This window comes from Glycine soja, chromosome 7, assembly GCF_004193775.1.
Source record: "Glycine soja cultivar W05 chromosome 7, ASM419377v2, whole genome shotgun sequence".
Lineage (NCBI taxonomy): Eukaryota > Viridiplantae > Streptophyta > Magnoliopsida > Fabales > Fabaceae > Glycine > Glycine soja.
Genome location: NC_041008.1, coordinates 38,338,617 through 38,402,094, shown reverse-complemented (window position 1 = coordinate 38,402,094; position 63,478 = coordinate 38,338,617). Strand labels below are relative to the sequence as shown.

The 63,478-nt window shown below is 29.5% G+C and overlaps 2 protein-coding genes and 3 pseudogenes across 2 annotated transcripts; 4 read left to right on the top strand and 1 right to left on the bottom strand.

The window, feature by feature from the left end:
- The first annotated feature begins 16,886 nt into the window (after positions 1-16,886).
- LOC114419515 (polyphenol oxidase A1, chloroplastic-like) lies at positions 16,887-18,945 on the top strand. Its single transcript, XM_028385197.1, has one exon. The coding sequence runs from the start codon at positions 16,922-16,924 to the stop codon at positions 18,779-18,781; it is 1,860 nt and encodes a 619-aa protein (XP_028240998.1). The 5' UTR covers positions 16,887-16,921; the 3' UTR covers positions 18,782-18,945.
- Positions 18,946-20,005: 1,060 nt separating this feature from the next.
- LOC114420661 lies at positions 20,006-22,647 on the top strand (annotated as a pseudogene).
- Positions 22,648-29,571: 6,924 nt separating this feature from the next.
- Positions 29,572-31,564, bottom strand: LOC114419514 (polyphenol oxidase I, chloroplastic-like). Its single transcript, XM_028385196.1, has one exon. The coding sequence runs from the start codon at positions 31,556-31,558 to the stop codon at positions 29,744-29,746; it is 1,815 nt and encodes a 604-aa protein (XP_028240997.1). The 5' UTR covers positions 31,559-31,564; the 3' UTR covers positions 29,572-29,743.
- A 10,560-nt stretch (positions 31,565-42,124) lies between these two features.
- On the top strand, positions 42,125-47,581 carry LOC114419513 (annotated as a pseudogene).
- Positions 47,582-48,639: 1,058 nt separating this feature from the next.
- LOC114420660 lies at positions 48,640-51,683 on the top strand (annotated as a pseudogene).
- Positions 51,684-63,478: the final 11,795 nt, after the last annotated feature.

The window sequence follows — 63,478 nt, the reverse complement described above, 5'->3', positions numbered from 1 at the left end:
GGCCCGCATATTTTTTGTGCATTTAGAGATGTTGCTATACATGTAGCCTATAGGAATAGCAAAGGTAGACTTGTAATTATTATGATTGAGTTGATATTGAGGTATTTCTATACTTTTTGAATTTAATTTATTAAATATTTAGTTAAACTTATTTTTTAATTAAATAAATTAATTTAAGTTTAAAATTTAAATTTATTTAACGGTTAGTTTAAATTTTGGTAGGTTTGACATTAAAATATATTTACAGAGATTATAATTTTGTTCAACTCATTTACATGGAGAATTATAATTTTATTTAAGACTAGTTTATATCTAGCACTTAATCAATTCAAATCTTTAATAATTATATTTTCAATAAGTGATCACTGTCTCAATTTTTTAATCATTTCATTCATCAAAATTCTATCTTTTACTCTCAATTCATCTTTATTTTTAGAATAAACACATATTTACTAAATAAAATAAACTTAAAAATATTCAATAAGAATTTTGTTAAAAGAAAAGACACAATTTGAATAACAAATAAGTTCCATCTAAAGCTTCATGTCTTTATTCTCCCATTTATGCCATCAACTCACTTTATTTTTATGAGAGGAGTGATTTAGTAATTAATGGTTAATATTTAACTACATATTCCATTCAATTATAAAATTTCTAATTAATATTTAACCACGTCTTCTATTTAATTTGAAATATGGAAAAATTGTTATTTTTTTATAATAAAAGTTTATGTGAATTACATTCCGGGACTCACAATTGTTGTATTTATATTTCAAGTAAGAATAATATGTAAATGTATTAATCACTAAATTTTAAAGCATACTGCCGTCTTCAAGAAAATGAAGATATTGTTAAAAACTTCCATAAACAGATCTTCATTAATCTTTTAATCTTTTAACATACTGATTGTTTTTTTCTTTTGGGATAATCACTGATTTTTTTTTGTTTAATAAGGAATTACTGATTGCTAAAGCGTACGTAAAAATGTTATTATTGAATGTGTATCGATTGGTACAAGCAACCCAGAATTTAACAACTGAGGAATAAATATGAAAATTAAAATTCATTCAATAAATATATTAATTAACATCAAAATTTATACTATGTATTCTTAATTACATATTTTCAAAATAATCTAAAAACATATAAAATAAAGAATATATTTACAAAGAAGATAAAATAAATATTTTTTTAAAGACCCAAAATTATAAATAACAATTAATCACTAACTTCACGTGTCACCAAGAATCCTAATGAATTTATAATAAAAATTGATATCTATGTTAAACATATATTTTTATAAAATTAAAATCTTATTATGTTCAAAAAATGTATTGCTCAATAAATTATAAAAAATTATGCTATTCACTAAATTATCTTTTACAACAATAGTAGTCAATAATGTTGAAAAATAATTTGCTTTCAAATAGCTAGAAGATAGAAGAAGAAAAATGTTGTGTCTTGATAATGATTACACCATTAAAAATCAATATTGGTTGATACAAGTAGCAATTTTGTCCCTTAGGTAAGGCAAGTGGTTAAGGTGAGTCATAAACTTGAATATGAATTGAACCATATTGTAAATAAGAATATTTATTTTGTGTGTGCTTACAATCCTCCATAAATATAATTTATTATTTTAGACGATGAATATTTTAAATTAATATTATGATAAACAAAAAAGTGATTACAACATTAAAAGTAAATTATAGCAATCTTTGATGCAACTTGATATATAATATGTTTTTCTAAGGTTTAAATAGCACATATTTGGGCTCTTGCATTCAAGACGAGAAAACACGTTGAAACCTTCCAAAAAATAGTAAGAACAAAGATGACCAGACGATGAAAATAAAGAGAATATTGAAAGAATGATAATTCATAAAGATAAAAAATTTATTGATATGTTTGAACATTTAACTTACCAATCTCTTAGAAAATGTTTGTAAGTTTTTTTTTTTCTATTATTCATTATCCATGAAAATAAAAAATATCAACCAACTAAGCTAGAATGCTAGACTCCCTTGGTAGTGTTGGTAAGTTTAACTCATATTAACAAATGTTAATAAATATACTTTGATTCTCAAATAAATATAAAGAGAATGATAATAAAGTCGTTGATTAAAATTAATTATTTATAACTTTTAAAATAAAACAACATTAATTATTAGAAATAAATTTTTTATGATACTCCAATATTTTATCTAAAAAAGAAAAAAATACAATTTCTATAATAAATATTAAAAAATAATAGAATATTTTGTTAAAGAAAAACTTAAATGGCCTTTTTTATGTTACACTTAAATGACATTATTTACACGATTAAACCTCTAAATAAAAATAATTACTTATATATATATATATATATATATATATATATATATATATATATATTAAGAAATAAACTGAAAAGAATTAGGAAGTGCCCCCCAAAGTTAATCGTTAATCATCTGTTCTTGGGTACAAGATTCTCTTAGTTTTTTTTTATTTACTCAATTATTGTTATAAAGTATTTAGCGATTTTTTCAATGATCCAAAACTTTAAGTAAGGCTAAGAATGTCATATTAAATCCTTTTAGTTTAATTGATAATTTCAAATTTGAGTCTTTAGTTTAACTGTGTTAAATATTAATATTTAAAAGATGAATTTTACTCCCGTAAAGAAGTCTGAACTCAAATATAAGAAATAAAATACACGACTTCACATTGGTTAAGAAATTAATTAAGTTTATTTATTTATTTTTTATTTCACACAAAAAAACTACATTTCTAAATCTACCCTTAATCGTATTTATTGAAGGATGCTCAAATTTAAAGTTAAAGGTATTTGGAGTACTAACCTTAAATAGGATTGGAATAGTTAAGAGTATGTTTGAATAAATAAAATTAACTGAAAAAAGTAATTTATTAGAGGATTTGAATTTCTGTAACATAGAATTTATTGTTTGGATCTTTTTTTGTGAAAACAGAATTTTAAACAACTAAAAATTTAGAATTTCAATTTCCTTCTAAAAGGTGAAAAATTGAAATTCTATTTTTATAGTCTTCTTCAAGAAACACTATGGAACATCGGTTGGATCTGAGCATAGAAGAACACGTATAACTAGCACACCAATCATATCTTTTTTTTTTTTCATTCATTTTCTTTCACCCTTATAATTTTAACTTTTTTTATCCAAACACAAAATTTTGAAAATAAAAGAATTTCAATTGAAATATTTGAAATTCTTAGAATTTAAAATTCCTTCATCCAAACACACTCTACAATTTATTCATATTTTAGTCTTTTAATTTGGACCTTTGTTTTTTTACTTATATTTAAATTTAGAAGAAATAAAACTTATCTTATAATAATTTTACCTTACTCAAATAAAATTGCTTTGAATAAAAAAAATACCCATAGCCATATCTACCATAAAAAGCGTACTAACATCTTCATGAAAATGAAGATATTGGATTTTTTTTTTGAAATGGAAGATATTTGGAAAACTTCTAAAATCAAATATCCACTTATTCTTAGCCTCTCACATTTAATCAGGACACATTCCCTTTATCAAATATATTTTTTTTTCTATATTTAACTTGACCTATAAATTTTTATAATGTTATCAATTTTTTAATTATGGTGTTTTGAATATTTTTTTTACAGCTTTTATATTTTTTAAAAATATAATTAAATATTTAAAACTAACACTTATTTTTAAAGATTGTTGACAGAGTAACTTTTATTTTCTTTCATTTTTTTCTTCTTTTTCACAAAATTCATATTCTTGAAAATATTTATTCTGAAATATATATCATTTAACAATGAAAATTGTATTATTTAAATAAACACGAAAATTGTAGCTTTGTTGTTCTTTTTGGTAGAGAAGAGAGAAATACAATAGATAAAAACAAAAAAAATACAAATAAATGAGAAATAAATGTTTGGTTGAAGAAAGAAAAAATAAAGAGAGATAGAAAGATGAATAAAAATAAATAGAAAAATACAATAATTCCTTTATAATCATATATAAATAAAATTAACTATTTTTATACTAATTAAAAAAAGTTAATTAAAATCATTTAATATTATTAATGTCAAATAAAAAATAAAATTATTTTTAAAATATAATTTATTAAAATTTAATATCATAAATAAAATAAAATTATACTTAAATAAGAAATATTTTAAAAATAATATCATTAACTAAAATTAAAATTAGTTAAATTTATTTATATGATACAAAATAATTCTTTTACTTCAGTCCAGAGGAAGCAATACAAATGAGGCCATTGATTTTAAATTTATTTCTGTACCCAGTGTCATTATTTTTTAAATTTATTTCTGTAGCCAATGTCATTATTTTTATCTACTCCATTGTCTCCCTCTGCTGTAACAAACAGGCCGGTGGGTTTAGACTAACATTAATTGATAATGCTGTAACCTGAAACAAAGCACAGCATTGACCAGTAGCTACAAGCACGTGTTCTCTCCCATCATCTGTCTCTTCCAAACTAAAGACTGAAAATAGTGAATTCCATAGTACTTAGTTAACAGAGGTGCAATAACTTTATATGTTTTTTCAAGGATTTATAGTTACAAAATTTTAAGTTCATAAAAGTTGAATTAAAAAATTTAAATTAAAAAAATGAATTAAAATTTTTAAATTATAAATACTTAGTTCAAAATTTGATAAAATCTGTTCTTGTACTTGAGAGTTGAGGGAAAAACGTCGGTTTCTACTCTTTGGAGGAAAGGGAGTGAAAAGAGAATCTCACAAAAAATATGCGAATGTATTAATTACTAATTGTAGAGTACGTAAAAATGTTATTATTGAATGTGTATCTATTGGCACATGTAGGGAGGACCCAGAATTTAACAATTAGGTGTCATCCAATAAATATTATAACTAGCATCAAAATTTATACTGTATTTATAATTATGTGTTTTTCAAAATAATCCAAGGATTCAATTCACACAATTTCGATGGACAAGGCAGGACAAAAATAATTGTGTTTGATTCCCAAAATGAATGTGGTGTACAAAAATAAAAAATAAAAAAATCATAGGATAAAACAAAAGCCTCAAATTTTGTTACTCATTATATCATGTGATAATTTTTTGAATTGAAACCCTAACAATTGCTTACATAATTGCGCAAGATGAGAGAATTAAATTAGGGAATCCAAATGCTAATGACACATATTATTTTATAATACATAATATCAATAATGTTAAATAAAATAAAATTTAATTAAATAGCTAATACTAAAATGGATATTTCAATAATTTTTACATTATTTTGCTTGTAATGTCCCTTCTTTATCAAACAATGCATAACATAAAAAAATATTCTGTAGCTCAAGCGCTTTTCCCGTATTATTCTCCTTATATTATATGGTAGCGTGTATCAACCGCACTCTAAGGACATATAATAAAGAATATATTTATATAGAAGATAAATGAGATATTTATTTAAAAGTCCCAAAATTATTGAAATAAATTAAAAAGGTTGAATTAGTTCAAATTTACTAATATTTCAGTGCATTAAATTTGAAATTTATAAACTTATATTTGAGTTTAGAAGGAATAAAACTTAATCTCATAATAATTTTATCCTACTCAAATAATATTGCCTTAAATAGGAAATGCCCATAGCTACAACTACAATAAAAAGAGTACTAACATCTTCATAAAAATGAAGATATTGGAAAAACTTCTATAATCAAGTATCTAGTTACTCTTAGACTCTCACATTAAATCAGGACACATTCGCTTTATTAGATATTTTTTATTTTTTATAATTACATTGATCTATAAATATTTATAGTTTTACCAAGTTTTTAATTACCGTGTTTTGAATATTTTTCACAGTTTTTATAATTATAAAAAAATATAATTAATATTTAAAACTAACACATTTTAAAGAGTAATGCTGACGTGTGTTTCTTAGATGGTAAGTTTTATTTTCTTCTTCTTCTTCTCTTCTTCTTGGCCAAAGGAGAGAAGTGAGAACATGTTAGAGGCAAAACCAAGAAACAACCCACGTGCTCTCTTCCATCATCAGTCATTTCCAAAGTACGGAGTGAAATACAAATAATGAATTCTCTTCATTGAAATTTAACATACAAGAATAAATTAAATTTATCTCATTTATTCATGATTTTAAACATAAACTTAAGAAAAATGTTGATTTATAATTAAATAATAGTATAAAATTAAGATCATTAAACTTTATATTTAAAACATTTGTTTTATAAATTAAATTAAATTAAATAATTTCTATGACTAAAATCTTTCCCAATGCCGTTAATTAAGGGTCTAGTGGCCTGGGGTCGTGGGGGAATTATTCATGATCCTGCCAGAATTCTTTTACTTATATAATATATATTTTATTTGTCTATTAAAAAAATCTTGTACAATGAAAATATCATTGTAGAAGATCTAAACCTTCAAAATAGCTACCTTCTCTTGATTGAGACCCAACAGATAACTTGGTTGAGACCTAACGCAAAAACATTTGAATCCAAATTGCAGCAACAAGATCCATGCATATATATTGGAAGTCGCTTCAAGCTTTGAGGATCAGACTAGACATTTGTTTTAACAATACATCTTTGCTCAATACCCTAGTTCGCAGGAAAAAAGGGGAGACATGTAAATCCCATATAATAGTTAACAAAGGGGCAATATATAACCTTAGTTTTTAAGGATTTCTAGTTACAATTGCAAAATGTTAAATTCATAAAAGTTGAATTAAATTTTTAAATGCTTAGATCAGAATTTGATAAAAAATAATAATTATGTTCCTATACTTGAGAGAGAAACGTCAAATTGTTGGGGGAAAAGAAAATCAGCGGAACGCTAATAATATCTTTTAAAATTATGTTTTGCTGTCATATATTCTTTACTTTTTCTGTCAGTTGCACTTGCAATATAACATGCGCACGATAAATATATATATATATATATATATATATATATATATATATATATATATATATATATATATATATATTTTAAATCAACAGACTCAATTTAATTCCTTCAAGAGTTGTTCTGCAATACATGTTGGTAAATGTTGAAAGAAATGATCGAGGACCAGCATAAGAATTTGAGGCCCTATGAACCACCAAATTCCCTTGTTTTCGAAAATAACTAATATGATAGTTTGTATGTATGGAGGTTCAAGAGTTCCTTCACAGACTGCATGATGCACCCAAACTCAGAAAGATGTTGCTTGCTACTTCGCAGGCTAGTAACTACCTCCTGGCAATCTATTTTATTATAACATCAGACACATATATATATGAGCACCATAACCTTAGTTCGTATGAATTATTGTTTGTAACTTGTGGAGAAAAAATATTTTTTATTTTTATTTGATATTTATTTAATTTATATGAAATTTATCGTAAGATAAATATTAAATTAAATCTACTAGTATAAAATAAATATTTTTGAATTTATTAATAATTTATATTGAGTTGTATAAGTAAGCAGGACGTACGATTCCAAAAAGCTTATTTAGTGGGGACAAGAAAAAAGTTATATAATATTTTTACAAAGAAAAATATTATAAACTTTTATGAAATACGTAACCCTAGTTTCTAAGTCAAGGTATGAGTTTGTATCACTAATTTATTCTCTGTGTTCGGTATTATTATAGGAGTGAAACAAGAAAAATTAAAAGAATAAAATGATGAAATTTATACCAATTTGTTTTACTTTATAATTTTCTGTGGTCGTTAATCAGTTAGTGATCAAATAAGATACCAATTTTAGCAAGTAGTTAAATTTTTGGTCGCTGATTGTAGATTCCAATTTAGACACTGATTTAAAAACCAATTAAATGACTGGTTTTATTACAATTAATGTAGTTACTCAAATTATAAAGACTAATTTAGTGACCAATACTATAGAGACTAATTTGATGACCCATGTTATAAAAGTTGATTTAGTGACTGATGGGTAGTGACCAAACTAAAAACCACTTCATAATGTCTGACTAGTGACCAATTTTATGTTGACTGTTTTTGTGATGATACTCTTAATCGATGTAGTAACTAATTTAACTAAAAAAATCTAGTCTAAATCAATCTCTAAGTAGTAAATCTCGTGTTTAAAGATTCCATGATTTCTCTATGTATCCTGAGTTTTTTAGATTTTTTTTGTTACCATATGTTATTAGTATGAAGTATTAATTAATTTTGTAAAAAAATTTGACTAACCATTTGTAATGGAATCTTCCCTCAGCAAAGTATATATATATATATATAAAGTGTACAATATAAATGGACACATGTGTACATAACCTAAAGCCTTCAAAGTTTTCTTTGGAGTTTGAAAATTCCAATCTAGATCTCCATTAAAACGTGAAATAAAGCCCACAAATCTAGATCAATATTTAAATAGCATGCCAAACCCGTATGTGTAGTGTTAGGCAAGAAAAATCACATTGTGCCAAAACTAATAATGAGACAATTCAGACCCTTGTTTAGTCCTTAAAAATTCACATTACTTTAGAACCTTTAGGTGGAGATATATAACTTAAATTCTTCATGTCTCATTCACAATTAAAATACCTACTAATACAAATGTCATGAGTAGGGATGATAAGAATATGCATAAATTTAAGTATTCATTCTTATTTTGAGGAAAACACATGTTTTGATAGGATGTCAATACGAATATTACTCATTGTCGGTGGAGGTAACTGGAGGTAACTGTAGAGATGACAATCATGATAGCGCCGGTGATAATAGTCATGATAGTTACTGACGGATCTTCATTGGGACATAGGGGGGCATGGTCCTCTAACCAATTTTTGTTTTTTTGCAATTTCTTTATATATATATATATATATATATATATATATATTAAGATTTTAATAAGATGATTTATAATATTTTTAGTTATTATTTAAAGTTATTTGTTTCTTAATGATTAAGAATTTTAAGTGAACGGGCACAAAACAACATATAAATTGAAAATAACATTTATTATTATTATTATTATTATTACTATTATTTTAAACAATTTGCTTAAGAATAATAATAATTGTCATACATTAACCTTTTCTTACAACCGTGAAGAGGCCGAAGCCGCGCTCCAGCAATGAGAACGAAGAAGAAGAAGAAGGCGTAGAAGAGGTGTTAGTAATCATAGATGTTGAGTACGATAGCACTGATAGTGTGAGGTTTGATGTGTTCATCAACGACCAAGGCGACAATGAGATTGGACCCCAGGATTTAGAGTTTGCGGGAAGCTTTGTGACTTTGCCTCACTCGCCGCTTGTCAACCACAACAACATCACCAAAGCTTCTTTCAGACTTGGGAGTAACAAAAGACGATGATAGTATTTCTGTCACACTGGCTCCCATATATGGGAACAAGCCTGTTACAATTAAGGACGTAAGGATAGATTAAGCGTGTTTATCCTGAGGTGAACGATGAATAAATCTAAATTATGTGTGTGCTACTGCTAGGGTTTGTTCCTCCAGGGATACTCTATCTGTCATTTGTTGTTTCTTAATTAGTGTGCTGTAGTTATTTGCCTTGGAACTTAATAGATCCCTTTCATCTTTGAGGGATACTATGTTATTGTTATAATAAATGTTTGTTTTATTGTTACATTTGTTTATAATACAATATAACTCCTAATCTCCTTTTAATTAATATATATTAATCGAAAAGAATGAATGAAAAAAATAGTTTAACTATTAGTTAGCCAACCTACGAAGAAAGATAATTTGGTTCGAAGAAATGCTTTGCCACCCATGTTAGTGAATATGTTCACTTCTATCGATGATTCTACAACTATACATACACTTGTATGTTCACTGCAGTTTTGCCTCTAGCTAGGTCGTGGTATCATATTTCATGAAGTTTAGGGAGAGATGTAAGATTGAACTAGTGACTGAAAAGTGAACTTATGATAAAGGAAAAGAGGGAAAAAAGAAGTTATTTGTTCGAATTTCTTTCCCTGATATTTCTAATAAACTAATAAATTAATTTTTGTATTTCTAATCAAAATAATAAATTAATTTTTGTTGATAAAAAAACACATACAAATACAGGACTATATTTATCTGATCACAACTTTAAATTAAAGTTGCCATTATTGATATGTATTGGATAACACTTTCGACGTTGACATTATTGATAATTATTGGATCACACTTGCAACGTTGCCTTTATTGATTTGTACATCAAAATTTAATTTTGCTCGCGAAATTATATGGTACTGCTAAATTAGGTAACAAAAATCCAAATCAGTGGGGACCATTGATACTGATTCCACCACACTTTTAAATGTGGAAAATGTGAGTAACTAGCAATGGGGCCACATATTATTTTTTGTGCATTTAGAGATGTTGCTAAATATGTAGCCTGTAGGAATAAAAAAAGTATACTTGTAATTATTATTATTGAGTTGATATTAAGGTATTTGTGTACTTTTTGTATTTAATTTATTAAATTTTTAGTTAAACTTATTTTTTAATTAAATAAATTAATTTAAGTTTAAAATTTAAATTTATTTAACGTTTAGTTTAAATTTTGGTAAGTTTGACATTAAAATATATTTATAGAGATTATAATTTTGTTCAACTCATTTACATGGAGAATTATAATTTTATTCAAGACTAATTTATGTATAGCACTTAATCAATTTAAATTTTTAATAATTATATTTTCAATAACTGACCACTGTCTCAATTTTTTAATCATTTCATTCATCAAAATTCTATGTTTTACTCTCAATTCATCTTTATTTTTAGAATAAACACATATTTACTAAATAAAAAATTAATATAAACTTAAAAATATTCAATAAGAATTTTGTTAAAAGAAAAGACACAAATTGAGTAACAAATATGTTCCATCTAAAGCTTCATGCCTTTATTCTCCCATTTATGCTATCAACTCACTTTCTTTTATGAAAGGAGTGATCTAGTAATTAATGGTTAATATTTAACTACATATTCCATTTAATTATAAAATTTCTATTTAATATCTTCTATTTGATTTGAAAAATGGAAAAATTGTTATATTTTTTTATAATAATAAGTTTATGTGAATTGCATTCCGGGACTCACAATTGTTGTATTTATATTTCAAGTAAGAATAATATGTAAATGTATTAATCACTAATTATTAAAGCATACTGCCGTCTTCAAGAAAATGAAGATATTGTTAAAAACTTCTGTAAACAGATATTCATTAATCTTTTAACATACTGATTTTTTTTTCTTTTGGGATAATCAATGATTGTTTTTGTTTAATAAAGAATTACTGATTGTTAAAGCGTACGTAAAAATGTTATCATTGAATGTGTATCAATTGGTACAAGCAGGGTGGACCCAGAATTTAACTGAGGCATAAATATGAAAATTAAAATTCATTTAATATATATACTAATTAACATCAAAATTCATACTATGTATTTATAATTACATATTTTCAAAATAATCTAAACATATAAAATAAAGAATATATTTACAAAGAAGATAAATTAAATATTTTTTTAAAGACCCAAAATTATAATCACTAACTTCACGCGCCACCATGAATCCTAATGAATTTATAATAAAAATTGATATATCTGTTAAGCATATATTTTTATAAAATTAAAATCATATTATGTTCAAAAAATGTATTGCTTAATAAATTATAAAAATTATGCTATTCACTAAATTATCTTTTACAACAATAATAGCCAATAATGCTGAAAAATAATTTCCTTTCAAATAGTTAGAAAATAGAAGAAGAAAAATGTTGTGTTGACAATGATTACACCTTTAAAAACTAACATTGGTTTATACTAGTAATTTAAGCTATCAATACTTGACACCAATATTATGGTAAACAAAAAAGTGATTGCAACATTAAAAGTACATTATAACAACCTTTGACATTATTTACACAATTAAACCTCTAAATAAAAATAATTACTTATATATATATATATATATATATATATATATATAAACTGAAAAAAAGAATAGGAAGTGCCCCAAAAGTTAATCGTTGATCATCTGCTCTTGGGTACAAGATTCTCTTAATTTTTTTATTTTTTACTCTATTGTACGTTGTTAGAAAGTATTTAATGATTTTATGGATGATCCTGAACTTTAAGTAAGACTAAGAATAAGAATTTAAATTCATTATCATTTTGACTAACCACATGTTAAATCCTTTTAACTTAATTGATAGTTTTGAGTTTGAGTCTTAAGTTCAACTATGTTAAATATTAATATTTGAAAGATAAATTTTATTCTGAAAAAGAAGTTTGAAGTCAAATATAAGAAAGAAAATACATGACTTCACATTGATTAAGAAATTAATTATGTTTATTTAATTTTTTTAATTTCACAGAAAAACTACATTTCTAAATCCACCCTAATTAATCGTATTTATTGAAGATTATGCTCAAATTTAAACTTAAAGGTACTTTTGGACTAGTAACCTTAAATAGGATTGAAATAGTTAAAATTTACTCATATTTCAGTCTTTCAAATTTGGACCTTTTTTTTTACTTATATTTAAATTTAGAAAGAATAAAACTTATCTTATAATAATTTTACTTTACTCAAATAAAATTACTTTGAATAAAAAAAATACCCATAGCTATATCTACAATAAAAAAGCGTATTAACATCTTCATGAGAATGAAGATATTGGAAACTTTTTTTTTTTTTGAAATGGAAGATATTGGAAAACTTCTAAAATCAAAATATCCACTTATTCTTAGTCTCTCACATTTAATCATGACACATTCCCTTTATCAAATATTTTTTTATAATTAAATTGACCTATAAATTTTTATAATGTTATCAAGTTTTCAATTATGGTGTTTTGAATTTTTTTTTACAGCTTTTGTATTTTTTAAAAATATAATTAAATATTTAAAGCTAACACTTATTTTTAAAGATTATTGGCTGAGTAAATTTTATTTTCTTTCATTTTTTGTCTTCTTTTTCACAAAATTCATATTCTTAAAAATATTTATTCTGAAATATATATCATTTAACTATGAAAATTGTAGCTTTGTTGTTATGTTTGGTAGAGAATAGAGAAATAGAATAGATAAAAATAAAAAAAATAAAAAATACAAATAAATGAGAAATAAATGTTTGATTGAAGAAAAATAAAGAGAGAGAGAGAAAGATGAATCAAAATAAATAAAAAATATAATAATTCCTTTATAATCATATATAAGTAAAATTAAAATATTTTTATACTAATTAAAAAGTTAATTAAAATCATTTAATAATACTAATGTCAAGTAAAAAAATAAAAATTATTCTTAAAATATCATTTATTCAAATTTAATATCATGAATAAAATAAAATTATAATTAAATAAAAAATATTTTAAAAATAATTAATGTCATTAAGTAAAAGTGAAATTAACTAAATTTATATATGTGCGTGTGTTTAAGTTTAAAATACAAAATAATTCTTTTACTTCAGTCGAGAGTAAGCAATACAAACAAGCCCATTAATTTTAAATTTATTTCTGTAATGAATCTGCTGTAACAGACAATTTCATTATTTTTATCTACTCCATTGTCTCCCTCTGCTGTAACAAACAGGCCGGTGGGTTTAAATTTATTAGTATAAAATAAATATTTCCAATTTATTAACTTTTTTTTATTTATATTGAGTTTTAAGTGAGTATATAAGGTATTTATTTTTGGGGAATGCTAATTAATATAAACCCACTAAAAAATAGAAAATTAAAAGGTGTATATTAACACTTTAACATCTTTTGACTTGCACAAAAAAATGTTCATTTTTTATTTTACATAAGCATAAATCGAAGGGTTGTTAAATAATTTCAATTTTACTTTATTTTGTTTTAATTTGAAAAATACAAGTTACTCCCTTTCTTTTTCCCACATTTCTCTTATTAGAATTTTCTATTTCAATAATTAATATGAGCTAATATTATAAGACAATTATATTAGTTATTTATGATTAGTGAATTTTATTTCATGTGATCAAATCAAGTGAATATAACTAAATAAATAAGATGATATGAATTTAAATGAACATATGCAAATATTGACCCATTATAAGATAATGAGAATTCTATTAGGTTAACACACTATAAACAAGTTGTATTATTCATGATATATAAAGAAGTTTTTTTGCGTATGCAATTTTTGTGTTATTTATTTTTTATTATTATTTTTGTAAAGAAGATGGAAAGTTATATAAGAGAGTACAAAATGTCTAACGAGTCCATTAATGAACTTATATCTCATTGTGTGCAATTTCACTTTCTGCACACTTTGGACAATTCAAAGTGAGCTACAATACTTAGACAGTCTATTAATGAGTTTATATTTCATTGTGTGCAAGAGGAAGAGAGGCTGTAGTGAGACATATCTAAAAATGTTCATTTAAGTTTGACCTCTCATAATAAAAAAAAGAAAACTAAGGATGCTCTCAGCAAAAAAAAAAAAGATGCAATATTTAGTGAGATATTTTAAGTATAAATCAATGATAACATTAAATATAGTTTAAGAATATGATATTTACTTACCATAATTAATGTTTTATATTTTTTTTGCTACATGATTGTAGTTAATTTAGCATTAACACATCCTTCCCATTTATTTGCATATCTAGTGATTTTTTAAATTAAATTGATTGACACGATATATTTTTAAAGTAATCTCTATTGTGAAAATTGATTTGATTAAAATTAGATAGATTTTTGTATAAAATTATTTATGCGAATTGGGTTCGACTTAAAGAAAGATACAATTTGACCAAATAATATTTTATACCTACGATGATAAATGTGTGACAATTATAAGATGTTTACGTGTGAATAATAATTGGTCCAAAGAAACACTATTATTTGACAGTTATTGTCAATATTGGATCACTGCGTTGAGAATATTAATTACAAATTATTTTTTCTAGGATATAATGTTGTACTAGGTTGTGTTATATATACTTGCATGTTTTGTTATATATATTTTAATATAATTAAATTATATGTGAAAATTATATAATTTTAAGACTTTCTATTTATTATATTAAATTCTTTTGTATTTTTAAATTAAATTGATTGAAACCACATGTTAATAAAATAATCTCTGTTACATAAATTGATTTGATTTAATTTACATGAATGTTGCATGAAATTATTCATGTGAATTGTGTTTAGTCTAAAGGAAGATACAATTTGATAGAATAATTATATACTTGTAATAATAAATATGTGACGATTATAAATAATGTGATTTTGTATATGAATAATGAAATATTTAAAGATAATTATTATTTAACCGCAATAATTATCATATAAGTTTTTGATATGATAAAATATTTAAAGATAATTTTTATTTAACCAGACTTATCATCAATGTTTTATCAATCGGTTGAGAGTTAGCTAATGGCTTTGATCAGCGAGGATGAGATGGGAACTTGCTTCCCTCGCGGAGACTAGCTGTTTTTGTTTTTAGTTTCTTTCCTTTGTCCTTTCTGTTTTTATTCACTCTTGTAACAAAAAGAGAAGTCTTACATTTATATATAATCGTGTAACCTGTAACAAAGCACAGCATTGATCAGAAGTAAGGCCAGAGGAGAGAAGTGGGAACACGTTACACGCAAAACCAAGAAACAGTCTGCAACCCACGTGTTGTCTTCCATCATCACTCATTTCCAGAGTAGGGAGTGAGATACGAATAATGAATTCTCTTCATTCAAATTTAACATCCAAGAATAAATTAAACTTATCTCATTTATTCATGATTTTAAACATAAACTTAAAAAAATGTTGATTTATAAATAACAGTATAAAATTAATATCATTAAACTTTATATTTAAAACATTTGTTTTATAAAATAAATTAAATTAAATAATTTCTATGACTAAAATCTTTCCCAATGCCGTTAATTAAGGGTCTAGTGGCCTGGGGTCGTGGGGGAATTATTCATGATCCTGCCAGAATTCTTCTATTTATATAATATATATTTTATTTTCCTATTAAAAAAAATCTTGTAAAATGAAAATATCACTGTAGAAGATCTAAACCTTCAAAATAGCTCTACCTTCTCTTGATTGAGATCTAACAAATAACTTGGTTAAGACCTAACGCAAAAACATTTGAATCCAAATTGCAGCAACAAGATCCATGCATATATATTGGAAGTCGCTTCAAGCTTTGAGGATCAGACTAGACATTTGTTTTAACAATACATCATTGCTCAATATATAGCCTAGCTCACAGGAAAAAAGGGGAGACATGTAAAATCCATAGTAGTTAACAAAGGTGCAATATATAACATTAATGGGGACAAACTCCCAAAAGCTTATTTAGTGGGGACAAGAAAAAAGTTATATAATATTTTTACAAAAGAAAAATATTATAAACTTTTATGAAATTCGTAACCCTAGTTTCTAAGTCAAGGTATGAGTTTGTATCACTAATTTATTCTCTGTGTTCGGTATTATTATAGGAGTAAAACAATAAAAATTAAAAAGAATAAAATGATGAAATTCATACCAATTTGTTTTACTTTATAATTTTCTGTATTAAAGTCACCCTAAAAGTAAACGACACATTGTTACCATTTAAAGCTCCATAATTCTTTAGAAGATTATTGAAAAGATTTGCATGAAATTAATTGGTTCGTACGTAGTAGGGATCAAATGAAATAATCAGTGTTCCATTATATTTACCACATTATCTTCAGACCCACGGCATTTTCTTCAGCCACAATTTTGGTGAATCAATCAAGGACATTTTCATATTTTTTGCAAAAGAATCTAAATTAAATTTTAAAGAAATTTTTCAATCCCAATTTGCCGAATGTTAATGTCATTATTTATTTATAAAGGACAGTCTTCATATAACTTCACTATAAAAGAGCAAAGATTGTAGATCGATCATTATGAGCCAAAAGAAGATCGATCATGGCTTCTATATCCTGTCTATCCTCTTTCTCCCTCTCCAATTTCTCTGCACCTCTTCCCATTTCCATTTGTTCTTCATCTTCCACCTTCCTAACTTCCCAAATACCATGCAAACCCACCAAACGTAGCAAACCAAAACGCCACCACGTTTCGAAAGTGACATGCAACAGTAACCAAAACACCCCAACACCAAACCCAGAAGAAGAAAGACCATCATACAACATTCTAGGAAAATATAGAAGGGATGTTCTCCTTGGCATTGGGGGCCTTTACGGTGCATCTGCTCTTAGCAACACCAACCCTTTAGCCATGGCTGCAGCTCCTATTCTTCAACCTGACCTAGAACATTGTTGTATAACTGATGATGTACCACCTAAAGGGGTCATCGAGGCACAAGTCTATTGTTGCCCACCAAGATCTTCTTCCCCTCCTATAGATTTCAAGTTGCCTAAAGGAACACCCCTTAGGGTTAGACCACCTGCTCAATTCGTCACTGATGAGTACCTAGAAAAGTATAAGTTAGCCCTTAAGCGCATGAGAGAGCTTCCATCTGATGATCCTCGAAGTTTCAAGCAACAAGCTGATATCCATTGTGCTTACTGTGATGGTGGCTATAAACAATTAGGGTTCCCAACTGAGCTAGACTTCAAAGTTCACTTTTCTTGGCTGTTCTTCCCTTTCCACCGTTGGTACCTCTATTTCTATGAGAGAATCTTGGGGAGCTTGATTGATGACCCAACCTTCGCTCTTCCATATTGGAACTGGGACAACCCTGATGGCGGCATGGTAATCCCTCTCATTTACAGAGATGAAGACTCCCCTCTTTATGACCCTCGCAGGAATCCAGACATCACACCTGATACTCTCGTAGACCTAAACTATGGCAGTGGCAAGGACCCAAGTGTAGAACAAAACCTTGGTGTAATGTATACGAGTGTTGTCTCTGGTGCGAAACGCGCATCGCTCTTCCATGGAAAAGCTTTCTTTGCTGGAAAGCAGCCTGAACTCGGTGGAGGGACTGTAGAGCTTGGTCCTCATACTGCTCTCCACCGTTGGACCGGTGATCCAAGACAGCCTAACAAAGAGGACATGGGGAGATTCTATTCTGCTGGAAGAGACCCCATTTTCTATTCTCACCATGCCAACGTCGATAGGATGTGGAACATATGGAAAACAATACCAACTGGAAAAAGAAGGGATTTCAAAAACCGTGATTGGTTGGAAACCACCTTTTTCTTCTACGATGAGAACAAGAACCTTGTGAGTGTGAAAGTGAAAGATTCCCTTGACTCGAAAAAGATGGGGTATGTTTACCAAGATGTTGACATTCCATGGCTCCAGAAAAGGACTAAACCCAAAAGAACTAGAAAAGCTAAGCAGGTGGCGTTCACACAACAGTTTGGCGGCATTGGTGCAGCAATCGCTGCTGAGACTGGGCCAAGTTCCAAGTTTCCTCTCACTTTATTGGACTCAAAGGTAACTCTACTTGTTAAAAGGCCAAAGCAGTTGAGGAGCAAGAAGGACAAGGAGGAAGACGAAGAAGTGTTGGTGATTGATGGGATCGAGTTTGATGGGGATGATGATGTCAAGTTTGATGTGTATATTACTGATGAAGATGTCGAGGAGATTGGACCAGAGAACACGGAGTTTGCTGGAAGCTTTGCGACTCTGGGTCATTCCCATTCAAACATGAACATGGACAAGAAGATCAAAACTAGTTTGACACTGGGAATAACGGATTTGTTAGAGGACTTGGATGCCGAAAATGATGATAGTATTTTGGTGACATTGGTACCACGATCTGAGAATGTAACCATCACAATTCAGAGCATCAAGATAGAGTTTGAGAAGGAGGAGTGAAAATATGTCACTGGCAAATTACTACTTAATTATTGCATGCTTGGCTAGGTGTTTCCAACATGCAAATGAGTTTAAATTCATATCACCATGTTTAGCAATTTAAGAGAAAAATAAATAAATCACGTTTCCATTACTCAATGGCAAAAGTAATATTTGTTGTTTTATTGCCAAAGAACATTTTTATTGTATGTTTCGTTTGTTGTTGGCATAGTAATTAACAAATGGTTTGATCCAAAGTAGAATATTTTTTTTTTTCATTTTTTTTCTCGTAACGTGTATAACGAATTTCTTATATTTTTTTTTACTGTCCAACAAATTTCATATAAATAACCAAAATGCTCACTTGATATATATATATATATATATGTTTTCATAATTTAATATTATATATCATTTCAATAATATTTATTTATACCTTAAAAGTGGTTTTGGTTAACACTATCTAAACAAAAGTTCATTTTGCCATAGAATCATACTTCATACGCTAAAAGAAATTAATAAGATGATAAGGTTATCATAAAACTGCATAAATACAAATTAAATCATCTGACATAAATTGTTTAAGAAAAGGAATTACTTTGTATATACCTAATTCTTAATTAAAAAGAAGTACTAGTATTTCAGGATGAAATTTTTTAATGAAGAGGTAAGAGGTTTTGGAAGGGCTGAGAGAAATTGAGATTGAGAAGGTTAGGATCTTTCACGTCCCTTCTATTAAGTGGCTACTTTTTTTATTATATTTTTATACAGGATATTAAAGTGGTTACTTATTTAATTTCATTTTTTGAAAAATATTTGTGATGAATTAATTTAAAATTAATGACCCAAATAAGAATTAAATTTATGACTTTCAAGTTATTAACACAATACTCTAACCAATTGAACTAATAAACCAATTATATTATAAAATAAATAATATTGTTATACATAATATTAAAATTTCTAATATATATTTAATGTGAATGTAAATTTAAATAATAAATTTTGTGACAATTAATTTTAATATAAATCATACAAATTATTTAATCTGTATATTTTTTTATAAATAAAAAATATTTACTATTACAAAATTTAATATATATTAAATTTTGTAATAGTAAAAAAATTTTAATGCATAAATGAGTAATTTAACATATTAATAATTAAAAAAATAAAACTTTAAGAAATTAGAAAAAAAAATAAAAAAATTAATACGGATGAACTTCATCCGTATGGTTTAAACAGATGAAGTTCATCCGTATATTTTATACGAATGAACTTTATTCGTATAAATCATACATATGAAATTGATCAGTATGTTTTATACGGATAAACTTCATCCATATAAATCATACGGATCAACTTGATTCGTATGTTTTATACATATGAACTTCATACTTATAAATCAACTTCATCCATATTTTATACGGATCAAGTTGATCCATATGTAAAAAATCTGTTTAGAAATCACCACTCAATCAGAAAAAGTAACAATAAGTCAAGGCATTTTGAACATTAATAAAAAATACTGGGTACATATGCAATACTGCTGGATGCATCTAACAACATCCAACAGAGTTTTGGCGGTTTTCCTAAACCATTTTTTAGGCCAACACATATGTTATAACCTAGCTTGTGCAAATTAAATATTGTATACACGCTAATAAGGATCATTACTTAATCAATTTTAATCATAAGCCAAAGGAAGATCATTACTATAAAAGGGCAAGATGGTAGATATCGATCATTATGAGCCAAAAGAAGATCGAATAACAAACGAATAATATCATGGCTTCTATTCCCTCTCTATATCCTCCACCCTCCACCCCTTCCCATTTCCTTTTATTCCTCATCTTCCACCTTCCAAATACCATGCAAACCCACCAAACGTAGCAAACCAAAAAAACTCAATGATCATCACGTAATTTCCAAAGTGTCATGCAACATTAAACAAAACAGTACCCAGAAAAAGAAAACCATCATCACACAGCAATATTCTAGGAAAACATAGGAGGCATGTTCTCCTTGGCGGAGGCATTTACGATGCTTCTACTCTTAGCAACACCATCAACAACCCTTTAGCCATCGCTGCTCCATTTCAACCACCCAAACTAGAAAATTGTGTTGAAACAGATGATGTACCAGGGGGATTGAGAAACAACTCAATTGTTGCCCACCATAACCTTCTTCCAAGCCTGTAGAATTCAGGTTCCTTCCTCCAGGAACACCCGTTAGGGTTAGATCAGCTGCTCAATTCTTCAACAAAGACTATCTAGAGAAGTATGAGAAAGCCCTTACGCGCATGAAAGCCCTTCCACCTGATGATCCTCGAAGTTTCATACAACAAGCAAACATCCATTGTGCATACTGTGATGGTGGCTATAAACAAGTTGAGTTCCCTAAGCTTGACTTCAAAGTCCACAACTCGTGGCTATTCTTCCCTTTCCACCTTTGGTACCTTTATTTCTATGAGAAAATCTTGGGGAAATTGATCGATGACCCAACCTTTGCTCTTAGGTTTTGGAACTGGAACAACCCTGATGTGGCATGGTAATCCCTCCCATTTACACAAATGAAAAATCCCCTCTTTATGACTGTTTCAGGGATAAAATCCACCAACCCCCTACTCTCGTAGACCTAAACTATAGCAAAAACAATGACGGCAGTGCAAATGTAGAAAACAACCTCTGTGTAGTGTATAAGAGTGTTGTTTCTTGTGGGAAAACCCCATCAGTCTTCCTCGGAAAACCTTTCCATCCTGGAGAGGAGCCTAATAATAGTGCTGGTTCTGTAGAGAGTGTTCCTCACACTCCTGTGCACATTTGGACTGGCGATAGAAATCAACCTAACGGTGAGGACATGGGAAGATTCTATTCTGCTGGAAGAGACCCCATTTTCTATTCTCACCATGCCAATGTGGATAGGATGTTGAACATTTCGAAAACAATCAAAGGTGGGAAAAGAAGGGATGTCACTGACCCTGATTGGTTAGAAACCGCGTTTTACTTCTACGATGAGAACAAGAACCTTGTGCGTGTGACGATAAAAGATAGCCTCGACACCAAAAAACTAGGGTACGTTTACCAGGATGTTGACATTCCATGGCTCAACAAAAAGCCAAAACCCAAAAAATCTAGAAAAGCTAAGAAGGTGGCATGCACAACATTTTGGTGTTGGTGCAGCACAGGCCGCTGAAGCTAGGCCAAGCGTCAAGTTTCCTCTCACTTTGAATTCAAAGGTATCCACACTTGTTAAAAGGCCAAAGTTGCTGATCTCTCTTTTTTGAAAATAAAAGCATTTAGCTGAAAGTCATGATGGTAGATAATAATAGTTGTGGTAGTCATTTGACGGATCTTCATTGGGACAAAGGGGGGCATGGTCCTCTAACCAATTTTTTTTGCAATTTCTTTATACATATATTATTTACATTTTTAGATTTTAATAAGATTATTTATAATATTTTTAGTTATTCTTTAAAGTTATTTGTTTCTTAATGATTAAGAATTTTAAGTGAACGGGCACAAAACAACATATAAATTGAAAGTAATATTTATTATTATTATTTTAAACAATTTGCTTAAGTATTAATAATAATTTTCATACATTAACTTTTTCCTACAACCGTGAAGAGGTCGAAGCCGCGCTCCTGGAACGAGAATGAAGAAGAAGAAAAAGGCGTAGAAGAGGTGTTAGTGATAGATGTTGAGTATGATAGCACTGATGGTGTGAGGTTTGATGTGTTCATCAACAACCAAGGCGACAATGAGATTGGACCCCAAGATTCAGAGTTTGCGGGAAGCTTTGTAACTTTGCCTCACTCGCCGCATGTCAATCACAACAACATCACCAAAGCTTCTTTCAGACTTGGGAGTAACAAAAGACGATAATAGTATTTCTGTCACACTTGGCTCCCATATATGGGAACAAGCCTGTTACAATTAAGGACGTAAGGATAGATTAAGCATGTTTATCCTGAGGTGGACGATGAATAAATCTAAATTATGTGTGTGCTACTGCTAAGGTTTGTTCCTCCAGGGATACTCTATCTGTCATTTGTTGTTTCTTAATTAGTGTGCTGTAGTTATTTTCCTTGGAACTTAATAGATCCCTTTCATCTTTGAGGGATACTATGTTATTGTTATAATAAATGTTTGTTAAATTGTTTGTTTTATTGTTACATTTGTTTATAATACAATATAACTCCTAATCTCCTTTTAATTAATATATATTAATTGAAAAGAATAGTTTAACTATTTGTTAACCAACCTACGAAGAAAGATAATTTGGTTCGAAGAAATGCTTTGCCACCCATGTTAGTGAATATGTTCACTTCTATCGATGATTCTACAACTATACATACACTTGATGTTCACTGCAGTGTTGCCTCTAGCTAGGTCGTGGTATCATACTTTTAGTTACATTGGTATGTTATGCCAATGCCTCAGTATTTATACCCGTATTTTTTCCAATTCTTTTTTTATAGCTCAGGTTTAAATAAGAAAAGGGGAGTTTGCTTTCTTGATTGGTTGTGAGTGTATGGTTTACTTGGAGCTATTGATGGTTATTAAATATTACTTGGAGGTTGTTCAAAATCTACCAGTTTTTTTTTTGTACCATACGGTATTTCTTCTGTCCATCATATACTTATAAAGTATTTTGTTTTGCTGAAAAAAAGGGTATGCAGTTGATAAATTCTTTCTAAGGTGCTTCAATAATTTTAGGGATTTTGATACTGTTAATTTTTTAACCAATCAATTTATATGTTATCTTTCTATGGATTTTTTTTCAAATTAATCCCTGATTATTATTTTTAAAATTTTTAACATTGTAACTTTTTAAAATTAGATAATATGATTAATGATAACTTTAGATATCTGAATCCTAAAATCCTTTTAGTTACTTTCAACATTTTTATAATTTTTTTAAAAAAAAATATAAGACCAGAATATTTGTATGAGTATTCTTCTTTGTCCTTTTCTTTTACCTTAAGAATGTTTTTATTAATTTATACATAATTAATTATGCATTAATTTCATTAAAAGGAAGGACAAAATTCACAGTTTTTCTAATTTCTCACAATGTATAAAAATTCTTTAACAATGATTTTGAAACCATTTTATAATTAACATAATGTAGAAAGAGAACGAATAATAAACAACAATATAGAGACTCATTGAGCAGTAATGCTGATGGGATCACCAAAAAAAACATTAAATACTGATATTTTCACATAAACAATATTAATATTTTTTTTATAAAAAATGTTAAAAGTAATTAAAAAGATTTTAGGATTTAAACTTTTAAAGTTATCTTGAATCATATTTTCTTATTTAAGAAAGTTGCAATTTTAAAAAATAATAATCAAGGACTAATTTTAAAAAAAATTAATGAGAATATGACATGTAATTTAATTGGTAAAAAACTAATAGTATCAAAATTTCCAAAATTATTGGAGACATCTTAGAAACTCTATAAGTATATTAATCTTTGCTTTTTTTTTTTTAAAAAAAAAAAAAGAGAGACGTAAGTCATAATTAAAGAAATAACAAGATCATCATACAAAAGAAAGTCACATATTTATAAAGTTCCAAAAAACTACAATAATTTGTTTTTTATCCAAAAAGTACAATATGTTTGGCACAACTCTAATGGATACGAATAACACTATTTTTTTAATTGTAAACAATAATAGTCTCAATTTTTTTACAGAACTTAATAATCACAATTAACTAATCATCACTACAAAATCATTGTAGGTATGAATTTGAAGATGATTTTCTTTAAAATTTAACCACCTTATATATGTGAATTTGTAATTAGTTAACAAATATATAAAGACTCCTTAGAGTGCAAAGAGTACTATTTTCTGTATTACATTATTAAAAATAAAACAAATAATTTAAGATTCATTAATCATGTACAGTTGGAGTTATTAGTTTAAGAAGAAACTAAAAGGCTGGGATATGATAGAACATAACAAGATACGTGACACAAAAATATATATTTAATTTAATTATTTGTGAAGAATAAAATTCAACTTAATACAATTGGTAAAAAAAATTGATCAATTAATTGTTAAAAAGTAAGAAAATTTAAATTATTTGTAACGAATAAAAGTCAAGTGAAGTGTTTTTAAGAAAAATTGTTAAAAAGTAACGAATAAAATTGGATTGTTTACAAAATGTTTTATTAAATTCTGTACCCCTCTCCTAACTATGGTTTGTCTTGTTGGTAGTTATTGAAGCAACAGAGACACAGGAGGAAGTTAGAGTGCATCTGGTGAAGCATGAGTAGTGGCTCAGTGTGAGGTTTAATGGACTGGAACATTTTATGATGTGCTCCCCGTTGCATGCTTTTCTGGGGGATATCATACATATTTATTCTCACTAGTACTGCTGCTACCTCCTGGCCCTGCTTATTCATATTTATATTTATTGCTTCCTTGGATGCCTTAAATTAATATGTTTTTCTCCGTCTAAGTTAGTATTTTTTAATTTTTTTTAAATTTATTTTTTAAATTTTATTCTTGTAAATTTACACTTTTTTATTTTAATTTTTATAAGATATTTTACTTTTTTTAATCTTTTTCACCAGATGCACTCTAACTTCCTCCTGTGTCTCTGTTGCTTCAATAACTACCAACAAGACAAAACATAGTTAGGAGAGGGGTAAAGAATTTAATAAAACATTTTGTAAAAAATCCAATTTTATTCGTTATTTTTTAACAATTTTTCTTAAAAACACTTCACTTGACTTTTATTCGTTACAAATAATTAAAATTTTCTTACTTTTTAACAATTAATTGATCAAATTTTTTTACCAATTGTATTTTATGAAATATACTAATTAAGTTGAATTTTATTCGATACAAATAATTAAATTAAATATATTCTTCTGTCACGTGTCTTATTGTGTTTCATCATATTCCAGTTATTTTCGTTAGTACTTAAAATCCTTTTCATCTTTTACTTTCTTCTTAAACTAATAACTCCATCTGTACATGACAAATGTATCTTAAATTGTTTGTTTTATTTTTAATAATGTAATACAGAAAATAGTACTCTTTGCACTCTAAAGAGTCTTTATATATTTATCAACTAATTATAAATTCGCATGTATATAAGGTGGATAAATTTTACAAAAATCATCTTCAAATTCATATCTACAATGATTTTTAATTAGTTAATTGATAATGTGTAAAAAAAATTACATTAACACTGTATAAAAATTAAACCCAACACATTAATATTATTATGTGTTTTTATGAAAGGAAATATAATAAATTAAAAGAAACAATATATTTTTAATCTCTATATATACTTTCAATCAAACGTGAACAAGGTCTATATATTAATATATCGTAAAAATTGGTCCTCAATTTTTTTTTATTTTTAAAAACATCAATTTAGTTTTCCATTTCTAAAAATTCATCATGTTGTTATAATAATTACAAATTGACATACATAAAAAGTTGATTGCCAATAGGGTCTGGCATCATATTTTGCTGTCCTGGTATTTTTAATTATGCCTCTTCCTCAAAATTTATACTAGCATTTTTTTCCATTTCTTCTTTCATAGCTCAAGTTTGAAGAAGAAAAGAGTATGGATTTTTGTGTGGTCGCTTTCGAAACAAAGAAATGAGACCTTTCTTTTAAATAAATAAACAATGTAATAGTTTGTCTATATTGCATATAGGATTAAATTCCTGTCATGGAAATGGATGTTGGCCAAAGGTAATAAAAGGATATGCTTATTTTCAAATATAGTTTGTTAATCCTTCTGCTTATGGCTAGATTTTAGCAGCATTCAGGATTGGTTCATTTCATCTAAATTTTGGGATGGCCTGATGGAATCTGTTGTAGTGTATGTTCAGCAAGAATATATATGGTTCATAAATATAGTAAATTGGAATCTATATATAGAATGAACTTAATCATCTCGGGGTTAGATGTATGGGTGGGGCAGTAGATAACCATAGTTCTGCGCGGATTTTTTCAAGGGGTTCTTCATCTGAAGCATGCCTTAACTCGGTGTTGCTGAAGGGGTTGGGTTTGCTTTATTGATTAAGGAGTGCTGGTGTAAGTCTTTTTTCGGTCCATTTTTAAGTTCCTCTAATTTTGAAATACATCACTTTTGATTTGAAAGCGCTATCTAATAACGTTCAGATAATGCTATATTTAAACTTTTCAGGCTTAAAAGTGGTATATTTCAAAATTATAGAAATAGAAAATGAACCCAACTGGTTTTCGCACTCTTGCATGTTCTAAACTCAATATTCTTAGGTTGTTCAACTAGTATAGAACCTGCAACATTGTTGAGAATATTGATTTCCTGATATTAGGTTTTTAAACTTTTTTTTCATTTTTAAATACATCTTTGATTTTTTTTATGTTGATTATTTGTTAATGACCAAATTAATAAACTTAGGAATCCATTGAAAAAGAAAAATTATTATCCGATCCTAAGAATTTTGAAATTATTGATGACCATGAGCATGCTAATTAGATATTGGAAAAGTCACCATCATTCTTAACTAATGGTAAGATTAATGCATTACTTAATGATTCACCCTCGCAAATATGGCTATCCAATCCATTTCAGATGACATTGGTAAGTTCTTGTTTATAACTTTTTTTTTTTTTTAATTGATGACACCAGTAGATGTTAGTTGCTAACTTATATTTACATTAATATTGTCTAAGATGAATTACATTTGGATGATGGATGAAGATCGATGATATAGGATGCTATGGAAAATTTGAACCAAAATGGAAGTTATGTTGGAGAAAGTTATGATTTCATGGATGGCGAGCAAATAAGAGTGTCTCAATGTGATTATGTCACTTTGACTTATTGAACATAAATACATTATTTGTTATTATAGTTGTTTGGAACTTTATAAATATGTGACTTTCTTTTTTAATTATGACTTATGTCTTTTTTGTTAAAAGAAAAAAGCAAAGATTAATATACTTTTAGATTTTCTATGACGTCTCTAATAATTTTGGGAATTTTGATACTATTAGTTTTTTTTACCAATAAAATTACATGTAATTTTCTCTTAAATTTTTTTTTGTTTTTCAAATTAGTCCATGTTTATGTGATTAAAGGTATGATTAAAGATAACTTTAAAAGTTTGAACCCTAAAATATTTTTAGTTACTTTTAACTCTTTTTATAAAAAAATAATATCAATATCATTCATTGTTTATGTGAAAATATCAATATTTAATGTTTTTTTTGTGGTGATCCCATCAGCATTACTGTTCAACGAGTCTTTGTATTGTTGTTCATCTGTTCTCTTTCTGCACTATGTTAATTATAAAATGGTTTCAAAATCGTTGTTAGAATTTTTTTATAGGTTGTGAGAAATTAGAAAAACTGTGAATTTTGTCCTCCCCTTTAATGTAATTAATGCACAGTCGATTGTGGATAAATTAATAAAAACATCTTTACAGTGTGTTTGAATGTAGTATTTAATCAAGTCAATTCATTTTTTTTAGTGAATTTGAAATACTCCTATCATAATTTAATTGTTTGGATAGAAGATTTTAAAGAATTTAAATTTACATCAATTTTTAAAAATAATTTTAATAGACTAAAATAGTAGGAATTGAAATTTCACCTAATTGGTAAGAATTTCAAATTCTCTCCTCTCACACACTAGTCCTTTGTTCTCTCTCAACACGTTTTGTGTTCCTATGGTGTTGGTGACCTTTTCACGCTGCCACCATCCTGAACCTTCATGTTGAAATTTTTATTGAAAAAATGACTAATATTATTTTTATTTAATATTGAAATTTTAAGTTTTAAATAAATATTTTAAAATGAAATTTTGAATTTCATTGAAATTAAATTACTTCATCCAAACAAAATATTTATTAAATGGAAAGAATTTAAATCAAGACAATTAAAATATTATGTATTTGAATTTCTTATAAATTTTCAAATCCTTCATCCAAATAGAAGGTTAAGGTTAAAGAAAGGGACGAAAAAGAGTACTCATACGAATATTGAGGTCTTACATTTAAAAAATAAATAAAAGTGTTAAAAGTAATTAAAAAAAATTAGGATTCAGACTTCTAAAGTTATCTTTAATCATATTATCTAATTTAAAAAAGTTACAATTTTAAAATCTTTAAAAATAATAATCTAATACTAATTTGAAGAAAAAATTAATAGAAAAATGACATATAAATTGATTGGTTAAGAAATTAATATTATCAATTGCATACCCTTTTTTTTCAGCAAAACAAATACTTTATAAACATATGATGGGCATAAGAAATACCGTATAGTACACACAAAAAAAAAACTGGTAGATTTTGTACAACCTCCTATCCTCGCCAGCCTGTGATGGTTAATTAGTTAGTATTTATGATATGAATCAGAAATATTTAATAACCATCAATACCTCCAAGTAAACTACACACTCAACCAATCAAGAAACAAACTCTCCTTTCCTTATTTAAACCTGAGCTATAAAACAAGAATTGGAAAAAATACGGGTATAAATACTGAGGAATTGGCATAACATACCAATATAGCTAAAAGTATGATACCACGACCTAGCTAGAGGCAAAACTGCAGTGAACATACAAGTGTATGTATAGTTGTAGAGTCATCAATAGAAGTGAACATATTCACTAACATGGGTGGCAAAGCATTTCTTCGAACCAAGTTATCTTTCTTCGTAGTTTGGTTAACTAATAGTTAAACTATTCTTTTCATTCATTCTTTTCCATTAATATATATTAATTAAAAGGAGATTAGGAGTTATATTGTATTATAAACAAATGTAACAATAAAACAAACAATTTAACAAACATTTATTATAACAATATCATAGTATCCCTCAAAGATGAAAGGGATCTATTAAGTTCCAAGGCAAATAACTACAACACACTAATTAAGAAACAACAAATGACAAATAGAGTATCCCCGGAGAAACAAACCCTAGCAGTAGCACACACATAATTTAGATTTATTCATCGTCTACCTCAGGATAAACACGCTTTATCCTTACGTCCTTAATTGTAACAGGCTTGTCTCCATATATGGGAGCCAGTGTGACAGAAATACTATCATCGTCTTTTGTTACTCCCAAGTCTTTCAACTGATACGTTAATGGCAATTTGAAAGAAGCTCTGGTGATGTTGTTATGGTTGACATGCGGCGAGTGAGGCAAAGTCACAAAGCTTCCCGCAAACTCTGAATCCTGGGGTCCAATCTCATTATCGCCTTGGTCGTTGATGAACACATCAAACCTCACACCATCAGTGCTATCGTACTCAACATCTATCACTAACACCTCTTCTGCGCCTTCTTCTTCTTCATTCTCGTTCCTGGATCGCGGCTTCGGCCTCTTCACGTTTGTACGCTCAATGGATTCCAGAAGGAGAGGGAGCTGTAATGTCTTGAATGTTGAAGCTTCTGGTTTTGAACGAAGGGGAATAATCTCCTTCTTTGGTTTGATGAGTTCCCCAGCCAACAGCCATGGAAGGTCAACACGTTGGTAATCATACCCCATCTTCTTGGAGTCGAGGCAGTCTTTGACCTTCACACGCACATAGTTACTGTTCTCGTCGTAGAAGAAGAAACTGGATTCCAACCATTCGTCACTTTTGTGATCAAATCTTCTTCCATCCAGCAATTCTGTCTTCCATATGTTCCACATCCTATCGACGTTTGAATGGTGAGCAAAGAAAATGGGATCTCTTGCAGCCGTAGCCAACAACCCCATGTCGTGGTTAGGTTTTTCTAATTCACCGGTCCAGCTGTGGACAGTATTGTGCAAAGATTCCAGAGATCCAAAGTGTTTCTTAGGATCAGAACCAACTTCGAATGCTGGCCCGAGGAAGGAGTCTGGGCTAGAGTTGGTTTTGCTTGCAACTGCCGTATAAACTTTTATCAAGTTGTTGACGATCAAGTTGTCGACGATCGAGTTATTCTTTTTCACCACTGGCGGCCATATAATTGTTTGAGGAGGTTTCACAGGAGAATGGTCCTTCTTGTAGTCTAGGTCGATGAAAGCATTTACATGATCGCTATTCCTGTGTTCGTCGTAGAGAGGTGAACTTTTGTCTGTGAAAATGGGAGGGATTCTCATGCCGGCGGGATTGTCCCAGTTCCAAAACGGAAGAGCGAAAGTGGGGTCATCGATCATCTTCCCCAAGATTTTCTCATAGAAATAGAGATACCAGCGGTGCCAAGGAAAGAATATCCAGGAGCCGTGAACGTCAAGCTTGTAGTCAGCGAAGCCCTTTTGATTATAGCCGCGACCATCGCAGTAGGCACGGTGGACATTGGCCTGTTGCATGAAACTGCGAGGATCATCAGGTGGAAGGTCTTGCATGCGCCTCACGGCTTCCTCGTACTTGGCTATGTAATCATCAGTGACCAAATGAGCAGCTGGTCTAATTCGAAGGGGTAATGTCTTGTCATCGTGTGGAGGGAGCTCGTAGTCTTTGAAGGGGGGTGGTGGGCAAAAAGGGTCTTTTTCTGGGTCCGGTTGAACGCAGTTAGTTGGATCTGGAGGCGACAATGAAGCACCAAATGCAGAACCAGTGTTGTTACTTGTGAGACTTGTTGTAGCACCATAGAGTCCTCCAAGGCCGATCAGAATGTCCCTCCTATTTCTAGGGTTACCATTGCATGCTACTTCCCAAGCATGACGCCGTTTTGTTGCTTTGCTAGGTTTTTTAGACGGTGGGAACATGCATACGGAAGAAGAAATGGGAATGGATGCAGACAGGTTCAGGAGGGACCAAAAGGATGGATGTGATGTAGAAGAAGCCATGGTTAATCATTTGCGTATTTCTCTTCTGAGATATTATTGTCTTTTATAGTAAGTTTGAGAGAGAAAATGAGGTGAAAAAATGTACTATTAAAATTATTTAATATATTGGGCCATTGGTTAGATGACCATGTCCCCATATGTCCGAATAAAGATTCATCCCTAACTATTACAATTATTATCACTTTTATCATCACAACTTTCATCTTTATAGTTACCTACACCAATGACGAGTAATATTCATATTGATATTCGACCAAAATGTGTATTTTTCTTCAAGATGAGAACAAATACTTGCAAGTATGCATATTCTTAGCATCCCTACTCATGACATTTGTATTAGTAGGTATTTTAATTGTGAGTCGTGAAAAATTTAAGTTATCTATCTCCACCTAAAGGTTCTAAAGTAATGTGAGTTTCCAAGGACTAAAGGGTTTGAATTGTCTCATTATTAATTTTGGCACAATTTGATTTTTTTTGCCTAACACTACACATATGGGTTTGGCATGCTATTTAAATATTGATCTAGATTTGAGGGTTTTATTTCACGTTTTAATGGAGATCTAGATTGGAAATTTCAAACTCCAAAGAAAACTTAAGCTATTTGGTGAAGGCTTAGGTTATGTACACATGTGATAACAAAAAAAAATCTAAAAAAACCAGTCATCTAATCGGTTTTTAAATCAGTGTCTAAATTGGAATCAACAATCAGCGACTAAAACTTTAGCTACTTGCTAAAATTGGTCTCATATTTGGTCACTAACTGATTAAGGACTCACTTTGTAAAATTAGAAATCTTCTGGCTCTAAAAACCATTTTTTCTTGGTGTGTGGAATATTGGAGATACTTCTGATTTCCGTTGAGCAACATATTAACAATAGTCACACATAATAATATAAAAATTAGTGTGCTGTAGGTGTAGTTATTTGCCTTGGAACTTAATAGATCCCTTTCATCTTTGAGGGATACTATGTTATTGTTATAATAAATGTTTGTTAAATTGTTTGTTTTATTGTTACATTTGTTTATAATGCAATATAACCCCTAATCTCCTTTTAATTAATATATATTAATTGAAAAGAATAGTTTAACTATTAGTTAACCAACGAAAGATAATTTGGTTCGAAGAAATGCTTTGCCACCCATGTTAGTGAATATGTTCACTTCTCTTGATGATTCTACAACTATACATACACTTGTATGTTCACTGCAGTTTTGCCTCTGGCTAGGTCGTGGTATCATACTTTTAGTTAGATTGGTATGTTATGCCAATGCCTCAATATTTATACCCGTATTTTTTCCAATTCATTTTTTTATAGCTCAGGTTTAAATAAGAAAAGGGGAGTTTGCTTTCTTGATTGGTTGTGGGTGTGTAGTTTACTGGGAGGTATTGATGGTTATTAAATATTTCTGGTTCATATCATAAATATTAACTAATTAACCATCACAGGTTACTGTACGGTATTTCTTATGCCCATCATATATTTATAAAGTATTTTGTTTTGCTGAAAAAAAAAGAAAAGGGTATAGATTTTTGATAAATATAATTAGACACTCCAAATTAATGTTATCAGGTAAATAGAGGTTGATCCAATAAGTTATTATTGATGTACATTACCTGCCTTATATTAAAAAAAATATAAAGAATTCATAACCTGCAAACTTTTATACTTAAAATAATCATAAAAAATCAAAGTATACCTTAAAAAATCTCAAAAAATGACAACTCAAGTTATGCTAATTCACTAGTGCACTGCCAAGGCACACATTTTCTCATCTATTCCTGGATATTTATTTATTTTTCATTTCATGTTTAATTTGGAATAGTGTCTTCAGGTGGTTGAGGGTTTCTTTGGTTCAGCATATATAATAATATTCAACACACCATATTCAGTTTGGTTTGGTTCTTAAAATTGTATGACTAGCTAGACTTCTAGGCAAAGCATAAGCAAATATCCATGTATTTGCTAGTAGGGTAAGAGTAAAGATTAATGATGTTTCCATCTATATACCTGATTGAGGATACAGATGGAGGACATTAAACAACTTCTATTATCATTTGAACTCTTCTTCCTTTTGGGAACATAAATTAAGGCTCTCTTCAATTAATTAAGCTTCACTTACGAGACCATCTAATTGTACTCACTGTCCCCCACCTCTAATCTATCATGAATGAAATTTCTTGCCAATTAACTTTATTATTACCACACTGGTCTTTGTTGAAATTAAGTATCTTCGTACGGATAAAAAAAACTACAACATCTGTTACCATATTTCATGAAGTTTAGGGAGAGATGTAAGATTGAACTAGTGACTGAAAAGTGAACTTATGATAAAGGAAGAAGAGGGAAAAAAGAAGTTATTTCTTCGAATTTCTTTCCCTGATATTTCTAATAAACTAATAAATTAATTTTTGTTGATAAAAAAACACATACAAATACAGGACTATATTTATCGGATCACAACTTTAAATTAAAGTTGCCATTATTGATATGTATTGGATAACACTTTCGACGTGGACAATATTGATAATTATTGGATCACACTTGCAACTTTCCTTTATTGATTTGTACATCAAAATTTACTTTTGCTCGCGAAATTATATGGTACTGCTAAATTAGGTAACAAAAATCCAAATCAGAGGCGACCATTGATACTGATTCCACCACACTTGTAAATGTGAAAAATGTGAGTAACTACCAATGGGGCCACATATTATTTTTTGTGTATTTAGATATGTTGCTATACATGTAGCCTGTAGGAATAAAAAAAGTATACTTGTAAATGTGAAAAATGTGAGTAACTACCAATGGGGCCACATATTATTTTTTGTGCATTTAGATATGGTACTGCTAAATTAGGTAACAAAAATCCAAATCAGAGGCGACCATTGATACTGATTCCACCACACTTGTAAATGTGAAAAATGTGAGTAACTACCAATGGGGCCACATATTATTTTTTTGTGCATTTAGATATGTTGCTATACATGTAGCCTGTAGGAATAAAAAAAGTATACTTGTAAATGTGAAAAATGTGAGTAACTACCAATGGGGCCACATATTATTTGTTGTGCATTTAGATATGGTACTGCTAAATTAGGTAACAAAAATCCAAATTAGAGGCGATCATTGATACTGATTCCACCACACTTGTAAATGTGAAAAATGTGAGTAACTATCAATGGGGCCACATATTATTTTTTGTGCATTTAGATATGTTGCTATACATGTAGCCTGTAGGAATAAAAAAGGTATACTTGTAAATGTGAAAAATGTGAGTAACTACCAATGGGGCCACATATTATTTTTTGTGCATTTAGATATGGTACTGCTAAATTAGGTAACAAAAATCAGAGGCGACCATTGATACTGATTCCACCACACTTGTAAATGTGAAAAATGTGAGTAACTACCAATGGGGCCACGTATTATTTTTTGTGCATTTAGATATGTTGCTATACATGTAGCCTGTAGGAATAAAAAAAGTATACTTGTAATTATTATGATTGAGTTGATATTAAGGTATTTGTGTACTTTTTGTATTTAATTTATTAAATTTTTAGTTAAACTTATTTTTTAATTAAATAAATTAATTTAAGTTTAAAATTTAAATTTATTTAACGTTTAGTTTAAATTTTGGTAAGTTTGACATTAAAATATATTTATAGAGATTATAATTTTGTTCAACTCATTTACATGGAGAATTATAATTTTATTCAAGACTAATTTATATATAGCACTTAATCAATTTAAATTTTTAATAATTATATTTTCAATAAGTGACCACTGTCTCAATTTTTTAATCATTTCATTCATCAAAATTCTATGTTTTACTCTCAATTCATCTTTATTTTTAGAATAAACACATATTTACTAAATAAAAATATAAACTTAAAAATATTCAATAAGAATTTTGTTAAAAGAAAAGACACAAATTGAGTAACAAATATGTTCCATCTAAAGCTTCATGACTTTATTCTCCCATTTATGCTATCAACTCACTTTCTTTTATGAAAGGAGTGATCTAGTAATTAATGGTTAATATTTAACTACATATTCCATTTAATTATAAAATTTCTAATTAATATTTAACCACGTCTTCTATTTGATTTGAAAAATGGAAAAATTGTTATATTTTTTTTATAATAATAAGTTTATGTGAATTGCATTCCGGGACTCACAATTGTTGTATTTATATTTCAAGTAAGAATAATATGTAAATGTATTAATCACTAATTATTAAAGCATACTGCCGTCTTCAAGAAAATGAAGATATTGTTAAAAACTTCTGTAAACAGATATTCATTAATCTTTCAACATACGGATTTTTTTTTTCTTTTGGGATAATCAATGATTTTTTTTTGTTTAATAAAGAATTACTGATTGTTAAAGCGTACGTAAAAATGTTATCATTGAATGTGTATCAATTGGTACAAGCAGGGTGGACCCAGAATTTAACAACTGAGGCATAAATATGAAAATTAAAATTCATTTAATAAATATATTAATTAACATCAAAATTTATACTATGTATTTATAATTACATATTTTTAAAATAATCTAAACATATAAAATAAAGAATATATTTACAAAGAAGATAAATTAAATATTTTTTTAAAGACCCAAAATTATAAATAACAATTAATCACTAACTTCACGCGCCACCATGAATCCTAATGAATTTATAATAAAAATTGATATATCTGGTAAGCATATATTTTTATAAAATTAAAATCATATTATGTTCAAAAAATGTATTGCTTAATAAATTATAAAGATTATGCTATTCACTAAATTATCTTTTACAACAATAATAACCAACAATGCTGAAAAATAATTTCCTTTCAAATAGTTAGAAAATAGAAGAAGAAAAATGTTGTGTTGACAATGACAACCTTTAAAAACCAACATTGGTTTATACAAGTAATTTAAGCTATCAATACTTGACACCAATATTATGGTGAACAAAAAAGTGATTACAACATTAAAAGTACATTATAACAACCTTTGACATTATTTACACAATTAAACCTCTAAATAAAAATAATTACTTTTATATATATATGAAAAAAAGAATAGGAAGTGCCCCAAAAGTTAATCGTTGATCATCTGCTCTTGGGTACAAGATTCTCTTAATTTTTTATTTTTTACTTTATTATTATTAGAAAGTATTTAATGATTGATGATCCTGAACTTTATGTTAGACTAAGAATTTAAATTCATTATCATTTTGACTAACGACATATTAAATCCTTTTAATTTAATTGATAGTTTTGAATTTGAGTCTTAATTTCAACTATGTTAAATATTAATATTTGAAAGATAAATTTTACTCTGATAAAGAAGTTTGAAGTCAAATATAAGAAAAAAAATACATGACTTCACATTGATTAAGAAATTAATTATGTTTATTTAATTTTTTTAATTTTACAGAAAAACTACATTTCTAAATCTACTCTAATTAATCGTATTTATTGAAGATTATGCTGAAATTTAAACTTAAAGGTACTTTTGGACTAGTAACCTTAAATAGGATTGAAATAGTTAAAATTTACTCATATTTTAGTCTTTCAAAGTTGGACCTTTTTTTTATACTTATATTTAAATTTAGAAGGAATAAAACTTATCTTATAATAATTTTACTTTACTCAAATAAAATTACTTTGAATAAAAAAAATACCCATAGCTATATCTCAATAAAAAGCGTATTAACATTTTCATGAGAATGAAGATATTGGAAACTTTTTTTTTTTGTTTTTGAAATGGAAGATATTGGAAAACTTCTAAAATCAAAATATCCACTTATTCTTAGTCTCTCACATTTAATCAGGACACATTCCCTTTATCAAATATTTTTTTTATAATTAAATTGACCTATAAATTTTTATAATGTTATCAAGTTTTCAATTATGGTGTTTTGAATATTTTTTTACAGCTTTTATATTTTTTAAAAATATAATTAAATATTTAAAACTAACACATATTTTTAAAGATTGTTGGCTGAGTAAATTTTATTTTCTTTCATTTTTGTCTTCTTTTTCACAAAATTCATATTCTTAAAAATATTTATTCTGAAATATATATCATTTAACTATGAAAATTGTATTATTTAAATAAATATGAAAATTGTAGCTTTGTTGTTATGTTTGGTAGAGAAGAGAGAAATAGAATAGATAAAAATAAAAAAAATAAAAAATACAAATAAATGAGAAATAAATGTTTGATTGAAGTAAAATAAAGAAAAAATAAATAGAGAGAGAAAGATGAATAAAAATAAATAAAAATATAATAATTCCTTTATAATCATATATAAGTAAAATTAAATATTTTTATACTAATTAAAAAGGTTAATTAAAATCATTTAATAATAATAATGTCAAAAATATCATTTATTCAAATTTAATATCATGAATAAAATAAAATTATAATTAAATAAAAAAATATTTTAAAAATAATGTCATTAAGTAAAAGTGAAATTAATTAAATTTATATATATATATATATATATATATATATATATATATATATATATATATATATATATATATATATATATATATATGTGTGTGTGTGTTCTTTTACTTCAGTCGAGAGTAAGCAATAGAAACAAGCCCAATAATTTTAAATTTATTTCTGTAATGAATCTGCTGTAACAGACAATTTCATTATTTTTATCTACTCCATTATCTCCCTCTGCTGTAAGAAACAGGCCGGTGGGTTTAGACTAACATCAATTGATAATGCTGTAACCTGAAACAAAAGCATTGACCAGTAGCTATAAGCAAAAGCATGAAACACACCCACGTGTTCTCTCCCCATCACCTGTCTCTTCCAAACTAAAGAGTGAAAATAGTGAATTCCATAGTACTTAGTTAGTAACAAAGGTGCAATAACTTTATATGTTTTTTAAGGATTTATAGTTACAACATTTTAAATTCTTAAAAGTTGAATTAAAAATGTTAAATTATAAATACTTAGTTCAAAATTTGATAAAATCTGTTCCTGTACTTGAGAGTTGAGGGGAAAACGTCGGTTTCTACTCTTTGGAGGAAAGGGAGTGAAAAGAGAAAAGAAAAAAAAAATATTACGTGAATCTCACAAAAATCTCTTCCGTTCAAATTGAAACTTTTGCTGTCATATATTCTTTAGTTTTTCTCTCAGTTGCACTTGCAATATAGTAACATGCAGTTCGTATGAATTATTGTTGTTTTTAGTAGAGATGAAATATTGTTTGTAACTTGTAAAACTTGGAGAAAAATATTTTTTATTTTAAAATGATATTTCTTTAATTTATATTGTAAGTTTATTGTAAGATAAATATTAAATTTATTAGTATAAAATAAATATTTCCAATTTATTAACTTTTTTATTTATATTGAGTTTTAAGTGAGTATATAAGGTATTTATTTTTGGGGAATGCTAATTAATATACACCCACTAAAAAATAGAAAATTAGAAGGTGTATATTAACACTTTAACATCTTTTCACTTGCACTAAAAAAATGTTCATTTTTTATTTTACATAAGCATAAATTGAAGGGTTGTTAAATAATTTCAATTTTACTTTAATTTGTTTTAATTTGAAAAATACAAGTTACTCCCTTTCTTTTTCCCACGTTTCTCTTATTGGAATTTTTTATTTCAATAATTAATATAGGTTAATAAGATAATTATATTAGTTATTTGTGATTAGTGAATTTTATTTCATGTGATCAAATCAAGTGAGTCTAACTAAATAAATAAGATGATATGAATTTAAATGAACATATGTAAGTGTTGATCCATTATAGGAAAATGAGAACCCTATTAGGTTAACGCACAATAAATAAGTCTTATTGTTCATGATATATAAAGAAGTTTTTTTTGCGTATGCAATTTTTGTGTTATTTATTTATTATTATTTTTGTAAAGAAGAGGGAAAGTTATATAAGAGAGTACAAAATGTCTAATGAGTCCATTAATGAACTTATATCTCATTGTGTGTAATCTCACTTTCATTAATGAGCTTATATCTCAGTGTGTGCAAGAGGAAGATAAGTTGTAGTGAGACATATCTAAAAGTGTTCATTTAAGTTTGACCTCTCATAATAAAAAAAAGAAAACTAAGGATGCTCTCAGCAAAAAAAATAAAAAATGCAATATTTACTTGGGATATTTTAAGTATAAATCAATGATAACATTAAATATAGTTTAAGAATATGATATTTACTTACCGTAATTAATGTTTTATATTTTTTTGCTACATGATTGGAGTTAATTTAGCATTAACACATCCTTTTCCATTTATTTGCATATCTACTGATTTTTTTAATTAAATTGATTGACACGATATATTTTTAAAGTAATCTCTATTGTGAAAATTGATTTGATTAAAATTAGATAGATTTTTGTATAACATTATTTATGCGAATTGTGTTCGGCCCAAAGGAAGATGCAATTTGACCAAATAATATTTTATACCTAGATGATAAATGTGTGACAATTATAAGATGTTTACGTGTGAATAATAGTTGGTCCAAAGAAACACTATTATTTGACCATTATTGTCAATATTGGATCATTGCGTTGATAGTAATAATTATAAATTAATTTTTCTAGGAATTAATGTTGTGCTAAGTTTTGTTATATATACTTGCATGTTCTGTTATATATATTTTTATATAATTAAATTATATGTGAAAATTGTGTAATTTTAAGACTTCCTATTTATTATATTAAATTATTTTGTATTTTTGGATCAAATTGATTGAAGAAAAAATAATCTCTAAGTTAATTTGATTTAATTTACATGAATATTGCATGAAATTATTTATGTGAATTGTGTTCAATCCAAAGAAAGACACAATTTGATAGAATAATTATATACTTATAATAATAAATATGTGACGATTATAAATAATGTAATTTTTTATGTGAATAATGAAATGTTTAAAAATAATTATTATTTAACCAAAATAATTATCATATAAGTTTTTCATATAATAGAATATCTAAAAATAATTTTTATTTGATAAGACTTATCATCAATGTTTCATCAATCCGTTGAGTTACCTAATGACTCGATCAGGGAGGATGAGATGGGAACTTGCTTCCCTCGCGGAGACTTGCTGCTTTTGCTTTTAGTTTCTATCCTTTGTCCTTTCTGTCTTTATTCACTCTTGTAACAAAAAAAAAAGGTCTTACATCTATATATAATCGTGTAACCTGTAACAAAGCACAGCATTGATCAGAAGTAAGGCCAGAGGAGAGAAGTGGGAACATGTTACACGCAAAACCAAGAAACAATATCTCCAACCCACCTGTTCTCTTCCATCATCACTCATTTCCAAAGTAGGGAGTGAAATACGAATAATGAATTCTCTTCATTAAAATTTAACATCCAAGAATAAATTAAATTTATCTCATTTATTCATGATTTTAAACATAAACTTAAAAAAATGTGGATTTATAATTAAATAACAGTATAAAATTAATATCATTAAACTTTATATTTAAAACATTTGTTTTATAAAATAAATTAAATTAAATAATTTCTATGACTAAAATCTTTCCCAATGCCGTTAATTAAGGGTCTAGTGGGGTCGTGGGGGAATTATTCATGATCCTGCCAGAATTCTTCTATTTATATAATATATATTTTATTTGTCTATTAAAAAAATCTTGTACAATAAAAATATAACTGTAGAAGATCTAAACCTTCAAAATAGCTACCTTCTCTTGATTGAGATCTAACAAATAACTTGGTTAAGACCTAACGCAAAAACATTTGAATCCAAATTGCAGCAACAAGATCCATGCATATATATTGGAAGTCGCTTCAGGCTTTGAGGATCAGACTAGACATTTGTTTTAACAATACATCATTGCTCAATATATAGCCTAGCTCGCAGGAAAAAAGGGGAGACATGTAAAATCCATAGTAGTTAGCAAAGGTGCAATATATAACATTAATGGGGACAAACTCCCAAAAGCTTATTTAGTGGGGACAAGAAAAAAGTTATATAATATTTTTACAAAAGAAATATTATAAACTTTTATGAAATTCGTAACCCTAGTTTCTAAGTCAAGGTATGAGTTTGTATCACTAATTTATTCTCTGTGTTCGGTATTATTATAGGAGTGAAACAATAAAAATTAAAAAGAATAAAATGATGAAATTCATACCAATTTGTTTTACTTTATAATTTTATGTATTAAAGTCACCCTAAAAGTAAACGACACATTGTTGCCATTTAAAGCACCATAATTCTTTAGAAGATTATTGAAAAGATTTGCATGAAATTAATTGGTTCGTACGTAGTAGGGATCAAATGAAATAATCAGTGTTCCATTATATTTACCACATTATCTTCAGACCCACGACATTTTCTTCAGCCACAATTTTGGTGAATCAATCAAGGACATTTTCATATTTTTTGAAAAAGAATCTAAATTAAATTTTAAAGAAATTTTTCAATCCCAATTTGCCGAATGTTAATGTCATTATTTATTTATAAAGGACAGTCTTCATATAACTTCACTATAAAAGGGCAAAGATTGTAGATCGATCATTATGAGCCAATAGAAGATCGATCATGGCTTCTATATCCTGTCTATCCTCTTTCTCCCTCTCCAATTTCTCTGCACCTCTTCCCATTTCCATTTGTTCTTCATCTTCCACCTTCCTAACTTCCCAAATACCATGCAAACCCACCAAACGTAGCAAACCAAAACGCCACCACTTTTCCAAAGTGACATGCAACAGTAACCAAAACACCCCAACACCAAACCCAAAAGAAGAAAGACCATCATACAACATTCTAGGAAAATATAGAAGGGATGTTCTCCTTGGCATTGAGGGCCTTTACGGTGCATCTGCTCTTAGCAACACCAACCCTTTAGCCATGGCTGCAGCTCCTATTCTCCAACCTGACCTAGAACATTGTTGTATAACTGATGATGTACCACCTAAAGGGGTCATCGAGGCACAAGTCTATTGTTGCCCACCAAGATCTTCTTCCCCTTCAATAGATTTCAAGTTGCCTAAAGGAACACCCCTTAGGGTTAGACCACCTGCTCAATTCGTCACTGATGAGTACCTAGAAAAGTATAAGTTAGCCCTTAAGCGCATGAGAGAGCTTCCATCTGATGATCCTCGAAGTTCAAGCAACAAGCTGATATCCATTGTGCTTACTGTGATGGTGGCTATAAACAATTAGGGTTCCCAACTGAGCTAGACTTCAAAGTTCACTTTTCTTGGCTGTTCTTCCCTTTCCACCGTTGGTACCTCTATTTCTATGAGAGAATCTTCGGGAGCTTGATTGATGATCCAACCTTCGCTCTTCCATATTGGAACTGGGACAACCCTGATGGCGGCATGGTAATCCCTCCCATTTACAGAGATGAAGACTCCCCTCTTTATGACCCTCGCAGGAATCCAGACATCACAGTTGATACTCTCGTAGACCTAAACTATGGCAGTGGCAAGGAACCAAGTGTAGAACAAAACCTTGGTGTAATGTATACGAGTGTTGTCTGTTAGGAACGTTAACAACAATGATACCGGTAGCAACGAAGCACGACCACAAAGAGCTACCATGAGACCCTGATACTTAGAAAGTTACGTATAGAAACCCTTGCATGTATACGTTAGCTTTCTGTTAGTTAGTTGTAACTACTCCAACTTGGTAGTTAGGGCCGTTAGATGTTCGTTGTAGCCATTGTAGCATGTATAAAAGCCTGAAAGTGATACGAGTAAGGCAGATATATCCTTTCAATAAAAGCTAGTTCCTTCAGGAGGAACCTTGACATCGAATCAAGGCAACCATCATCTTCTCTCTCACGAATCTTCCCCTTCCCGTACCTAACACTGGTCTGACCTGCTACTATGGCGGAGCACGGCACTCGTCGCACAACCACAGACCGCCTTGAAGAAGCCATAGCAGCCCTCTCCGAGAGACACTCCGACTTGGCCAATAAGTTAGAAGCATGGTGCGAGCGTCTCTCACACCTCACCTCTGCCTCACCAGCACCTTCCCAACCTTCTCCACATCCACGGCCACCCGTCAAGCTTGACGTGCCCCGCTTTGACGGCCACAATCCTCTAGGATGGATCTTCAAAGTATCACAATTCTTCGACTACCAGGGAACCCCGGAGGAAGATCGAATCATGGTGGCCTCCTTTTATCTCGACAGACCGGTTCTCAGCTGGTTTCAATGGATGTTCAGGAATGGTTTCATTACGTCTTGGCCAGCCCTTCTCCAAGCAATCGAAGCAAGGTTTGCACCTTCGTTCTACGATGATCCACGAGGAACCTTGTTCAAGCTTGTTCAACGCGGGTCTTTGACAGACTACCTCATCGAGTTTGAGAGACTCGCCAACCGTATCACAGGTCTCTCCCCCTCCGTCTTGCTTAGCTGTTTCATCTCCGGTCTCAACCCGAAAATCCGCCGTGAAGTGCAGGCCTTCTAGCCTATTTCATTACCACAAGCTACAACCCTCGCTCGTCTGCAGGAAGACAAGCTATTGGATCGAAAGAAGCACACTTCCAGGGCCTCGTTTGGGCCTTCTCCGCCACCAAACCCACCTGTACCTCACACACCCACCCATCTCGCACCACGACCCAAGGCCCCATTTATCAAAAGAATCCAGGAAGAAATGACATTTAGAAGAGAAATGGGTCTATGTTACAATTGTGATGAAAAGTGGAGTTCATCACATAGATGCAAGGGTCGAGTCTTGCTCCTCATCGCGGACCTTGATGAACCCGCCACATCTGAACCTCCCTCAACAGACTACCCACACTTCCCAGCAACTGAACCTAACCCCACCCCGGACGAAACCAACCCAGTTCTTGACCCGAACGCACCCCACCCCCATATTAGCCTTCATGCATTGGCTGGTGTCCTTGCCTCTGACACTTTTCGCTTATATGGGTTTATCAACAGTGCTCGCGTCACCATATTGGTCGACAGCGGAAGCACTTACAATTTCGTTCAACCTCGTGTTGCAAAATTCCTGAGCTTACCTGTGAAGGAGACAACAACCCTCAGAGTTATGGTGGGCAATGGTTCCGTGTTACAATGCCACCAGCTGTGCTCCGATACACAAGTTCTCATGCAGGGGCATACCTTTACGGTCACGTTACGGGTGCTGCCATTGAGTGGGGCGGATATTGTGCTCGAAGTGGAATGGCTTTGTACCTTAGGGCCCATAACCAATGACTATTCATCATTTACCATGCAGTTCGTCTACAAAGATCAACCAGTCAACCTTCATGCCGATGTTTATGTCGATAACTCTCCAGCATCTGCTACCCAGGTTAGACAAATGATCTCCACCAACTCCACTTCTGGCTTATTCCACATTTCACTCTTACCTGTGAACCAACTCGAATCAACCACAGACCCCCCACATCCCATACCTGCCATTAACAAGCTTCTACTCCGCTACCACTCCATCTTTCACACCCCTTCAGAATTACCTCCCCCTAGACACCACGACCACCATATCAACCTCCTCCCTGTGACCAACCCCGTGAATGTCAGGCCCTACAGGTATCCAAACTTTCAGAAGACGGAAATCGAGAAGCAAGTATCGGAATTGTTGAATTTCGGCCTCATACGGCCAAGTCAAAGCCCCTTTTCCTCTCCGGTATTACTGGTGAAGAAGAAAGATGGATCGTGGCGCATGTGTGTTGACTACCGAGCTCTCAATGCAGTTACGACGCCCTACCCTGCATGGCTTTCCTCGAAGTATCATCTCAGACCGAGATCTAGTCTTCCTCAGCTCATTTTGGAGAGAATTGTTCAGAATGAGTGGCACCACTCTTCGAATGAGTACTGCCTACCATCCACAAACGGATGGTCAGACAGAGGTCCTAAACTGCACACTCGAAACATATCTACGCGCCTTTGTTCATCAACAACCCACAGCTTGGTACCAGTTCTTACCCTTGATGGAATGGTCGTATAATACCTCGCAACACTCGGGCACTGGGCTTACCCCTTATGAGGTAGTCTATGGAAAACCTCCTCCTTCGATTCACAACTACCTTCGAGGTTCTTCCCACAACGAAGCAGTTGATGCCATGCTCACCACGAGGGAAGAAATCTACGCCACCCTCAGACGCAAGTTACTCAAGGCACAAGACACCATGAAGCACTACGCCGATAGATCGCGTTGCGAGGCTCAATACGAGGTCGATCAGCTGGTATATGTGAAGCTTCGACCTTATCGGCAATGTTCACTACGAACTCAGACCTCCAACAAGCTTGCTAAACGATACTTTGGACCTTTTCGAGTGCTAGAACGTGTCGGCAACGTTGCATATCGTCTACAATTACCTGAAGGATGTCAAATCCATCCTGTCTTCCACTGTTCATTGCTCCGGTCTCACCATGGCCCACACGACTTACAAGCAACCCCACTTCCTCCAGCTGCAACTCACAATAATCCTATCTTAGAACCCTTAGCTGTTCTGGATTCGCGCATGGACACTTCAAGTCAACCACCCAGGAAGCTTGTACTGGTACAATGGAAAGGGATGGCACCAGAAGAGTCAACGTGGGAAGATTGGGCTGATATCCACGACTCCCATCACCTTGAGGACAAGGTGACTTTCCCAGGGGAGGATATTGTTAGGAACGTTAACAACAATGATACCAGTAGCAACGAAGCACGACCACGAAAAGCTACCACGAGACCCCGATACTTAGAAAGTTACGTATAGAAACCCTTGCATGTATACGCTAGCTTTCTGTTAGTTAGTTGTAACTACTCCAGCTTGGTAGTTAGGGCCGTTAGATGTTCGTTGTAACCATTGTAGCATGTATAAAAGCCTGAAAGTGGTACGAGTAAGGCAAATATATCCTTTCAATAAAAGCTAGTTCCTTCAGGAGGAACCTTGACCTCGAATCAAGGCAACCATCATCTTCTCTCTCACGAATCTTCCCCTTCCTGTACCTAACATTGTCTTTGGTGCGAAACGCGCATCGCTCTTCCATGGAAAAACTTTCTTTGCTGGAAAGCAGCCTGAACTCGGTGGAGGGACTGTAGAGCTTGGTCCTCATACTGCTCTCCACCGTTGGACCGGTGATCCAAGACAGCCTAACAAAGAGGACATGGGGAGATTCTATTCTGCTGCAAGAGACCCCATTTTCTATTCTCACCATGCCAACGTCGATAGGATGTGGAACATATGGAAAAAAAATACCAACTAGAAAAAGAAGGGATTTCAAAAACCGTGATTGGTTGGAAACCACCTTTTTCTTCTACGATGAGAACAAGAACCTTGTGAGTGTGAAAGTGAAAGATTCCCTTGACTTGAAAAAGATGGGGTATGTTTACCAAGATGTTGACATTCCATGGCTCCAGAAAAGGACTAAACCCAAAAGAACTAGAAAAGCTAAGCAAGTGGCGTTCACACAACAGTTTGGCGGCATTCGTGAAGCAATGGCTGCTGAGACTGGCCCAAGTTCCAAGTTTCCTCTCACTTTATTGGACTCAAAGGTAACTCTACTTGTTAAAAGGCCAAAGCAGTTGAGGAGCAAGAAGGACAGGGAGGAACAGGAAGAAGTGTTGGTGATTGATGGGATCGAGTTTGATGGGGATAATGATGTCAAGTTTGATGTATATATTACTGATGAAGATGTCAAGGAGATTGGACCAGAGAACACGGAGTTTGCTGGAAGCTTTGCGACTCTGGGTCATTCCCATTCAAACATGAACATGGACAAGAAGATCAAAACTAGTTTGACATTGGGAATAACGGATTTGTTAGAGGACTTGGATGCCGAAAATGATGATAGTATTTTGGTGACATTGGTACCACGATCTGAGAATGTAACCATCACAATTCAGAGCATCAAGATAGAGTTTGAGAAGGAGGAGTGAAAATATGTCACTGGCAAATTACTACTTAATTATTGCATGCTTGGCTAGGTGTTTCCAACATGCAAATGAGTTTAAATTCATATCACCATGTTTAGCAATTTAAGAGAAAAATAAATAAATCACGTTTCCATTACTCAATGGCAAAAGTAATATTTGTTGTTTTATTGCCAAAGAAAATTTTTATTGTATGTTTCGTTTGTTGTTGGCATAGTAATTAACAAATGGTTTGATCGAAAGTAGAATATTTATTTTTTTCATTTTTTTCTCGTAACGTGTATAACGAATTTCTTATATTTTTTTTTTACTGTCCAACAAATTTCATATAAATAACCAAAATGCCCACTTGAGATATATATATATATATATATATATATATATATATATATATATATATATATATATATATATATATATATATATATATATATAACACTATCTAAACAAAAGTTCATAGAATCATACTTCATACTATAAAAGAAATTAATAAGATGATAAGGTTATCATAAAACTGCATAAATACAAATTAAATCATCTGACAAATTGTTTAAGAAAAGGAATTACTTTGTATATGCCTAATTCTTAATTAAAAAGAAGCACTAGTATTTCAGGATGAAATTTTTTAATGAAGAGGTAAGAGGTTTTGGAAGGGCAGAGAGAAATTGAGATTGAGAAGGTTAGGATGTTTCACGTCCCTTCTATTAAGTGGCTACTTTTTTTATTATATTTTTATACAGGATATTAAAGTGGTTACTTATTTAATTCCATTTTTTGAAAAATATTTGTGATGAATTAATTTAAAATTAATGATCAAAATAAGAATAAAACTTGTGACTTTCAAGTTATTAACACAATACTTTAACCAATTGAACTAATGAACTAATTACATTATAAAATAAATAATATTGTTATATATAACACTAAAATTTTTAATATATATTTAATGTGCATATAAATTTAAATAATAAATTTTATGACAATTAATTTTGATATAAATCATACAAATTATTTAATCCGTATATTTTTTTATAAATAAAAAATATTTACTATTACAAAATTTAATATATATTAAATTTTGTAATAGTAAAAAAAATTTAATACACAAATGAGTAATTTAACATATTAATAATTTAAAAAATAAAACTTTAAGAAATTAAAAAAAAAAACCAAAAAATTAATAAAGATGAACTTCATTCGTATGGTTTAAACAGATGAAGTTCATCCGTATGTTTTATACGAATAAACTTCATTCGTATAAACCATACAGATGAAATTGATCCGTATATTTTATACGGATAAACTTCATCTATATAAATCATACAGATCAACTTGATCCGTATGTTTTATACAAATGAATTTCATACTTACAGATTAATTTCATCTGTATTTCATACGGATCAAATTGATCCATATGTGAAAAATCTGCTTAGGGATTACCACTCAATCAGAAAAAATAACTTAAAAAGGAACAATGAGCCAGTGCAAATTAAATACTGTATACACACTAATAAGGATCATTACTTGATCAATTTTAATCATAAGCCAAAGGAAGATCATTACTATAAAAGGGCAAGATGGTAGATATCATCATTATGAGCCAAAAGAAGATCGAATAACAAACGAATAATATCATGGCTTCTATTCCCTCTCTATATCCTCCACCCCTTCCCATTCCCTTTTATTCCTCATCTTCCACCTTCCAAATACCATGCAAACCCACCAAACGTAGCAAACCAAAAAACCTCAATGATCATCTCGTAATTTCCAAAGTGTCATGCAACATTAAACAAAACAGTACCCAGAAAAAGAAAACCATCATCACACAACAATATTCTAGGAAAACATAGGAGGCATGTTCTCCTTGGCGGAGGCATTTACGATGCTTCTACTCTTAGCAACAACATCAACAACCCTTTAGCCATCGCTGCTCCATTTCAACCACCCAAACTAGAAAATTGTGTTGAAATCGATGATGTACCAGGGGGATTGAGAAACAACTCAATTGTTGCCCACCATAACCTTCTTCCAAGCCTGTAGAATTCAGGTTCCTTCCTCCAGGAACACCCGTTAGGGTTAGATCAGCTGCTCAATTCTTCAACAAAGACTATCTAGAGAAGTATGAGAAAGCCCTTACGCGCATGAAAGCCCTTCCACCTGATGATCCTCGAAGTTTCATACAACAAGCAAACATCCATTGTGCATACTGTGATGGTGGCTATAAACAAGTTGAGTTCCCTAAGCTCGACTTCAAAGTCCACAACTCGTGGCTATTCTTCCCTTTCCACCGTTGGTACCTTTATTTCTATGAGAAAATCTTGGGGAAATTGATCGATGACCCAACCTTTGCTCTTAGGTTTTGGAACTGGAACAACCCTGATGTGGCATGGTAATCCCTCCCATTTACACAAATGAAAAATCCCCTCTTTATGACTGTTTCAGGGATAAAATCCACCAACCCCCTACTCTCGTAGACCTAAACTATAGCAAAAACAATGACGGCAGTGCAAGTGTAGAAAACAACCTCTGTGTAGTGTATAAGAGTGTTGTTTCTTTTGGGTAAACCCCATCAGTCTTCCTCGGAAAACCTTTCCATCCTGGAGAGGAGCCTAATAATAGTGCTGGTTCTGTAGAGAGTGTTCCTCACACTCCTGTGCACATTTGGACTGGCGATAGAAATCAACCTAACGGTGAGGACATGGGAAGATTCTATTCTGCTGGAAGAGACCCCATTTTCTATTCTCACCATGCCAATGTGGATAGGATGTTGAACATTTCGAAAACAATCAAAGGTGGGAAAAGAAGGGATTCACTGACCCTGATTGGTTAGAAACCGCGTTTTACTTCTACGATGAGAACAAGAACCGTGTGCGTGTGACGATAAAAGATAGCCTCGACACCAAAAAACTAGGGTACGTTTACCAGGATGTTGACATTCCATGGCTCAACAAAAAGCCAAAACCCAAAAAATCTAGAAAAGCTAAGAAGGTGGCATGCACAACATTTTGGTGTTGGTGCAGCACAGGCCGCTGAAGCTAGGCCAAGCGTCAAGTTTCCTCTCACTTTGAATTCAAAGGTATCCACACTTGTTAAAAGGCCAAAGTTGTTGATCTCTCTTTTTTGAAAATAAAAGCATTTAGCTGAAAGCAAAATGCACCAAAAATACACTAATAAAGTTTAAGCCAATTTTAAACAGTATAAATGTTTTTTACTATTTAAAGTTTCATTCATCAAATAATTGATGTCTTAATGTAAATACACATAGAATCTTTACATTATTAAAGAAATGTGGTCTACTTCAATATATAATTTAAATGTAAAATAATTTTTTTTAGTCTGTCGCTGTGCTTGCGTGTTTTGAACCCTCTTTTTCTTTCACTATTGATCCAAAACAACCTAACAAAGAGGACATGGGGAGATTTTATATTCTGCTGGAAGAGACCCTGTTTTCTATTCTCACCATGCCAATGTGGATTGGATATGGAACATATGGAAAACAATACCATGTGGAAAAAGAAGGGACATAAAAAACCGCGATTGGTTGGAAACCACCTTTTTCTTCTACGATGAGAACAAGAACCTTGTGCGGGTGAAGGTGAAAGACTCCCTCGACTCGAAAAAGATGCGGTACATCTACCAAGATGTTGACATTCTATGGCTCAAGAAAAAGACTAAACCCAAAATAACTAGAAAAGCTAAGAAGGTGGCGTTCGTACAACAGTCTGGGATTGGTGCAGCAATGGCGGCTTAGCCTAAGTCAAGTGCCAAGTTTCCTATCACTTTGTTGGACTCAAAGGTAACCCTACTTGTTAAAAGGCCAAAGAAGTTGAGGAGCAAGAGGGAGAAAGAGGAAGAGGAAGCAGTGTTGGTGATTGATGGGATTGAGTTTGATGGGGATACTGATGTGAAGTTTGATGTGTATATTACTGATGAAGATGTGGAGGAGATTGGACCAAAGAGGACGGAGTTTGCAGGAATCTTTGCTACTTTGGGTCATTCCCATTCGAACATGAACATGGACAAGAAGATCAAAACTAGCTTGACAATAGGAGTAACAGACTTGGATGCTGAAAATGATGATAGTATTTTGGTCACGTTGGTACCACGATGTGAGAATGTCACCATCACAATTCAAGGCATAAAGATAGAGTTTGAAAAGGAGGAGTGGAAATATGTCACTGTCATATACGACTTAATTATGGCACTTTTACTGGCAAAGAAAATTTTATTGAATATATTTCGTTTGTTGTTGTTATAGAGCTTAACAAATGTTTGATCCAATGTATAATATTTATTTTTTTCAATTTTATTCTCTCCCGTTTCGTGTATAACGAATTTCTTGTAAATAATTAAAATATCCACTTGAAATATATATATATATATATATGTATGTATGTATATAGTGCAAGTTGCTTATATGAGAACATCAAATTATAACCCTCAGATTAAATTTTATGGTCAAGATTAATCCAAATACAAAAAAGCACGTGCCTCGTTTCTCATGTTGCCAGCAATATAGTTTGTTAACGTTGTCTGCTGAAATAGGATGCTATCTTTCGTGAAACAGGACGCTCACTCCCCTACCCTCGCCAATTCTGAAATCGATTATTGGAGTCAAATTGGTGCAATATCCATCACGTTAATATGCAAAGAAAAAAGATCGCACTTTGAGAGATGAAAAACAATTGACGAAGAAAACAGGAATGGTGCGACGTTAGAAAGAGAATATAGGAATTAGGTTCAAGTGTCTTTTCCCCTTCTCTTGCGTGCGACGTTACGAACAGAAAGGGTGTGTGACATGATGAGTAGAGAAAGGGTGTAAAATTTGATTCCAGCAATCGCTTTTGTGGTAGAAGAATTGGCGCATAGTGCAGGGAAGAGAGCATCCCCTCTAAGCCACAATATTAAGCATTAACACACAATGAAAGCAAGAGAACGTGAACTGGAAGGAGGAGATAATAGGCAAACTTAAAGGAGAATGGGGCCGTGCCGTTTTTTAATTTGGGTTCTAATCTAGACCATTAAATTTAATCCGAGGATTATAATTTGTTGCTCTCGTGTTTTTATATATGCACATATTCTCACAAAAATAGTTTTCTCTCTCTATATATATAACCAATGAAAAATTCTTTTTTATGGATCAAAATTCAGCATACATCCCAAAAAGTAGAAAATTCTAAGGAAAAATTTGAAGGTAAAATAAAAATGGATTGAGACAAGAACTCAATAAAACAATGCCGCAATCGCTAGAGATTGATAAGTGAGGAAAATTTGTTACTTTGAATTAGAAAATTTAAAACTAGAATCAATAGTATTCCTAAGAACCAAGAAAGAGTTTAATATTAGCATTCTTCTAATTCTAAGAGAAAGAAAAAGAACAAATCTAAATTTGGAGGACAAGAACAAAACTGATCTAAATTTGAGAGTCCAAAATTATACTTGAGCCAAATTGAAGAAAAGAGGTTATTGTGTCCTCATTCTTTTAATAAGTACTAGGAACCCTACCTTTTACTATGAACATGTTGAATATTTTTTTTTTTGAACAATGATATTTGCATATCCTTTATTTTAAACACATTGTCAATATTTTTTATTTTTTATTTTTTATCTTTTTCTTTTTATCATATCATATATTATCTCAATATTTTTCTCTCTTTTCTCTCTCTCACTAGATGTTGCATAGGATTTGGGGTGTCTAACTATATTTATTGAAATTTTAAATTATTTTTTTATTTTTAGCACATGTATCTAGTAAAAAACCAGTTTTTTTTTTTCTTTTCCAAACAAACTAAACTCAACAAAAACTAACTAAAGCTAAGATAATTAAACTAGTTGGAATTGAACTGAACTAAATCAAAGATCAATTAAAATTCAACTAGGACAAATGATAACCTAAGCACGTCCCTAGGCTTGCAAGGTGTCACAACCATGTTTTGCATGAAGGGTATTAGGTTAGTCACCACTCATCATAAATTCGTACCCTGGCTACCAAAACCTAGTGGTTCACGAACCTAAAACTAACTTCTTTCCTTCTTCTTTTACTAAAATCAGATTTTCCAGAGTAAGGAGAGAAGACATCTATCATAACTCTCAACATAAAAGTATAACCATGGGTGTTAAGTAATGTATTCCTAGCATCATATTGTTTATTTTATTTTTCCCTTAATTATTATTGTCATTCTATTAATTTAAAAACGTTACTATTTTTCTCTTCAATTCTTAACGAAAAGTTAAATAAATTCTAATCCAAAAAAAAATAATCAATTCTAATCCCTGTACCTACGTAACTTTTAATCATTACTAACCCATCACCACCTCTTTGCTTCTTGTTACTATTTATCTTCAATAAGTTATCTTGTTTTAATTCCATTATATCTCTAACCGTATAAAAACTCTGTATTCTGTTTGTATTTTATTTTTTACTATTTGAATTACTGTATTTAGTTTTTATTTAGTTATATGCTTGGTTTTTAACTTCTTTATTTAATTCTAAAAAAAACACTTCTTTTATTTATTCCACATATAAATCTCTACTACACTACAGTAACTTTTTTTACCAATTATTTATTCTGCTGTTAGTTATATATTTGTTGTTAGTTGATTATAAATACAGTTAGTTACGTACTTACATATGCCCATTTTATTTTATTTATAAATACTTGTGTTATTTATATACATATGTTTCTTTTTTGTTCTGTATATACATATTTTTCTATTAGACATTTATGAGATTATATATACGTAGTTAATAATTTTTAAAGTTCAACTCCATCCATGACTATCTAAAGTTGAAGTAATTTATTTGAAAATTACAATTTTGTCACTAATGTTTGATTAAAATATTTTAATATCATTAAAATAAATGCTAATTTTATATTATTATGTGTGTTGATTGTTAATATGTTGCTCAATGGAAATCAGAAGTATCTCCAATATTCCCTACTTCAAGAAAAATGGTTCTTAGTGACGGAATATTGGTCTCTAATTTTACAAAGTTGGTCGTTAATCAGTTAGTGACCAAATAAGATACCAGTTTTAGCAAGCAGCTGAATTTTTGGTCGCTGAGTGTAGATTCCAATTTAGACACTGATTTAAAAACCAATTAAATGACTAGTTTGATTACAATTAATGTAGTTACTCAAATTATAGAGACTAATTTGATGACCCATGTTATAAAAGTTATTTAGTGACTGATGGGTAGTGACCAAACTAAAAACCACTTTCATAATGATTGACTAGTGACCAATTTTATGTTGACTGTTTTTGTGACGTTACTCTTAATTGATGTAGCAACTAATTTAACTAAAAAAATCTAGTCTAAATCAATCTCTAAGTAATGAATCTCGTGTTTAAAGATTCCATGATTTCTCCATGTATCTTGAGTTTTTTAGATTATTTTTGTTACCATATGTTTTTAGTACCAAGTATTAATTAATTTTGTAAAAAATTTGACTAACCGTTTTTAATTGGATCTCCCCTCCATCAATATATATATATATATATATATATATATATATATATAAATGGATACATGTGTACATAACCAAAAGCCTTCACCAAATAGCTTAAGTTTTCTTTGGAGTTTGAAAATTCAAATCTAGATCTCCATTAAAACGTGAAATAAAGCCCACAAATCTAGATCAATATTTAAATAGCATGCCAAACCCGTATGTGTAGTGTTAGGCAAGAAAAATGACATTGTGCCAAAACTAATAATGAGACAATTCAGACCCTTGTTTAGTCCTTGGAAACTCACATTACTTTAGAACCTTTAAGTGGAGATAGATAACTTAAATTCGTCACGTCTCATTCACAATTAAAATACCTACTAATACAAATGTCATGAGTAGGGATGATAAGAATCTGCATACATGCAAGTATTCATTCTGATTTTGATAGAAAATACATATTTTGATCGGATACCAATATAAATATTATTTATCGTCGATAGAGGTGACTGCAAAGATTACAGTCATGATGGCAGATAATAATAATTCTTAATTCTGGTAGTCATTGATATTGTGAATTTTCAATAAACCTTATAAAATACCAAATGAGCATTATAACACATTACGTCAGATTATCAAGAGGTTTTAAGGAATACCTGGATTCATGGAGCTCGATTAACACGCAACGGAATCTGATAGTGGTCACGAACAATTGGTTTAATGACCTTCTTCAACCAAATCACCTTCTTCTTTTTGAGACCTTCGTTTTCTCTTCAGATGGGGAGAGGAGAAACTGTTTATTGATTTGGTGTATTGAAGACCATAACCATGCCTTATGTTTTAAACCTATTCCCATATCAATTATCTATTGACTGTCTAATGGGCTCACTTAAATAGATCACTTTATATTGAAGCCATTTAAATGTAAATAACTAATATAAATGTTATAATATAATATGTAATCCATATTAATTAATTAGGAATTATAAAATTTCTAACAATTGACGGATCTTCATTGGGACATAGGGGGCATGGTCCTTTAACCAAATTTTTTTTTTTGCAATTTCTTTATACATATATTATTTATATTTTAAGATTTTAATAAGATTATTTATAATATTTTTAGTTATTCTTTAAAGTTATTTGTTTCTTAATGATTAAGAATTTTAAGTGAACGAGCACAAAACAACATATAAATTGAAAGTAATATTTATTATTATTATTATTATTTTAAACAATTTTCTTAAGTATTAATAATAATTTTTATACATTAAATTTTTCCTACAACCGTGAAGAGGCCGAAGCCGCGCTCCAGGAACGAGAATGAAGAAGAAGAAAAAGACGTAGAAGAGGTGTAAGTGATAGATGTTGAGTATGATAGCACTGATGGTGTGAGGTTTGATGTGTTCATCAACGACCAAGGCGACAATGAGATTGGACCCCAAGATTCAGAGTTTGAGGGAAGCTTTGTGACTTTGCCTCACTCGCCGCATGTCAACCACAACAACATCACCAAAGCTTCTTTCAGACTTGGGAATAACAAAAGACGATGATAGTATTTCTGTCACACTAGCTCCCATATATGGGAACAAGCCTGTTACGATTAAGGACGTAAGGATAGATTAAGCGTGTTTATCCTGAGGTGGACGATGAATAAATCTAAATTATGTGTGTGCTACTACTAGGGTTTGTTCCTCCAGGGATACTCTATCTGTCATTTGTTGTTTCTTAATTAGTGTGCTGTAGTTATTTTCCTTGGAACTTAATAGATCCCTTCCATCTTTGTTGAGGGATACTATGTTATTATTATAATAAATGTTTGTTAAATTGTTTGTTTTATTGTTACATTTGTTTATAATACAATATAACTCCTAATCTCCTTTTAATTAATATATATTAATTGAAAAAAATAGTTTAACTATTAGTTATCCAACCTACGAAGAAAGATAATTTGGTTCGAAGAAATGCTTTGCCACCCATGTTAGTGAATATGTTCACTTCTATTGATGATTCTACAACTATGCATACACTTGTATGTTCACTGCATTGTTGCCTCTAGCTAGGTCGTGGTATCATACTTTTAGTTAGATTGGTATGTTATGCCAATGCCTCAGTATTTATACCCGTATTTTTTCCAATTCTTTTTTTATAGCTCAGGTTTAAATAAGAAAAGGGGAGTTTGCTTTCTTGATTGGTTGAGTGTGTAGTTTACTTGGAGCTATTGATGGTTATTAAATATTTCTGGTTCATATCATAAATACTAACTAATTAACCACCACAGGCTGGCGGAGACAGGGAGGTTGTTCAAAATCTACCAGTTTTTTTTTTTTTTTGTACCATACGGTATTTCTTATGTCCATCATATACTTATAAAGTATTTTGTTTTGCTGAAAAAAAAAGGGTATGCAGTTGATAAATTCTTTCTAAGGTGCTTCAATAATTTTAGGGATTTTGATACTGTTAATTTTTTACCTATCAATTTATATGTCATCTTTCTATGGGTTTTTTTTTTCAAATTAATCCCTGATTATTATTTTTTAAAATTTTAACATTGTAACTTTTTAAAATTAGATAATATGATTAAAGATAACTTTAGATATCTGAATCCTAAAATCCTTTTAGTTACTTTCAACACTTTTTATAATTTTTTTTAAAAAAATATAAGACCAGAATATTCATATGAGTATTCTTCTTTATCCTTTTCTTTAACCTTAATGATGTTTTTATTAATTTACACATAATTGACTATGCATTAATTTCACTAAAGGAAAGGACAAAATTCACAGTTTTTCTAGTTTCTCACAGTGTATAAAAAAATTGTAACAATGATTTTGAAACCATTTTATAATTAACATAGTGTAGAAAGAGAATGAATAAACAACAATACAGAGACTCATTGAGCAGTAATGCTGATGGGATCACAAAAAAAAAACATTAAATATTGATATTTTCACATAAACAATATTGATATTTTTTTATAAAAAAATGTTAAAAGTAATTAAAAAGATTTTAGGATTTAAACTTTTAAAGTTATGTTGAATCATATTTTCTTATTTAAGAAAGTTTCAATTTCAAAAAATAATAATCAAGGACTAATTTAAAAAAAAACAAAAAAAAATTAATGAGAATATGACATGTAATTTAATTGGTAAAAAACTAATAGTATCAAAATTTCCAAAATTATTGAAGACATCTTAGAAACTCTATAAGTATATTAATCTTTGCTTTTTTTTAAAAAAAAAAAAAAAGAGAGACGTAAGTCATAATTAAAGAAATAACAAGATATTCATACAAAAGAAAGTCACATATTTATAAAGTTCCAAAAAACTACAATAATTTGTTTTTTTATCCAAAAAGTACAATATGTTTGGCACAACTCTAATGGATACGAATAACACTATTTTTTTAATTGTAAATAATAATAGTCTCAATTTTTTTACAGAACTTAATAATCACAATTAACTAATCATCACTACAAAATCATTGTAGGTATGAATTTGAAGATGATTTTCTTTAAAATTTAACCACCTTATATACATGTGAATTTGTAATTAGTTAACAAATATATAAAGACTCCTTAGAGTGCAAAGAGTACTATTTTCTGTATTACATTATTAAAAATAAAACAAATAATTTAAGATTCATTAATCATGTACAGATGGAGTTATTAGTTTAAGAAGAAACTAAAAGGCTGGAATATGATAGAACATAACAAGATACGTGACACAAAAATATATATTTAATTTAATTATTTGTAAAGAATAAAATTCAGCTTAATACAATTGGTAAAAAATTTGATCAATTAATTGTTAAAAAGTAAGAAAATTTTAATTATTTGTAACGAATAAAAGTCAAGTGAAGTGTTTTTAAGAAAAATTGTTAAAAAGTAACGAATAAAATTGGATTTTTTACAAAATGTTTTTATTAAATTCTGTACCCCTCTCCTAACTATGTTTTGTCTTGTTGGTAGTTATTGAAGCAACAGAGACACAGGAGGAAGTTAGAGTGCATCTGGTGAAGCATGAGTAGTGGCTCAGTGTGAGGTTTAATGGACTGGAACATTTTATGATGTGCTCCCCGTTGCATGCTTTTCTGGGGGATATCATACATATTTATTCTCACTAGTACTGCTGCTACCTCCTGGCCCTTCTTATTCATATTTATTGTCACTAGTATACTAAATTATTTGACACATGAATTTAATAAATGATTTATATAAGTTGTTGGTAGAAAAATACCAACATTATAAAAAGAAAAAAAACTAATGAATGAGACTTTAAATCTGTAAAAAGTTATAATTTACTCCTATATTATAATTTGAGTTACTCTCACTCTTTCAATTAATTCACTTTATATATATATTCTTCCAAAATTACACAATGATCTCTAAAACACAATTTGAGAGTAAGATTGTTTTTTTGTTAAGATTTCAGTTATTCAAATTTAAAATAAATTATAACAATTATTAATATTAATAATTTTTAAATATAATTATCAATTTATTAAAAGTTTTTTGTTTCATTTGGTTTCTTTATTTTCACATTTCTTTTATAAGTAAAAGAAATCTATTAATATTAAAATAAGTTTTGCTAAAAACTTAATTGTTGCCCAATATATACAATAAGAAATTCAATGATGGGTTTGATTTGTTAAAAAAATTATGATACTAAAGAATATAAGTATTTTTGTTTTAAGTTTGATTTGAAAATAAGATTATGAAACAACCACAAATTAGAAAAGAAAACAATAAGATAATTTTTTTTTATCTTAAGTATATAATATTCAAAAGATACAAATAATATCCTTACTTCTCTCTTATTTCCTATTATCTATTTATTGTAATAATTTTATATAATATTTTAAATTCACACTATCTATTATAATTATAATAATTTTATCATAAATTTTAAATTCACATTATATAATAAGTTACTTATATAGTTACGTGTTTTGAATTCACATAATATATAACAATAATAATAAAAATTATATTAAGATGATTTTACTAAAAAAAATATTTTAATAAATTTTATATTATATTTGATTGTGTTATCTAACAATATATACATTATAAAAAAAATTCCATTAACTCAAATATTTGTCTTATGTTATTTTTTTTTCCTCTAATATGTATCAGGCACATCCAAACATCCAGAGGATATTTTAGAGTTAACCAAATGTATTCCTCCCCATTAATGTAATAAAGTTACCCCCTAATCTATCATAAATCCTCTAATTTTATTTGGTGTCAAATAAATTTTTATAGTACACCATTGGATAGGATTTTGGGTGTCTAACTATATTTATGGAATTTTTAAATTATTTTCTATCTTTAGCACATGTATCTAGTAAAAAACCATTTCTTTTCTTTTCCAAACAAACTAAACTCAACAAAAACTAACTAGAGGTAAGACAATTAAACTAGTTGGAATTGAACTAAATCAAAGATCAATTAAAATTCAACTAGGACAATGATAATCTAAGCACGTCCGTAGCCTTGCAAGGTGTCACAACCATATTTTGCATGAAGGGTATTAGGTTAGTCATCACTCATCATAAATTCGTACGCCGGCTACCAAAACCTAGTGGTCCACAAACCTAAAACCCACTTCTTTCCTTCTTTTACTAAAATCAGATTTTCCAGAGTAAGGAGAGAAGACATCTATCATAACTCTCAACATAAAAGTATAACCATGGGTGTTAAGTAATGTGTTCCTAGAAATCATATTGTTTATTTTATTTTTCTCTTAATTATTATTGTCATTCTATTAATTTAAAAACGTTACTATTTTGCTCTTCAATTCTTAACGAAAAGTTAAATCAATTCTAATCCAAAAAAAAAAAATCAATTTTAATTCCCTGTACCTACGTAACTTTTAAACATTACTAACCCATAACCATCTCTTTGTTTCTTGTTACTATCTATCTTCAATAAGTTATCTTGTTTTAATTCCATTATATCTCTAACCGTACAAAACTCTGTATCATGTTTTTATTTTATTTTTTGCTATTTGAATTGCTGTATTTAATTTTTATTTATTTATATGCTTGGTTTTTAACTTCTTTATTTAATTCTAAAAAACACTTCTTTTATTTATTCCATATATAAATCTCTACTATACCACAGTAACTCTTTTTACCATTTATTTATTCTGCTGTTTGTTATATATTTGTTGTTAGTTAATTATAAATACTGTTAGTTATGTACTTACATATGCCCATTTTATTTTATTTATAAATACTGTGTTATTTATATACATATGTTGCTTTTTTTTTTTACTGTCTATACATATTTTTCTATTAGAAATTTATGAGATTATACATATACGTAGTTAATAATTTTTAAAGTTAAACTCCATCCATGACTATCTAAAGTTGAAGCAATTTATTTGAAAATTACAATTTTGCCACTAATGGTTGATTAAAATATTTTAATATCATTAAAATAGTTGCTAATTTTTATATTATTATGTGTGACTATTGTTAATATGTTGCTCAACGGAAATCAGAAGTATCTCCAATATTCCACACATCAAGAAAAAATGGTTTTTAGAGCCAGAAGATTTCTAATTTTACAAAGTGGATCGTTAATCAGTTGGTGACCAAATAAGAGACCAATTTTAGCAAGTAGCTAAAGTTTTAGTCGCTGATTGTTGATTCCAATTTAGACACTGATTTAAAAACCGATTAGATGACTGGTTTTATTACAATTAATGTAGTTACTCAAATCATAGAGACTAATTTTGTGACCAATACTGTAGAGACTAATTTGGTGACCCATGTTATAAAAGTTGATTTAGTGACTCATGGGTAGTGACCAAACTAAAAACCACTTTCATAATGACTGACTAGTGACCAATTTTATGTTAACTGTTTTTTTGACGATACTATTAATCGATGTAGTAACTCATTTAACTAAAAAAAATCCAGTCTAAATCAATCTTTAAGTAGTGAATCTCGTGTTTAAAGATTCCACGATTTCTCCATGTATCTTGAGTTTTTTAGATTGTTTTTTTGTTATCATATGCTATTAGTACAAAGTGTTAATTAATTTAGTAAAAAAAATTGACTAACCGTTTTTTAATGGAATCTCCCTCCATCAAAGTATATATATATAAGTGTCCAGTATAAATGGATACATGTGTACATAACCTAAGCCTTCACCAAATAGCTTAAGTTTTCTTTGGAGTTTGAAATTTCCAATCTAGATCTCCATTAAAACCTGAAATAAAGCCCACAAATCTACATCATTATTTAAATAGCATGCCAAACCCATATGTGTACCACATTGTGCCAAAATTAATAATGAGACAATTCAAACCCTTGTTTAGTCCTTGGAAACTCACATTACTTTAGAACCTTTAGGTGGAGATAGATAACTTAAATTCTTCATGACTCATTCACAATTAAAATACCTACTAATACAAATGTCATGAGTAGGGATGATAAGAATATGCATACTTGCAAGTATTCGTTCTGATCTTGACGAAAAATACACGTTTTGATCGAATATCAATATGAATATTACTCGTCGTTGGTGGAGGTGACTATGAAGATGACAGTTACGACGACGGAGGTGATAATAGTTGTAATAGTTAGTGATGGATCTTCATTGGGACATAGGGGGCATGGTCATCTAACCAATTTTTTTTGCTATTTCTTTATATATATATATATATATATTATTTATATTTTAAGATTTTAATAAGATTATTTCTAATATTTTGTTATTCTTTAAAGTTATTTGTTTCTTAATGATTAAGAATTTTAAGTGAACGGGCACAAAACAACATATAAATTGAAAGTAATATTTATTATCATCATTATTATTATTATTTTAAACAATTTGCTTACGTATTAATAATAATTTTCATACATTAACTTTTTCCTTATTCTTATGGGTTTTTCTAGCAATTTTTTTATGAATTTGTAAATTTTTGCAATTTTTAATTCAAAATTTGTAATGACTTTGGCAAAAATGTAAGTATTCCTTAAATTCTTTGGAAAAAACTGTATAATTTTTTTTTGTATTCTAATATAATTTTTGTTTTGTATAAAAAAATTAATGTCTTTAATTTGCAGTTTCACAAAAATAAATTAAAGATAATTTGTCTACTGTTTTATTCAATAACTGATTTCATAAAAAACTTGAACAGTATTTTTAATAAGCTCGAAAAAATATTTTTTTAATTCATAAAAATAAAAAAACATTTGAATATTATGGTTAAAGGCTTAAAATCACTGTGACAAAAGAAAGCTTAAAATCACTTATAAAAAATGATATTATAAAAATTATTATATTGAATTATACTTTATAACTACTTTGGTCCTCCAAACTTTTTTTCAAGCTTCATCACTGACGTTGACGCTGGTGATGATGATGATGGGGTAATAATAATAAAGAAAAGTGATATAATAATTAAGATATTTTACAATATAATAATTAATTAAGATTTTTTTTATAGATTTGATTTTTGTTCCCTGATCTCTAAACACAATTTGAGAGTAGGATTGATTATTTTAAGATTTTAAAATTTTTAAAATTTAAATTGTGTTTATTATTAGCATATTATTATATTCAAATTAAAATTAAAATTGAATCATA

What these genes read in the sequence shown, in the direction of transcription:
- LOC114419515 (XM_028385197.1), top strand. Translation starts at nt 16,922, where the DNA reads ATGGCTTCTATATCCTGTCTATCCTCTTTCTCCCTCTCCAATTTCTCT.
- LOC114419514 (XM_028385196.1), bottom strand. Translation starts at nt 31,558, where the DNA reads ATGGCTTCTTCTACATCACATCCATCCTTTTGGTCCCTCCTGAACCTG.